Source organism: Conger conger, chromosome 18 (assembly GCF_963514075.1).
Source record: "Conger conger chromosome 18, fConCon1.1, whole genome shotgun sequence".
NCBI lineage: Eukaryota > Metazoa > Chordata > Actinopteri > Anguilliformes > Congridae > Conger > Conger conger.
This window is the reverse complement of record NC_083777.1, coordinates 3,835,722-3,907,810: the sequence shown is the minus strand read 5'-3', so window position 1 is coordinate 3,907,810 and position 72,089 is coordinate 3,835,722. Positions and strand designations below refer to the sequence as shown.

Here is a 72,089-nt window from a genome sequence, read left to right as displayed (position 1 = left end):
GTACAAACAATCCTATGCAAATTGTACCTTATCCAACCTGTACTGCAGTTTGTTCTATGACAGGGGTGCACAACAAGGGCTGATCCATTTCAGGACTTTGTGCCAACTTCCGGTCTGAATTATTGAATTGACTCAATCATATCTTATCTGACGTGTATGAGTACCAGTAAGCACACCGGCCCTCGAAGGACCAGAGTTATGCACCCCTGTTCTACGAAATCTTTGTACGCAGCTTTGGAGAAAAGCGTCTGATAAATAAAATGCAATGTAAAAAATGTAACAATCTCCTACCCCTCTCCCCTCTGTATAAGCGATTAATTATAGCGAGCAGCAATTATCCTTCTCTTTGCTTTTGCAACAGGGTCATTACACAAAGCTGATTATCGCCACCCTCATTGCCCCCTACTGATCCACATGACCTATGATCTTAAAGTTCAGTGCCCTTGCCTGACGTTACCCCCCTGCAATTACCCGGCCCGGCCCATCAGCCACGGGTTGTGGTCTGCATGTCGACTCCCATCCCATCCTCCGACACGGCTTTTCTGTCTCGGAGGTCATCGCCGGCGGCGACCAACATGTGACCCTCTTGTAAGCGCACTCCAGCACATCGCTGAAGGAAATCTAATTCCATGAAGTCATGGTTACCAATGGCAACAGTCCAAAAACAGCGAAGCTCGGTCTGTTGGCTCATCCCAGGGCGAAAAGGGAAAGTCCCCCCCAGTCAGGCACAGACCTGGGTCAGGCACGTGATCGTTTTGGATTTGAATATGCTTCACTGAGCTTTTCTGGTGTACTGGAACCTATGAAATACTCTCAAAAACTGCAAACCCCGCCTTCTGGTCCTCTTGGTTGACTCAGTTGCATCAAGCAAGATCAATCAAGCACAGGAATGTATTTGAATCCAAAATAATGATGTATTTGACCCAGGCCTGGTCAGGTAGCGGCTAGCCCTCTCCATCGCTGGATCACAAAAGCTTGTCTCTGGGCTTTATCCATGGTCTCCGCCAGGCTTTGGATTGGTGGGGTGAAGGGTGTACTGGAGGTGGTGTCAGTTCCGTGGAGGGGGGGGGGGGGGGTTGCACCAGCTGGAGTAAGTTGCCCCAGGGGGGGGATTAAAGGTGGGTCTTTCCCCCTTGTCAATTTGTTCAATTCAAACACTCTACGAAGAGGCAGTTCGACACATGTGGTACACATGTGAGACACACGCTGGTGCTCAAATGGGTGTAAACAATAGCATGCATACATTGGTTATTCTATCATGTGGGTTCTTGGGTGGTTTTATAAGAATAATCACGCACAGGCATGGGCAGTGTGACCTGGTGGCCAAGCTGTTTATAACCACATGGTTGTTTGTTCAGGTCCAAGCTGTTTATAACCACATGGACGTTTGTTCAGGTCCAAGCTGTTTATAACCACATGGACGTTTGTTCAGGTCCAAGCTGTTTATAACCACATGGACGTTTGTTCAGGTCCAAGCTGTTTATAGCCACATGGACGTTTGTTCAGGTCCAAGCTGTTTATAACCACATGGACGTTTGTTCAGGTCCAAGCTGTTTATAACCACATGGACGTTTGTTCAGGTCCAAGCTGTTTATAACCACATGGATGTTTGTTCAGGTCCAAGCTGGGGCAGCTTCCATTGCACCTTTCACCAGGATCCTCAACCTGAGGTGCTGCACAAACACAGAGCTGTAGCAAAAGCTACGTTTTCCATTAGTGTGAATTTATTCAGTGTAGGAAAGTTGTTTCCCAAATGTGTTAATTGAATTTGCAACAAAATATCAAAGTGTTTTTACAGACTAGCAACTTGATTCACACTCTTTCTGTAGTTCCTTTGTCAATCATTTGTTATAAATGAGTGATGAGAAAAATTTCTTGTGAGAATGGAAAAGCAGCTGACATTGTAACAAAACTCACCCCAGGGCCTTGTAAAATCAATCTCATGCATACGAGTGCTGAATTATTCATTGACACAACAAAAAGCTATTTAGAAATACCGCGGTTCTGCGGGAAAAGTGAAAGACACTGGAGTACTCTGACATAAAGCAACATTCTGAAGGAAACGTAGCCAATGAAAGCTCTCAGATAAAAAACTGTCATGGTGAATGACAGCATTTGTCAAGCAGCGCTGAATTTATGCTTTCCTTCCACATATTTCTGCCTGCCTGCCAAAACCAATATGATGGATTCTGTGATGAGCCAATGAGAAGCCACCATAAGGCTGATCTAGGGGATGTAGTATTTCTGTAGTATTGAGGCATGACCCACATTATCTTATCTTGCTCCAACACATGCATTAATCTTTCTGAAGGGTTCCTGGGAGAAATGCTTACGTTTCTTCTTTCTGGTGTTTTGCTTCGCAGTGCAGTGATAGCACTGGTATTTTCACTGCATGCCTGACAGCGACACAGTTTTCTGCTGTTCAGGAATTCCGCTGAGTTTGGCTCTTCCACTAAACGCATGAGATAAAGTGTCCTAATGTTATTAGGACATTGATATTTCCCTAATAACATGACTTAATGACTTAACAAATCAGTTCATAGGGGGTCATTAGTTGAAGAAAAAACACTGAACTAAAATTTTATAAAAAATGTTAAAAAAAGATTGATATTGTACTTTTACCGCATTGTTACAACTCTGAAAGGGTGGAAACACCTATATTTGAGCCAACTGCCCTGGTGCTAGTGAGCACTGTCTCTCAACAAGGTGGGGAAATTATCTTAAAAATCGAAGCCCAGTTTGGGTGGTTACTAGGGAACTAGTTGCCATGATGGAGCAACCTCATCTTTCTTGTCATGTTAAGCTGCTAAGATAAATGGTTATGGTAAGCTGGTCAGCATTTGTACTGTATACAACCAGAGAAACCAAATTGTTTAATAAATGAAACATGCAAGCATGGTTGAATGGGGCCAAGCAGTCTAGCGGGGCAGGTTTGTTACTTTTGTTTATTGCAACGTCCCCCAGTGGTCAAATGACACCATCAACACATCAAAGTATTGCTGAGATATGCTCACTTCCGGTTTAGCAGCCTCACTGCCAATTTTCATTGGCTGTACTGAACAAATGATTTCGAAAATCAAAAAACCATCTGCTAACTTTTATGAGGCTTGGTTCTTTGTGGCCTGTGAAATTTTCAAAAATCCATTTATAAAATCCAATATGGCGGAAATTGACATCAATGGATGCATTGAAAGCTTGATCCAAGGAATCCAACAATACCTCATTTTCAACAGCAAATCGGGCATACGGCTCAAAACTTACATGCATAAACGCACCTCCAACTTTGATCTGTTGGTGGCTAGAGCAGTTGAGCTGGAGAAAAGAATCTTGGGACAGTCCCCAATCAATACGCCACATTTGAAAACTTTTTGCCATACGGTTCTTGGGGCTGCCATAGACACTGTAGCCAGATGAAAAAGATGATGATAATGATGATGATGATGATGATGATGATGAGTAATAAGAAAGGGTAGAGACACACCGTGTGCCTTTGCAGCCTCTCTGCTAGGCCCCCAGTAATAATAATATTGCTGCTGGAAGTGGTGTTAATGGGTCAAGAGGGAGCTGTTTGCTCTCTACAGTAGAATAATGTCTATCAAAAGAGAAGGATGTTATCCTGGGCTAAGTTAATGAATCTTAGTCAATGAAACCTCAATATGAAAAATAAAATTATTATTCTCTTACCAGTTCACTGGCGACACCACCACTTGTTCATTCCCTACCCACCCTGATTCCACTCCCTGACCCAGAGCTGATTGGCCAGCTCCCCGCAGCGTGTGAAATTGAGGATCTAATCTGCGATTGTGCGCCTGGAGGATTCACAAACTGCGGGAGTCCTCCCTCACACGTACCCCAGCCTGCAGCCCTGCAGGCTCCCTGCCGGCCTAATCCCCTCTGCGCGATGACCCGGCTCCAGAGGTGATCCCAAAGACCATCACTGCTCACTTAAATTAATCGCCAGGCACAGAGGTGAGGCCTCTGCAGGTACTGGCTCCTCTCTCTGACAGCTTAGGGGACCTTTGACCAGTCAGCACCAAGGGGCAAGAAGGGGCCTCGCTTTTGAAGTTAATTTCCTGCTCTTGTTGAGAGACGCCGCACCATATGGTTGGCTCCTGTATAAATGCTTCAGCCACCCGTTTCAGTGTAAGTGAATGGTACCAATGCAGTGAAGATACAAAGTACCGTTTTCCCGCACAAACATGCAGTCACAATAGGTTCATTCTGGGATAGTTTCCATCACTGCTGAAACACTGTCTGCCACTTGTCTCTGGCTCCAATTTTCACAACATGGTCGGACCGAAACTGTGTTTTAGTGGCTTCAGAATGCTTTTTGCTAGCCCATGAAATGTCAATGGGTGACGTTACAGTCACTTTGTACATATTTTATTTACGCTCTATGGTCAGTGCAGCATAGGAGAGATAGGTGTTCCCAAAGAAGCAGCTGACTGGGCCTGTTTAAGATCTGTTTAGATCTTTAGTTCAGCATGGGAGACACCGCAGTGCCCAGTGTAGCCAAGTATAGAGGACTAATTGAGGTTATGTCTGAGTCAGGTGGATAACCCTGGTTTTTAAGAGCTCCAGGATCTGCTGGCTGGCACTCAACACTGAGTTCACTCGTAAAAGCAGATGATTACAACTCTAGACCTAGAGTTACTTCAACTCTAGGTCTAGGTTTACACCTAAGTTTAAAGTAACAACCCCAAAACCCCATGGCTCTCTGAGACCAGGGTCCGCAGTCCCTGCCTGTGTCTCAGCATAGGGGACCTGCTTTCATTTTGTCCAACAAAAATATATATATTTTTTTAGGTTGATTTTTCAAAAACAACCACAATATGTTTTAATTTCAGTAAATAAAGCTTAACTGACAATTATATTGCTCAGCAAATAGAAAAAAACAAACATGAACTGGACCATTTAAACTGAATGAAGACCATTCATGTATGTAGGTAATTCTGAGCTTTGAACATGGTCACAAGAAAGGAAGGAAATGGGGAAAAAACATGAAACAACATGAAAAACAAAAACTAAGGAAAAATGGAATGACCTTTCCCCCCTGGGTGTAGGAGACCAGCCTGGGCCTGAGGTGCCCTCAGCCACCTGCCCGATTATCACACCCCAGCCCGGGGGGGGCGGTCACTCTGATGTGCTGCGGCTAAACACTCTGCATACTGGAGTCTAATGGGGGCAAACACACTCTCTGGCTGTACACCTCCGCACACACACACACACACACACACATTCCAGCTGTACACCTCTGCACAAACACACACACACACACACACGCACATTCCAGCTGTACATGACTGCTCTGTCAGCGTGTTTGCTGGAGCTACCGTACTGTCAGAGACCCATCTGTCATGCCACAGAGCCATACACTTAAAATGGCTGCTTTGTGCAGATTCTGAATGATGTCATGACATCTCTTGGAACAGGATGTGAGGATGTGGAGTCATTAAAGGTGCATGGAATTTTCCTATTGCATAAAATTCCCATTTTTTTTATTCTATTGACTTTTTCCATTCAAAGTCGGGGTGGCCTGTAGTGTAGTGGTTAAGGTAAATGACTGGGACACGCAAGGTCAGTGGTTCTAATCCTGGTGTAGCCACAATAAGATCTGCACAGCCCTTGGGCCCTTGAGCAAGGCCCTTAACCCTGCATTGCCCCAGGGGAGGATTGTCTCCTGCTTAGTCCAATCAACTGTATGTCGCTCTGGATAAGAGTGTCTGCTAAATGCCAATAATGCAAAAAAAGTCAAATTCATCCTTATTGGCTGGCAGAATTTGTCTGGGTGAAGGGTAATTTGAGCTAAATTATATTATAATCCCCCACCCCCAAATTTCAACATTGTACTGTGTCCCTTTCAGGATTGTGTAAAAGACCTTATCACTCTCTTATACCCCTCTCACACAGAAGCCACGGCCCGGGACTGTCCCGTGTTTGCTGTTGGTGTGAAAGTGTCAACCTGGGATAGCCGTCCCAGACCACCACCCTGCTCTCCACCTGGGAATGAACTGGGACGGACATGGCTGGCTCGGCTTTGGTCTGGGGAATTAAATCAAGGAACCTCGTTGGTTACGACCAGAGACGTAAAACAGTCAACAGTACTTGCTAATGTTTTGTTTTGAATCATGTTTTAACTTCAAATCAGTTGTGTCAATCGTTATTTCAAGAATATCATTATGCAACATATGTTATCATTACCTTTCTAGCATTAGGCAGCGACATTTTTTAATACAGGCCTAGCTTTCAAGAACAGTCCATTAACTCCTCCAAAACTGCCATCTAAAAAAAAACTAAAAGCTGGCGAGTTCTTTCTGCAGTCTCGCCCATACATTCCACACCACTCGATGATAAAGGTGCTTGAGCGTGATTATATACCTGTACCTGTCATACACTGTGACCCCTGGGAGGACAGGAGAGCGGGATGCAGGGAGAAACAGATTGCACCGGCATTTTATTTGAATTAGTGGAAGAGTGAGAGAGAGAGAGAAAGAGAGAGAGTGCATGACAATAAAAAGTATTTGTCTGTCCCCCTCATGGGTTCTGGGCAAAAAGAATACATGAAAATAAGAAAGGCAAAATAAATCAAACCAAACTGCAGATTTGCAGCTCTGTAGCTTTTCAGCTCCACTTTTATGAACACCGCTCTCTCTCTTACCAGGAAGGTGGTTCCCCAGTCTCAGTCACCTACTATCGAAAGAAGCACACATTTGAAGCCTGGACTGGTTCACAACATTGTCCAGGTGTGTTAAATTCCAATAGACAAAACTGTCCATGATCATCTGCTTATTATTTAATGTATTTATTTATATTGCAAAAAAATGTATAGCCTACAGATCAATTCACAGGAACATAATAAAAAACTTGCAGACCTGGGAAAGTCCAGGGTCTGGTGTGAATGGCAAGGACCCGGGACATTTCGTGTGGTGTGAATGGGTCAAACGCAGGTCAATCCTGGGTTAAATATCCTGTCACTATCCTGGGTTTTCTGTAAGAACAGGGTATTAGTCATTGTTGGATAGTACAGAGGCATGTCAGTGACAATGTCTCATTAAATATTTCAGCTCTCAATGGTGAGGCAAATGCATGAGGCTAGTCTCAGTTTGGTTTTGACGGTTGACATGTCTGCATAACCTAGTGAACTGAGATTCTTCCTATGAAAAAACAAGTATAATTTCCATTAACATTTGCAGAAAAATTCTTAAAAGTGACACAAGTGTCAAGATGTCAATGTCACTGAAAATGAAAGAGTATCACTTGGCAAGTTGGCTCTTTTGCTCAGAACTACTCTGTCCATGGGTAATTCTAAATTTGAGGAGATTAGAAAGAGCATACATACACAATCACACCTTAAAACATTCCTTTGCCTAATGAACCGGAAAGTCATTACTTTAATTTTCTGTCCATGCTGATTACATGGTCTATAGCACCAATTGTTGGGCTCTTCATCAAGTAGCACGCAATGCTCGCATCATAGAGTACCCTCCTAGAGCGTCTTCATACTGGAGTCGGTTATGTTATATAACACATATTTACACCTGCTGTGGAATATTTCAAAGGAAATTTGTGGCCCAGTGAAGTAAGGATAATGTTCAGGTGTTCAAAACACCACCTGTCTCCCCCTCTGGGCCTCGTGAGGGGAACATACTGGGAGACTTTTCGTTTTTGTGCTTCGTCTGAGCTGTTTACCTCTAACCGAGGACTGGAGCCAGCGATTGCTCATAGCCGCCCCTACTGTGGGAGCACAGTGGCACATTTAGCCCCGGCCAGAGCCCAGCGCCCACACCAGCCCGCCCCCTGAGGGGCACACAAGGCCTGTGTCTGTGGGGAGGACCCGGGGCGCACTCCACCGTCCCCACACTCCCCCTCTCCAAGGTGAGCCGTGCTGTTTTTGGAAGAGGATCTAGGTTATTTTTTTTGACCTTTCAGAATTTGAACCCAAAGACTGCCCGGTTGGATGAAGGTGCATTCAGGCCATGGCAGCCAATGCAGTGGTGCTACACTAGGACCTGCCCGCAGGCGAGAGCTCGGTTGTCCTTCACACACATTGAGCTCGACCGTTCGCCTCCACCGTGAAGGCAAACGCGTTCCTTCCCCAAGGTTTTTCATGTTTAATGACAGCTGTGAAAGGCAAGCCAGACTCATCTCTATCTCCCGCGGTCGACATGGTTGTTAGTGAGGTTCGCCCACATCTTGAGGCCATTCCCGCTCTGCCACACCTCCCCACCGAGATCCAAAGACCTCAGATCCACCGTCCCGGCTGTCAGCCGGCCAGCCGGGGCACCTGGGACTGGTGGGCCTCCAGGGGAACATCCTCTCCCCACCTTGGGTTAGTGGCATTTCGGGTTATGGAGCAGCTGGACCCAGGAGCTCCTGCCTGTAGAAGAGGCCTGCTACATCTGCGGAGATCAAACGCGCCAGGGTCTGTCAGAGAAACCCCAGAGTGTATACAGATTCAGCTCCCTTGTAGAACGGCATTCTGGGAAATCACATGCCCATCAATAGCGTCCAGTTGACGCTCCTGCCCATCTTGGGTTCTTACATCACAATGCAATGAATGGACTGTCAGGACAGGCTGAGACAATGAAGCTATCGAGCTAAGCAGGACTCAAAACCAGTAATGCCATTCCGTAAATGTTCCCGGTTCAGTCTTAACTGTGCATGAGTAGTCTGACTTAGAAGTTAAATCATTGCCGTTTGTAAGCATCTCAACTGTATTTTTCCCTCCGATGAGCATTACAGTAGATGTATGTGTCAGTGGTGGTCTTAGCCAGCCATGCTTTTACACCACCGCTGTGGGAAACTGTAGAGCCGTCATGGCTCTCAGATTTATGGGAGCCTCTCCTCCTGCCGAGGGCTTCTCCAGCTAACGCTAACCCTCTTCACCTCAGTGCTGTACCCAGCACCACCGGGCCAGGCAGGTGGGCTGCAGCTGAGAGCCAATCGCCGGGCACAGCTGGAGCGGGCTTCCTATGCTCAGTCGGAGAGGAAGCCGATTGCAACATGGGTGCGGAGTGAAGCTGTCAGTGGCTTCCTGTGTGTGTGTGTGTGTGTGTGTGTGCTGACTAAACTGTTCTGTGTTCATGACTCACAAAGCTCAACTTCAACTTCAATTCTGTGAACGCCGAAAACAGAAAGTAGCTACATGTATCCACAAGTAGGAATAACGTTGACTGAAACGTGCACAATTTTCTGCACAAGTAAATTTATGCATATTTATTGTTTACCTAATTGAGGAGAACTGGCTACACCTGATGGTACTGACTACTTTGTCACTTGGTTAACAATCCTCCTTTCCTATCAAGGAAAATTATTTAAAATGAGGCGAGAGCAATAATCAGTTTAAGGGGAAGTTTGCTTTGGTTTTCAGCTCAGCAGCCATCACTGTCTCCGGAACCTTCTGCTGAAGACGGACACACAGACGTGGGTGAGGGAGGGAGGTCGGTGGATGTAATCCCCAGCCGGACCCCTGCAGACAGGAGGCAGGCAGGCGGAGATCACAGGGGTCCCATCACACATGAACTGTGACCATGACCCGATCTCGGGATGAGGCCTCCTGGAGGGGGCTGTCAGGTTAGCTCACCCCCAGGCTGTGATTGGGGGGGGGTGGGGTATTGATTTTAATATGAACTTCAATGTGCTGTAGTTCTGCATCTGGAGACTCACTGCAGTGTGAGGCCTTGGTTTACACACACGTCTGTCGAGGTTGCTTCTACCCGATCACAGCAACCCCCCTATTTGTCAATGCAAGTTTTACAATGAGCCTGCACAGTGTGTAATACTATATACTGGAGGGGTGATCTGGGAGGAGTACAGCGTTCAGATGGGCAGTAGCAGGGAGAGGTGGTGGTTTTGGATGGGAGGTGGAGGCAGAGAGGTGGAGGTTTTGGATGGGTAGAGGCAGAGAGGTGGTGGTTTTGGATGGGTAGAGGCAGAGAGGTGGTGGTTTTGGATGGGTAGAGGCAGAGAGGCGGTGGTTTCGGATGGGTAGAGGCAGAGAGGTGGTGGTTTTGGATGGGTAGAGGCAGAGAGGTGGTGGTTTTGGATGGGTAGAGGCAGGGGCGTGTCTAGAACATTTTAATGGGGGGGCCAGGCTGGGGCACAGACCCAGAGGAGGGGGGCCCGCCATCAAGGCTTACTATATATATTGTTTGCTGCGTACAGCAGACAGACGTGTATTTATACGACCGAACCTTAGCCCTAGCTTTAACCCTAACCTAACCTTCTTTTTTTTTTTTTTATATACCTGCCCCTGATTCTAGGTAATCATATACAGTGCCTTTCAAATTTTGCTGTTTGACAGCTCAAATTAAGATATATTTAAATGGGCTTTGTTACTCATCTACACAAAGTGCTCTATAATGTCAAATCCAAAGGGTAAATGTTGCATTATACATTTCCAAACTGTATGGTTGAATATCCCCTTAAGATTGTAGCACTTGTTCAGATTTCCATTTTATTCTTCTGCTTCAATAATATTCTGTTCTATCATAACCAATATACTGAAAGATAATGCCTTTTATTTACCCTTTATTGTGTAGTGTCCCCTTACTGTGTACAGTTTTGCAGGTAGTTAAATAGTCATGCAAATCTTCAATACCCATGTAGTATAGATACAGAAAAGTAAGATTATAAATAAATGTGTTTGTACTCAAACAATAAAGTTAAAATAAATCTGTACAATATTATAGCTAACTGCCTGTAGCTAGACTACATAAATGGCCATTAGGCAACAACCAGTACTATTAAGAGCACCCCTAAAACAAAATAAAATAACATGAGAATAAATGGATACAGTCCAGGTCAGAATTAACATTTTAACAGTTAAATTGTTTATTCAGAATATTGAACAAACATAAACATATTAACAGTATGAACATGGATAAAACATGGATAAAAGGCCATAAAAGCAAAGTAAATAGACCACATGTGTAGACCAGGCCCAAGGTCTCCGAGTGCATGCACACACACACACACACACACACACACACACACACAAACAATAGCCAGAATGCTCCGTTTTGCTCTTGCTGACTATAGATATCACAGTCAAAATGTTCCCTGTCTAACCCTTTGTGCAAATGTTACCCTGCCTCTGCTTGGCCAAATATTTTTCCTGTTTTGGCATAACACTAGAAGACACTTGTTTTGTCTGACAAAGAAATATTACACAGACTGAATGTCTCACCCACGTCCTTGGTTTCAGTTACCTACCAACCATTTTGCTATGGGACAGTAGCAGCACTGTCCACCAAACAATAATAGATGAAAAGCAACCAAAAACAAAAACAAACACAGTTTCAAGGTCTTGTCCTGCCTCTTGTTTCAACTCTGGAAAAGGGCCCGGTACCCACACAAAAAGGTCATACACTCTCACCAAATGAGGCAGAACATCTGATTATTCTGTGAAAACCTCAAAGATAGAAACTTTCAGAAACAAAACTATGCTAAATGATTACACCTGACAGGTCAATGCAGAATATTGCATTTTAGTTATACAGTATAGTGGATCTTTCTTTTAAATGCTCCTGTTCTAAAATGTTTGCTCTATGAAGATGTGTTATATGCCCACCTTGAGATCTGGTGAAGACAGATGGCACCAAGAAGCTGATGTATTTGACCACGAATCTTATCTGGAAGTAACTCAAACCATCTGCAACTAAGATCCCTACTTTTTCTCTTGCTTCTTATTGTTACTCCTACACTATATTGTCCATGTGTACCGTATGCCTTACAAATTGTAATTATTTACCAATCCATATATCAAATTTCATTAAAATTTAAGTGTGCTTTTGTTCTTCCAAAATGTGATGGAACTGAAAATATTTTATACAAGGTATAAAATATCTGCATCAGAATTATTGGTTTGTTTACCACAAATGTGATGATACAAAAAAGTTCCACATGTTCCACAAGTTCTATAATACGTCATCATCAGCAGAGCTGAACTGTTTTTGTGATGCACAAGTTCAGAAACCCTGGAACAAACGGTGATTCTAATCATTACGGAGCAGGTTGTAACAAACAATTGTATTGAACAATAGAACAGTTCACTGCATCTATACATTGGGGATCTGCAATAAATATCAACTCAGCATGTTAACAGAGAAGGGGGAGGGATAAATAGTGTTGTGGTTTTAGGGTGTTTGTTGCTACAATTCCTCTCGTGACCGTTAGAAGTCCAAAATGACATATTTTACCTTTAACTGAACTGTGCCACCCAGCAAGTGGGAATTTTTTTAATGCTTTCTTTAATTTTTTTGAAATTGAATGACCCTCATAATTTACATTACCGTGGGAGAACTCTACAAAATATGGCCATTCTGTCAAATACAACCGCAGTAATTCACAAACAGAAGTGCCTACTGCAGGACTTCAAACAGGTCTGTAGAACAGCAGTGGAGGCAGAAAGGTTCCCAAACCACCATCTCACTTTCTACTGCAATTAATGTAGAATTTACACACTTTGGGTTTCCTTGTGGAAATCATTTTAATTTTTGGCAAACATCCCTTCACCGTACATGTTTGACTTTAGCTTCCTCAACATAAACCGTAAATGGGACCTAGCTACTTACATAATCAACCTTTTTATGTCAATAGTGGGTTTGTTGTGGAAAAAAAAGGTTATAAATGCTGTTACTATATAAATGTTTACACATACAGAAAGTTGAGCTGATGGTCTTTATGTAACAGATGGAACTGCAGTTTTCTGGCCCGCAACACTCTCTCTCTCGATGTGGTCGATGTGGGACAAAATAGGCAAAGAATCCTGAATCTAAATGTTCAAAGGTCGTACATATACACCCATGAAGACTCCAGGCTGAGTAATTGCTGTCAAACACCAGTCAACAAAGTATTGAGTCTGAGGAGGTATTTACTTTTGTAAATAAAAAAATATTTTTACATCATAAATGTATGGAATTTATTGTGGAGAGGAAAGGGAAAAATATTACTAAATTAAATTATTGTCCAAACTCCAGGTTTAACAGCATGCATGACTTGAGAACAGTAACTAAATCACAAGCCAAAAAGGCAGCTGACATGCACTGCACTGTGGATGTATATCATAGCCGGCAGAATGCAGCAGAAATGAAAGATAAACTCACCAGGTTCTGGACAGCGCACGGGGAAGCATCTGCTTCCACCAGTAGTTAACGTCTGTTCAACGCCTGAGAAATGTGCTTTATGATTATGGTTGCTTGTTGACTATCCCAGACACTAAAAAAGTTTAATTGATGTTAACTGGACCAATATAGAGAAAACAACAAATAACTGCACAACGCACAAATGAAGTCTGCCTGGTTTGTAGTGCCTCGATAGCAACAGTTTCCCCACCACAATGTCACAGGGGATCACCATTACCATGTCACTGTATGCTCAAATGGATCACGTATGTGACTTGTACCAAGTTTTTATGAAAACAGAAGGGATTATACTTTACACACACACACAAAAGAAAAAACGAAGCTCATCTGGAAGATTTTTTTTGTTTTTCGTCATGAAAGTTGCACTAACTTCGTGTTCAGAACACGGTGAGTTTACGTTACGTAAACTGGATATAACTGGATATGACATCACATTAGTTATTTAGCTGATGCTTTTATCCAAAACAACTTACAGTTGATTAGACTAAGTAGGGGCCCCCTGGAGCAATCTGGGGTTAGGGGCCTTGCTCAAGGGCTCAACAGCTACACTGATCTTACTCTGGCTACACTGGGGCTTGTACCACCAACCTTCCAGGTCCCAGTAAAGCACCTTAACCACTACTGTAGATATAGGCTTCCCCCGACATATGACAAGCATTTTATTTTGCTCAAGCCACAGATACCATATAAGATTATATGACATTGAGTTCAATTAAAGAGTATATCAAAGGATCACAGGTAAAAAGAATCACCTTTAAATTATTCCTGTTCAGGAGTGATCATTTTGTACCACTCAGACTCAAAAGGAGGGCCCAACAGGACTAGGTTTAATATGTCTGTCCCGAAAGGTACAGAAATGGGTCTATTTAACAGGAAAACAATCCTTCATGTTTCCTCATGCTGGCCTGATGAAGCAGAGCATCAGCACAAAGGTGAGACTTTCTGCTCTGCTGCAGCCACACCCGCCCTGAAGGCCCAGAATGCATCACTGCCACTGCACTTTCATTGACAGTCTCAACCTCTTTCCAGCAGTCACAAACATTCATATTTTGTGACTTTGGAAAGGTTCTATCTGCGTTCTGAGTGGTTTTGAGATATTGAGCTTCAGCGACTCCAAAGTGAATGGGCTCTAACTGGATATGTTATATCTTGCATTTTTTCATACTTTCAAACAGTATTTTTGTGGAGAACTTCACACATAAAGTAGCAATTACAGCTTTGAGTCTTCTTGGGTATGTAACAAGCTTTGCACACCTGGAAAAAAGTTTCAGAACAATTCCCTTTTCATGTGAATTTACAGATTTAAACACTAATTCACACAGCATGGGTTATGCCACAGCTGATTCATGTTCAATTCTTTCATCTGGAGTGAACAAGGACACATGCATGTGTTAGGCATAAAAGGTACCACTTTATCACATAAAACAAGTTGCATTCTTTTATCCAAAAATGGATGCTTCCAGAACATTTCAACACATGTCTTGTGCTCGTCACAGAAAATACGTGAGAAGATCATAACAATTGACTGTGAATAAGGGAGAATATCATATCTAGTGAGTGTGAATGAATGAGAATATCATATCTAGTGAGTGTGAATGAATGAGAGTATCATATCTAGTGAGTGTGAATAAGTAACAGTATCTGGTGAGTGTTAGCGTCCCCCATTTTTGTCCTCTTCCATTTTGGGCAAAGACAACAACAACAACAACAACAACAAAAATCTGCCAGGATTAAGTTATTTGTCATTTCCATGTACACATGAGTAAAAGAAGTGGAGTGACAAGCGATCCCGTTTCCAGGCACTGATGTGTGTTTGCAGCAGAGCAGAGAGGCACAGAGAGGGCTTGTGTTCCCCCGCTAAGTGCCCCAGCACATGGGGAAGTGAGCGTGTTTCCCACTTTCTCCATTTTGTTTTCTTTTAGACAGACTGTGTTCATTCTCCTGACCCAGAGTATGTCTCCCATGAAGTGCTGCATTGTTTTCACTGGAGTCAGATCTGACAGCTAAAGTACCGCTCCTAAACACCTCCTTTATTGGGTACGACTACTATTATTATTACTACTGCTACTGCAATTGCTACTACTGCTACTACTACTGCTTCTACTACTACTACTACTACTACTACTGCTGCTACTACTACTACTACTACTGCTGCTACTACTACTACTACTACTACTGCTACTGCTACTGCTGCTACTACTACTACTACTAAGGTTTCTCTAAAGGTGCTCCAAAGGCCATCGACGGCACCATACTGATTGCTTGACCCGATAGGCATGCGGCCTCTGTTGCCAAAGTAAACTGGGCTGAGTGTTAACTGAAGCCATGACATGCCTCTCAGTGCGCACAGCCCCGTATGTCTCCTAGTGCTGTGGATTCACTGCCTGGAGAGAGGGAGGTAATAAATGCTGGCCTGACTCAGGGCAAAGCTGCCATATGCCTGCACAGGGAAGATAATGGGTGTCGAAGAGGCTGCTAAGGAGCATGAACGGAGAAGTAAATCAGCACTAACGGTAGAGGTGCCCACAGCAACAGAGCGAGAGCTCGTGAGAATGAGATGTCTGGAGTTTGCTCTTCAGCGCAAGGGCGTCAATTCAACTCAGATACATTTACCGGCGTTCTAAATCTGTCCAGAAATTATTAAAGGCTATGAGCATGTATTGTTATTAGAAATCTTTGGCGAAGACATTTTTTTCTGTTCGTCAATACCATATGACAGTCAGGTGAAAGACCATTAACCTCTTGCGATCAGTCCTGGGAGTTTTGTGTGACGTCAGAAGTCATGAGAACAGGCAATGGGTAAACAGAGAGGTTAAATTTGGGTCACCAGAAGGAACTGACCAGCCAGTATTGTTCACTGCAACTGCTCACCCGGATAAACAGAATGAGAGTTTGTTTCTTGCAAGATGAGGCAGGGCATTGCATCTGTCCTCCTGTTTCCCAATCCGAAGTAAACATTGTTCTGAGGCTGAATTTTGATTTGCTCTTTTGAAAGAAGGGTTTTGTGAAGACCACGAGTGTTCCTCTATGTACATTGCAATAATTTAAAAGTACATTTCTGAGGACGGCTGTCTCAAAGATCAAAGACCAAGACCTCCAAAGTCCCAAATGTGGGGTGGATGCCAAAACGGATCATTTCAACTCTCGTGGTTTATAACTGGAAGATGAAAGTGAAGAAAATGACAAAACATAGAGGCTTATGGGTAATCATGTCACCTCTGATCCACACCCACACAGTGTTGTATTACACTTGAATGGGATTTATGTGCGTAAATGCCCTGTCAAATACATTAGTAAACAAACATAAATGTGAAATGGCATCTGCATTATGTTCAGAGGAACAGAACTGTGGATTAGCCCCATATGCCCAGCAGCCATTTCCCGACGCGAGGCTCCTGAAAGTGAGATCATAATCTTCATGATTTGAGTCCTGCCGTGCAACTCACCTCTACAGGGAGTGCAGTACCGAAAAAAAACAGTACTCCAGGTCACAATAAATAAGGAATTATTATCAGAAGTTGCACAATGTCAAGGTACTGGCAAGAGTTATTTTCTAAGGCTTATTGCCTTTATTAGGTAATTATCGTACTACTCCTGTAGCCCATCCACTTAGGGTTATGATGTGTGGTGTGTTCAGAGATGCTCTTCTGCATACCACTGTTGTAATGCGTGGTTATTTGCATTACTGTCACCTTCCTGTCAGCTTTGACCAGTCTGGCCCTTCTCCTCTGACCTCTCTCATTAACAAGGTGTTTCTGCCCACAGAACTGCTGCTCACTGGATGTTTTTTGTTTTTTGCACCATTCTCTGCAAACTCTGCAAAGAGACTGTTGTTTGTGAAAAAATCCCAGGAGACCTGCAGTTTCTGAAATACTCAAACCAGCCTGTCTGACACCAACAATCATTCCACAGTCAAAGTCACTTCCGTAGATCTCCTCTTCCCCATTCTGACATTTGACAGTCTGAAAAATAGCTGAACCTCTTGACCACGTATGGATGCTTTTATGCATTTAGTTGCTGCCACATGATTGGCTGATTAAATATTTGCATTAACAAGCTGGTGTACAGGTCTACATAATAAAGTGCTCAGTGAGTATATAAGTATAAGTATAAGTGAGTATTCTTTGACCAAATTTCATGCTGGGTTCTGAAAGCTCCTACTCAAATTTTCAAGTGGTTATCACTCTGCGGGCGCTTAGATTTCTCCTGAAACAGACTCCTTTACTACTGTTTAATTTTCTCTGGTCATGTGACATATCCGACTGGCTTAAACTGGATTATAAGGTTGGGGATTTACTTCTCTGGGCTACTGGGTGGTTCACTTCATGAAAGGGCCACTTGCGATGCACGGTAGAGTCTTGTGTTGTATGCAGTCTGTACCAGGGCAGACTGTGGCCAACGACACAGCAGAAGACCCACACAACTGGCCATGGATGTATGGGAGGGATCCGGTAGCCAGCAGTGTTCATTGTTGGAGTGACCCCTGCTGGCCATCTGGGTGCATGCGGCTTTCTCCCTTAACATGCGTATGCTTGGGTCTCCTCCACCCCTACTCTGCACATAATACCTTGCGGCTGCAGTGTAAGATAAAGACACAATCCATTTTGTTTTGGAGGAGAACCGCAACTTGTCTTCATTCAGCAGCAGAGGACCTACAGTACTGTGCAAAAGTTTTAGGCAGGTCTGAAAAAATTTGGTCAAATAAGAATGGTTTCAAAAATTTTAATGTTAATAGTTTATTTTTTATCAATTAACAAAATGCATGAACAGAAGAAGTGAATCAACAGAAGAAAAATCTAAATCAAATCAATATTTGGTTTGAAGGAATTTTTTAAAGGAACATGTTGGAGAACTAGCCACAGTTCTTCTGTGGATTTAGGCAGCCTCAAATGCTTCTGCCTCTTCATATAATCCCAGACAGACTCGATGATGTTGAGATCAGGGCTCTGTGGGGGCCATACCATCACTTTCAGGACTTCTTTATGCTGAAGATAGTTCTTAATGACATTGGCTGTATGTTTGGGGTCGTTGTCCTGCTGCAGAATAAATTTGGGGCCAATCAGATGCCTCCCTGATGGTATTGCATGATGGATAAGTATCTGCCTGTACTTCTCAGCATTGAGGAGACCATTAATTGTGACCAAATCCCCAACTCCATTTGCAGAAATGCAGCCCCAAACTTGCAAGGAACCTCCACCATGCTTCACTGTTATAGTATAACTACCTTGTGTCTTGTTGCTGTGCTCAGTCTTGCCATGGTGTATAACGTCTGACATTAAACTGTCTTCAGCAACCTCACCTTGGAAGCAGAGTTTCACCCAGTTTTAACCCTCGTACACAGCTGTTTCTGTTTCAGTTAATGATTGTATTTCAACCTACATACTAAATTGATGATCATTAGCTCCTGTTTCGTATAATTAGTTAATCACACGCCTGACTATATGCCTACAAAATCCCTGACTTTGTGCAAGTTGTACCTAGAAGAATTGATGTTGGTTTGAAGGCAAAGGGTGGTCACAACAAATATTGATTTGATTTAGAGTTTTCTTCCGTTCACTCACTTTGCATTTTCTTAATTGATAAAGAATAGAAAGCATTATTCCTTTACAGCATTTTTTCACATCTGCCTAAAACTTTTGCACAGTACTGTTTATGAGCAGGCTTATACATAGTTTGTGAACTGGACATTCTAAATTCTTGGGAGATTGAGGAATAAACCTTTTTAAAAATTACTTCTGATGAGCTATTTCCAATAATTCTGATGATTATTTGTGATCAAATGTTTATGTCTTCTTTTATTCAATTTAATTTTGTTAGCAGTGGACAAAAAAATCAGGTACATTTGTTATGATGAAGATAGCACCTACCTACTGGCAGAATGTGGAGAATGACTTTGTCTAATATTAGACAATCAGACATAAAAGAAGCCTGACTTTTTCTTGAACAAAAAAAAAGGGGTTGTTTGCTTTTGTTAGTGGAAGGGTTACTGTGAATACTGTGGTTATTACAGGAAGTGGATTTCAAAGGAAAGGCCTGTTTGTGCAAGAGCCTCAATTTCCAATATTTCCTCTCAATGCATTTTATCACAGCTGGTTGTTTGAGGGGCAAGAGGGGGGATGTAGAGGGCTAGGTTTTCTTTTTTTTGATGTTACATTTAATTTCACTCCCTCCATGCCGTTATTGGAATGTAAGTAATATCTGTTGGTATTCCAAATATGAAATATGACACATGAGTAGGTAGATTGGCATCTACCTTATGAATGTTTCCCCAAACTCTACTTCCATTGCTACTACCACAGTCACCTACCTCAGGGCTGAAATTACTCTTTGCGATCAGGCTCAGTTCTGCCTGTTCGTTCAGTGGCCCTGCCAATAGACACAGCACGCAGATGTTTTCTTTAGGGAGCTGTTTCTACGAGCATTCTTCCTCTAGTGATCATGGTGGGTCTTGCTGCCTCACATCGTGTGGAACTGTGCAGGGCTTCATTTTAACCCATGTCAGGGCCTGTGGTTCGTGATATCACGTACATTTCGATGGCCTTTGGAAATCCGAAAACCCACACTCACTTTGGCCCTTTCCAGAAAAGCATTGTTTTAGAGCTCCCAGGCCCAATCAAAGGGCCACATCCTCATTGGTCATGTGATATGTACCACTTCCCCTGCCCCTGGTCCAGCTTTCTCACACACTTTCATCCTGAGAAGAGAAAACCTCAGGAAAACCTCAGGAAAACCTCTGCTTACCATGCCCAGGGCAGGGGTTCTGGGGCTCTGGGGCTCTGGGGCTCTGGGGCTCTGGGGCTCTGGGGCTCTGGCTCTGGGGCTCTGGGGTTCTGGGTCTGGGGCTGGGGCAGCGGGTTAGCGGTTGTGGGGGTGGATGTTTGCGCTGGATACGGGGATGAGAGGGCGCAGTGTTTCGGGCCGGGCCGTGGGGCGGCGGGTCAGGAGTTGAGGCCCACAGAGCTGGCTCTCTCTCCGCGGCGGCGGCTCAATGGCATCTCGGAGCGGAGACAGGAAGCCCAGGCGGGGCGGCTGGCCGCCCGCTTCCTGCGAGGCTCCGAGCGGCGTTATGGCAACGGGGCCCCCGAACAAGGTGCGCTCTGTGAGCCCCGTCCCGTCTGAAGGGATTCGGGTTACCCCGCCAGGCGCTGACCGCCACAGAGCGGCTCAGTTCGGGACCTGTGAAACGGGGGGGCTGTGGGGGCCGTCTCGATCGTCCAAACAGAAGCCTGCTCCACATGCATGTGTGCTATTTATGGATTTGATGCTTTTCAGTTGATGAGGAACTTATGCACTTGTAAGTCCCTTTGGATTAAAAGCGTCGGCTAAATGACTGAAATGTAAAAATGCAAATGTAGAAGTGTCATGAGAGCCTGCTCCTGAGTTCTTAAAAACATCATGAGATTTTAATGAACACACACTCTCACACTCTCTCACACACTTTAACGCACTCTCACACTCTCTTAAGCATTCTTACACACTCTCATGCTCTCTCAGGCTCTCTCATGCACTCTCACACTCTCTTACACACTTTCACGCACTCTCACACTCTCTTAAGCATTCTTACACACTCTCACGCTCTCTCAGGCTCTCTCGTGCACTCTTATGCTCTCTCATGCACTCTCACACTCTCTTACGCACTCTCATGCACTCTCAGAAGTGACAAAGGTAGAAAGGCTTGTCACTGAGATGGTACATCAAATTTTACCCCTTACCATTGGATTAATAATTAATTTGTACCTTTTTAATTTGCAAAAAAAGGTTTCAACCTGAAAGAACAGGTTTTGTACAGGTTACATTTGGGAAATGTGTTCCTTAAAGACCAAAAATGTACCTCCACTATACCCTTGTGAAGAAACCTTCGGCTTAGAATTATTTTTTTATTATTATGTTAAACAGTAATACAGTCTGCATTGGTTAGTATTAAAAATAATATATTCACATCATGTTGTGTCTACCCATGACACTGACACCCAAAATCAGGAAAAATAGATTTGGCACTAGTTACATAAGCAAAGGCCTTGGAGGTCTGCCAGTCGTAGTTTGAACTGAAAAGGCTTTAAAAAAAGTCACAGAATTCAAACTGTCAACTTTTAATTGTGATGTCAGATGCCTCATAAGTACATTTGGCAGCAACTAAATGCATAAAAACATGCAGGCCCAGTCAAGAGGTTCAGCTGTTTTTCAGACCAAATGTCAGAATGGGGAAGAAGTGTTACTTTGACTGTAGAATGATTGTTGGTGCCAGACAGGGTGGTTTGAGTATCTCAAAAACTGCTGATCATGCACAAATGGTGTGAAAAAAAAAAAACATACAGTGAGCAGTAGTTCACATGTTGCTCATGAGAGAGGCCAGAGGAGAAGGGCCAGACTGGTCGAAGCTGACAGGAAGGTGAAAGTAAAACAAATAACCACGCATTACAACAGTCATATGCAGAAGAGCATCTTTGAACACACAATACATCAAACCTCTAAGTGGATAGGCTACAGCAGCAGAAGACCAATAAGTCAAATGAATACCTAATAAAGTGATCACTGAGTGTATATAATAACAGGTTATTATATACAATAACTATTATTATTATTAGTATTATTATTGTTATTATTATAGTTGGCCATTATGGCTGGCCATTTTTGCTAAAGCTGGTCATGTTGTTTTTGGTTAGCTTACTAATTGCTTTGTAATGTCCTGTTCCATCATCTCCGTTGAACACTGCACTTTAGCGCATTGCCCTTCTGTGTGCCTTGTATTTCAGCACCTTGGATAGCCGAGCGCGTGGGGCAAATTTCATACCATAAATAATCGCCATGCTTATATGAGCTCCTACTAAACATGTGCTTTCAGCAAGCACACATGAATCTATATAGCCCACATAAAGTTTAAATAGAAGGCTACTTCAGTATGAACTAGACCAATGACTTAGCCAAGACTTGACTAAGGCAACAGGCTCTATTGTCAAAACTATTTTAACAATAAAAATGCAATGTTTTATACAGTCAACTGGTAAGTGATGGTCTACAAACTCCCAGGTTGGAAATCGACTCATTAAAGATCGGTTCTCTTGATTGGGTGCCAGCAACCTCTGTATTGAATTTGTATTTATCTGTTTTATTTTGCAGAAAAAATTGGATTGCAGGCAGACACGTCATTGTTACGGACAGTTGTGCGACATTGAGTTTTTAGACAAGCTTTAGTCCTCAGAACTGGGAGGTAGTTTGTCTTTGCACCTGAATCGCATCGGCGTTTTATGTAAACCTACCTACGAGGGAACAGCAGTGATTCATGCAGTGGCAGCAAATACAACACAGACGTGTTCATGAAGGCGCCTCTACAAGCAGTCAATATTCCGTGGATGAATAATAATTTCAGCCTCATGGATGAAGAGCATCGGAACAAGGAGAGACCATCGCAGGCTACATCAGAGTGATCTCGGATACTTGCAGATATTTTCATCAAACTTTTATTGCTGCACTGAAACTAATTAAAGACACTCATATCTTTGATATTTGATACTTGAGACATTTCCAAAAACAGATGTGGTTCTAGCGTACCCTGATAAATGAAAATGGTATTCATCCATTTACCTTTAACAGGACAGAAGGATTGCTCAGTGGGCTACTATTACAGGTTTTTCGTATACTTGGTATACTCCCATGGTCCCAGAAAGAGCTTTGTCTGTGTGGTCCTTGAAGTGCAGTACAGGCGAATATCAGGACTTTTCTCTGGACTCTGCGCATGATTAAAGAATTAAATAATCTGCGTCAAAGGCAGCACATCATACATGTTTACATTATGTTCTTCAGCTGGATTCAGCTTCCCTCCGTCAAACTAAGACTAGTCAATTTGCTAGATGAAAGCTATTTTTTATGAAACATACTGGTTTCAGTATGGACTGTTTTAGTATGGTTTCACGTCTAGTGCTCCCGTCTCACAGTCTGTTTCTGTGTTCTCACCCTGTTCTTAGTACCTGTATTGTTTAATGTTCCGTTTCATGTTTTTCTTTGACGTTCCGTGCCCATGTTTTAGTTAGTAGAATTTCCCTGTTTCCCCTTTTCTATGTCTTTTCTGTCTATGTTCCGCTTCATGTTTTTCTTTTCTCCTGATTACCTGGCCACACCCCCTGTACCTCATAAGTGTTTCCTATGTTTGTAATTGTCTCACCTGTATCTCATTGTCTCATCATCAGTGTTGTATAAAAGCCTAACTGTTTCCCTGTTTCGTGCCAGATTGTCTTGTGCCCTGCATCTCGAGTTCCTGTCTCTGAGTTCCTGTCGCTGAGTTCTTGTCACTGAGTTCCTGTCACCAAGTTCCTGTTTCCTGAGTTCCTGTCTCCAAGTTCCTGTCTCTGAATTCCTGTCACTGAGTTCTTGTCACTGAGTTCATGTCTCCAAGTTCCTGTCTCCCAAGTTCCTGCCTCCAAATTCCTGTCACTGAGTTCTTATCTCCGAGTTCCTGTCTCCGAGTTCCTGTCTCTGAGTTCCTGTCTCCAAGTTCCTGTCTCCCAAGTTCCTGTCTCCAAGTTCCTGTCTCCTGAGTTCCTGTCACTGAGTTCCTGTCTCCGAGTTCCTGTCACTGAGTTCCTGTCTCCGAGTTCCTGTCACTGAGTTCCTGTCACCAAGTTCCTGTCACTGAGTTCCTGTCTCCAAGTTCCTGTCACCGAGTTCCGGTCACTGAGTTCTTGTGTCATCCAGTCCTGCTCCAGCTCACCTGCTTCCCGTACCCGGCTCCTACCCTTCAGCCCTCCTGTTCTGCAGCCCCACTGATTGATCTCCCGGCTTTGACCTCTGCCTGCTTTTGGGCTTTGCCCTGCCTGGACTTGACCACATCAGTGCTTTTCGGTGTACTTTGATTAAACTACATGTTGGCGTCTGCGAGTGGTTCCGATTGGTTCCCCTAACAGTACGGACTGTAAAACCTGCCATTGAACAATGATTTGTGATCGTTTTGGGACCGTCGGCTGATGAAACACAGGGGAATTTCTCTGTGTGATCTGGGAATGAACAGATCACTACGTCAGTGAAGGGTAGACTGTCAAGCTGCATTTAAATTACGAGTCCACTTTGGTACAGGAGCAGGCAATAACTTAACTGGACTTGAAGTTAGCGGACCTTTCTCCACTCACATGCCTTGCAGCTGACAGATTGTGAGGCAGCTGAAAAACACTCTGGCCACAAACCGCTCTTTCATGCAGAGAAATACGTTTGTCTTGAACAGGCAAAAAAAGTGTCTGCTACAAAAACATTCCCATCTCTAAATATCCTTATAATCGTACAGTCATAATGTGTTATCAGAATGACTGTCCCCAAACAACAGAATATTTACAGTTTGACACTGAATAAATATCTTTTCACTCACATCACTGATTTTTAAAAACACTTCATTACTTCAGAAGGGAACACTTTTCTCTAACGCCTCGCCATAAGGCTGACATAACATTGTCATACACATGACATAACAGCTGTCACAAGATGACATAACAGATGATGTCAGGTTATGTCAAATGTCAAACATTGTAGATTTTATGAGCGTAACATCAGACGATATAATCTGTACAGTGCACAACGCCTTTGAAGGGATCGAAGAGGTTTCTCAAACTCAACCTTGGCCTCTGATGTGCGTGTAACGCGTTGCTCTATGGCGGTGTTAGCGCCGCGGCAGGGCTGTGTGTGTGGAGGGCATGGCTGCTGCTCTCAGAGCACACAGCGCACAGATCACAAGCAGCAGGAAGAGGGGAAATCAGATACAGCAGCTAAACTGCAATTAATTACAGTTGGCTGGGACACTTTCTTAAACAGACAGTATGTGTGTGTGTGTGTGTGTGCACATGTGTACATGATGTGTATGTATATGTGCATGTTAGCACAGGCTGGCTCTCCTGGTTTGCAAACAGCACAGTGATCAACACACCTGCATCTCTGTGTTCGGCTACTCCTGCAGCATCCGGGACAACATCCTGTCAGGTGAGGACTGGTTTGGCACATTTACACACAGCCATTTTGGGCTGTTCCCCTTCCTCTCCCAAGTGGCTAAAGTTTAGTTCCCCAGGCATGGGTAAACATGTCTCTAGGAAAAATTTGAAACATATGTAAAGTGAAGAAAAGCCCCAAAAATAACGCAGTAATTATCTCTCACACACGTAGCACAAAACTCTTAAAAATAGTTTCCTTTGTTCTGGCTTGTTATAGTGGTGAACAGAAAAGCTGAGCCAGACTGGGAAAGGCCAGAGCTTTGACCGGCTGCCAGAGATCCAGCACAAAGCCTGTTTAACGGCATTCACCCGTCTTTAAGGGGGACTTTCTGTCCTCAAACACTTAACCTCCATCGGAGCCAGAACTTGATGAACTGGGAGGCATAAATAAGGACACACAGCGGGGTCAATACAGTCCAGAAAACGAGCCTCTAAAAGACATCAAACTACAGATATCAAGTTCAAATACACAATGATTAGATTATTTTAGTATCACATTCTACAGCAATTATTCTTCTTAATGATGTTCTAAATGATGTTCCAAACGGTAGGCCTATTGTTTGTCTCTGACAGTTTAAAAAATATATATTTCTCAGCCTCAGGCTTCCTTGACTTTTATCGGTAGAACTCTGGTCCTCATGTTGATAAATGCCAATAATAGACTAGATACTGAAAGCTTTCTTATGCATGCATTAAAGACGTGATTGAATACACCTGACTATTCAGGAAAGGCTGAGAAGCCACCTGTCCAATTACTCCTAAAATGGGGGGGGACTACAGATAAAAAGGGATGTAATTCCAACATGGATCCCCTGATATGGATGTAAAAATCCTCAAATGAAGAGATACTGTGTCGGCTTTACCCTCATATCTATTGTGTCATTTCAAATCCAGTGTGCTGGAGGACAGAGCCAAAAGAACAGAAATGTTTGTACCACTGTCCAAATGCTTATAGACTGCACTATTCAAGCACTGTCTGTCAATTAACAACCTTTCCCTCCTGTTGACAGCGCAGCATGGCGTATATGGTGTGTACCAGGATCGAAATCGCTTGTCCTCAGTTAAGGTCGCTGGTTTTTGAAATGTCGCAGCCTTGAAAGAGAGCCTCCACAAGAGAACATCGCACACGCTCTGCTTCGAGCCTTTCAGCACTTCTTTAACCGGCAGCTTCAAAGACCGCACGCTGTCACGGTCAAAGCGCATCTGTACATTATCTCAGAGAAACATGAAGTGGTTTTCACACGCACCACCAATGTGTAGCGCCCACCTGATTGATGCATGGCAGCCATTTTGTGCCGATTGCTCACCACACATTAGCTGATGTGGAGAGGGAAAACTCAAGGTCCTACTAATAGCTTGCTGAAGAGAGCCTGAGTGATGCCATTTGGTCAGTTCCTTAAACAGCGCTAAATTCACACAAAGAATTCCTGATTACATTGGTTTCCATGTGGGCTGAAGGTTAAACCATAATCAGCTTACAAACCCCCAGATCCCCGTTGTATTTCTGTGCAGAACACTGGAGAGAGAGAGAGAGAGAGAGAGAGAGAGAGAGAGAGAGAGAGAGAGAGAGAGAGAGAGAGAGAGAGAGAGAGAGAGAGAGAGAGAGAGAGAGAGAGAGAGAGTCAGTCCTGGTCGCTCTCAGACACAGAACACCAAGAGAATGGACCCGCACGGTCAACGGAACAAGCGCATAATGCAGGCACATGGTGAGCACATGGCACACGTGTGCATGATTTAAGCACATGGTCCAGAGCACGGTCCGGTATGGAGGCTCGAAAGGGTTTGAACAGCAGCCATGTTATTAATGTACAGAGTGAGACGAAGAATAATAGTCTTTCACATGGCTTCAAGTTCAGCTCAGGTGACAAAAATAACTACAGTATTAACACAACCATGGTGGTGTTAAACCATGACCTTTGGGTGATTTTCATAAGCCTCCGGAACTTTCATGTAAACACCAAAGTTTTTTTTTTCTTTTAAACGTGATTTTCCTACCTGAATGGCTTCATGTAAAACCTTCTGACAACTCCTACAACTTTTCCCCCCACAAAATATGGAAATATACAAATGAAACAGGCATGTGTACATTCCTGCAAGGGTATCTTTTCAATCTATCCACATATTGCATAGATTTTATACCACAAGTTTAATGTCCTGTGTAACTGCTGGTATTTGCCTGGATATGATTTTTCGCCATGGTTTTGAATTTCTCAAGTCCTTTGGAACTTCCTTCTCTTACCAAAGGCGATTTTTACCACAATATTTATCTACATTAATCTATACAATTCCTTACCCATGTACAGTATAGTAATTGCTCACTGGAGTCTCCACACATATGACATAAATCGCTTGCAAAGAGAAGGGAGCTGGCAAACTCCATCACATGTCACAGATCTCAGTGGTAGGGAACTGGTCTTGTTAAATTTGATTCCCAGTTGGGAAACTGGTGTTACTAATTTCTAATTAATTTCGAATGTATCTTACTTGAATTGCTTTGGAATATATCCACCTGTATGAACGGATACTTTAAAAAAAATCTTTATTGCTCTGCTAAATGCCAGTAATGGAAGTATTTATACCTCCAAAACAAAGCTTTTACTGTTTGACTAGGTTTCAATTGGGACTGGCGCGTATGTGATGTTGCACTAGAAAAGTTTTAGAATGCAAGTATATTTCATCAGCATAAAGAGTATATGACCTTCACACTTTTCATGCCATAAAGTTCTCCTGTCCACTACCTCATCAGACTCATATACATGTATTATTTTAATTGTAAATGAAAGACATCAGACAAAATGGATCCTCAGGCATGGCAAGATGTCATGTAACATGGTTCTCAAGATAAGAACTCAGGTTCAGTTTAACTGAAAAAAATTCAGTTTTAGACTCAGGAAGTGTGGCTGCTTTGCAGGTGTGGAACATCTGTATTTGAATCTCAAAGATAGGGTTCATCTGGCTGTAATAGTATCCATTTGGCAGGGTGGCAGTCAAAATTTTGATTGATTGAAGTATCTACTCAAAGGGCAAGGGTCCAAACCAATCGATACAACATGAAAAAATGAATCCGTATCATAGCAAATATTTCTTTAAATGTTCATAATCTGACAGCGATTTTGCTCTCTAGAAACACTGCCACTATATAAGTTTCTAACTCAAACTCATCATCAGTAGTACTGAGAGAATTCCAGTCAGAATCTGTACAGCAGGAATTGGTGAGAAAAAGTCATCACTGAGGCTAGATTTGCGGGTGCAGACCTGGGCAACATTCATGAGCATTTAAGCATTTCTATCGGAAACTGAAATTCCATGTTCCAAAGCAGCTTTGTGACTATGCACACCAGCACTGGGTCAGGAATCAGAAGAAAGATGATGAATATGTTGAGAAGGACATCAGGCCCATGGTATGACACGGCGGATAATCTTTGATGATGATGAGATGTCATCCTGACTGGGCTGCATTCCCCGGGCATGTGAGAGGCATTAGCGGGTTATACGGGCGATATCTGTCTGTGTGACAGGGCAGAAACGGGGATCCACAGGGGGCCAGGCCCAGCAATCCAAGCCGCCTCGCAGCAGGGTCCCAACGGCACAGCTCCAGGATGACAGGGTCAGACAGAGGGGCCCGCCACACGCCTCTAACCCTAACCCTAACCCTAACCCCGGGACGGGCGATTGGTGGAGAATGCAGGCAGGCCCCACACACTTCACGAACAGGAACAGAATCCCACTCCAACACTTAGGATGCTGCTCAGCTATCTTCCCTCGTTCGTAGCATTAGCGCACGCATTCAAAAGTCGCATTCGCAAAAGCTAGAGCAGAAATGGCAATAATATGCCTTTTTGTGCCTTCTGTTTTAGGCTTATTAAAAAGAAAGAAAGAAAGAAAACACACCTTGGGAAGACACTTGTAAAACACACCTCTGATCTGCAAGTGCAGTCCACCTGAGCAGTAAAACATTCCTGACCTCTGACCCCAGTCGTTCTTCCGCCAAAGAGAAGGTGGGGCAGATGATTCTGCTGTTTGAAACATGAGTGTGCTCTCTGACACAAAGCCCATCAATCTTTAGGAGATTGTTTTCCTCTTATGTTTGCAACTGATTCTATAGCCATTACATTTTTTGCTGAGTTTTACCTTTGCCTTTTCTGACATTCCATAAATCTTTTACAGGTACGCTCAGTGACCCCTTTATTAGGTATTTATTAGACTTATTGGTCTTCTGCTGCTAGCCTATCCACTTAGAGGTTTGATGCATTGTGTGTTCAGAGATGCTCTTCTGCATACCACTGTGGTAATGTGTGGTTATTTGCGTTACTGTCACCTTCCTGTCAGCTTTGACCAGTCTGGCCATTCTCCTCTGACGTCTCTCATTAACAAGGCATTTCTGCCCGCAGAACTGCTGCTCACTGGATGCTGCTCAGAGACTGTTGTGCGTGAAAATCCCAGGAGATCAGCTGTTCCTCAGATATTCAAACCACTCTGTCTGGCACCAACAATAATTCCACGGTCAAAGTAACTGAGATCACATTTCTTTCCCATTCTGAAATTTGGTCTAAAAAACATTTCAACAGACTGCATGCTTTTATGCATTTAGTTGCTACCACGTGCTTGGCTGATTGAATATTTGCATTAAAAGCTGGTGTACAGGTCTACCTCATAAAGTAATACCTAAGTAATACCGAATATAAATGACTGCATAGTGTAGAGAGTGGGGTTATGAATTAGGATAATCAGGAGGCATTCCTTAAAAGGAAAGAACCTTCTGAGCTCATGAACACAGTGATCGTGAGTAGCCTGTGGGCCTGACCGATTTCTATTGGGGATAAACTCTGGGTTTGGCATAGCAGCCTGGATTGTTAGCAGAGGAGGGATTTGGAATTTGGGATTGGGATAATATAATTTGGGATTTGGGATTGGAATTATATAATTTGGAATTTGGGATTGGGACTTTAGATTATATAACAAGATTAAGACTCAAAACTGATCCAGTCCAACAGGCAGTAGCGGAAAGGCATTGGTGGTCTATGCAGCTGGTCCCCTAGGGAAGAATGCCTGAAATATTAACCTGCTGCAGAAGACTTTGGTCTGGCTTCAATATACAGACTAACTGCAGCCATTTGTTATCATATAGGTGCCTGTCCTGCAGGTTTGGATAGCCGAGCCTCCAGGTCCTCCAGAGCAGGCACATCTGTCCTCTACACACTGGCTCTGGTGGCACCACAGTCAGGGCACAGTCAGTGACAGTGGAGGAACATTTTTGCTCTTCAAGGATCAAATTGTGCAGTAATGTTCTCTTTGGGTGCAAATGAGAACGTTTTTCAAGTAAAAAGGGTACAAATTAATGAAATATTGCTAGGGGTACAGTTGTATGTACCTATAGCGTACCGCCCCAGCGACAAGCATTTGTACCTTTTTAGGCACTTTTTGCACCTTTATTTCTGAGCGTGCAGGAACGAGGGGATCCTGGGAGCTGCCATGTTGTCAGCTGGGTTGTGTATGTTGTCACAGAGAGCAGGCTGCCATGTTGTGTATGATGTCACAGAGAGTGGGAGGTCACTTTTTTTGAGCCAGACAAAAAGCCACCTGACTGTTTAAATCATTATTTTTGTATCTACTGCATATCTGGCAGCAGTACCGTGGTTTGAGGCTTATCTGATACCTTGGACCCTTGATGACTTAAAGCCATTTAGCCAACAAATGTGCTCCATAATGTATCAGCACAATTTACTGCTGAATCTAGTCCCAACCCCCAATTCCCATTACGATCCATTCAAATGCAAAGAGTTTTAGTATTACTTGTAGGACATCCTGAAAATAAGATATCCAGACTCTGATGATGTTGATAGGTCACAGACATCAGGAAGTTATGGCATGCAAAGAAAAACATGACTACTTTCATTTACATAACATTGCTGTGTCCCAAACATTATGGTGTCCTTAAATTTGGGGACTATCTATAAACACTGCTGTAATTCCTACATGGTGAAAGTAAAATGTACCAAAATGCCCTTTATTCAAATCTGACAATGTGCTCTTTAACCACATGCAATTAAAAAAAAAAAAATCTAAAATTGTGGAGTACAGAACAAAATGAATAAATGATGGGACTTTGTCCCAAACATTATGGAGGGGACTGTAATAGTCTCAGCTGGCTGAGCCTCCTCGTTACAGAGAGCCGTTAACCTTTCAGTCTGATCAGTGACAGACACCTGTCTCCCCAGGTGCATCGCTTCTTCACCTTGCTCTCTGGTCTGGTCAGTGTTAACACCTTGCTCTCTGGTCTGGTCAGCATTAACACCTTGCTCTCTGGTCTGGTCAGTGTTAACACCTTGCTCTCTGGTCTGGTCAGCATTAACACCTTGCTCTCTGGTCTGGTCAGCATTAACACCTTGCTCTCTGGTCTGGTCAGCGTTAACACCTTGCTCTCTGGTCTGGTCAGCATTAACACCTTGCTCTCTGGTCTGGTCAGCATTAACACCTTGCTCTCTGGTCTGGTCAGCATTAACACCTTGCTCTCTGGTCTGGTCAGCATTAACACCTTGCTCTCTGGTCTGGTCAGCATTAACACCTTGCTCTCTGGTCTGGTCAGTGTTAACACCTTGCTCTCTGGTCTGGTCAGCGTTAACACCTTGCTCTCTGGTCTGGTCAGCATTAACACCTTGCTCTCTGGTCTGGTCAGCGTTAACACCTTGCTCTCTGGTCTGGTCAGCATTAACACCTTGCTCTCTGGTCTGGTCAGCATTAACACCTTGCTCTCTGGTCTGGTCAGCATTAACACCTTGCTCTCTGGTCTGGTCAGCATTAACACCTTGCTCTCTGGTCTGGTCAGCGTTAACACCTTGCTCTCTGGTCTGGTCAGCGTTAACACCTTGCTCTCTGGTCTGGTCAGCGTTAACACCTTGCTCTCTGGTCTGGTCAGTGTTAACACCTGGACAGTCATCAGTGTCACCAGGTATATCAATGGCCGCCACCCTAACAGAGGTTACAATCGCCAACTTCCTGTTTCCTGTCTGCGCATTGAGGGGAATGTAAACGAGTTGTAGATCTGCTTTAGATTACATTTATCCAAGACTCTTTAGAATAACGTGCTGTGTTCGACTGCTTCTGTGCCAGAATTATACACTTGTATCATCTTGGGCGCAAGTTCACAAAAGGGATTTCTGAGGACTTTCAATCGCAGATGGTAATATCTTGTCATGAATTGCTCCCTTGCGAATCCAAAATAATGTTGCGATGCACGTACAATTATTTCCTTCCAAGTACGCCATTTCCTTTGATTGTGTGGAGATCTTCCGTGATCGTGCCCACCATTTAGACAACTAAGGAGATAATGATTTGCTAAAATATGTACTAGACATGAAATATGATGTTTAATCAGCCCTGCAATTATACAAGTAAACCCCAATTAATGACAATTACTTAATTTACTTTTACTTTTAAATTTAATGTAAGTTTTCTATTTAATGTTAGATTTCACTCAAATATTAAATATTCAAGCATTGTTTCAACTTGACTCTCAGAGGTATGCTCGTAAACAATTTCCATTGTAAAAATTGAACAAGAATCTTTATTAGAAGAGAAGAATGTAGTAATTTCTGTCCTTTTTAACACAGGGCTAAGCATCAATCACTTTTAAGTAAAACATTTCAGTCCTCTAAAACAAAAATGTGAGAGCTAGCTGTAACCACAGGGAACAGCTGCTGTGTAAAATTATTTGCCGAAAAGGAGTTTACCTGAATTCGCCTGACACTACACTTGCGCTCAATTACACCTAATACCTAAGTAAAACATTCCAGGTCAGAAGCTCTTTACAATTGTCCACCACGTCACTAAATTCAAAGAATTTTTGCGAACAAAAAGCTTTTCTCCTAGCTTGAGGTACACAAGGAAAGGCCTTGCTAAAAAAAGAACTGTTTGTTTATAGAATGTCACAATCTGATATTCATGACTATTCAACAATGCCGTGCCTCTGTGCCCGAGCATTTCGGACTTCGTACAGAGTTAAAGCATTTACAAAGACCTTTCTGTTAAAAAGGAGAAAGGTCACATCTTCCATTTCTGCCCCACAACTGTAGGTTACACTTCAACCAATGAAAAAAGTGTTCAATATTATTCCTCAATAGGGCCATTGTGTTGCACAAACAATAATGGTCACACCCTGCAGCACTTGTATGTTGACAGAATTGGTGAGGTCCATCCACCTATCAGCATGTGTGTCAGGGGGTGGGTGGAGTGGGGTGAGGGCTATGGATGCTGGGAAATTGAGTGAATATGCATTGCTTGTCCAGACTAGTTCAGACATGGGTTGAAGGTGAGAAATATAATTCTTGTCAGCTGCCCCAGGTCGTACACATCTGAGCGATGGAATGACCTTTGGTTCCTGGAGTGGAAATGTACACGCTGATGGCGGAGCTTGCGATCTGATTGGCGGATTTCTGCTTTTGATTATTCTCTTTTCCTTCGTGCAGCAGAATGTATCAGCAGAAGCCTGTCCCTGGCCTGTGTTTGGATGGTATGAGTAGGATCCACCCAATCAGTGACATTCTCTGATTGGGGGGATCTTACTCAGTGAATGTCTCTGATTGGGCGGATCTTACTCAGTTAATGTCTCTGATTGGGTGGATCTTACTCAGTGAATGTCTCTGATTGGGTGGATCTTACTCAGTGAATGTCTCTGATTGGGTGGATCTTACTCAGTGACATTCTCTGATTGGGGGGATCTTACTCAGTGAATGTCTCTATTGGGTGGATCTTACTCAGTGAATTTCTCTGATTGGGGGGATCTTACTCAGTGAATGTCTCTATTGGGTGGATCTTACTCAGTGAATTTCTCTGATTGGGGGGATCTTACTCAGTGAATGTCTCTGATTGGGCAGATCTTACTCAGTGAATGTCTCTGATTGGGCGGATCTTACTCAGTGAATGTCTCTGATTGGGTGGATCTTACTCAGTGAATGTCTCTGATTGGGTGGATCTTACTCAGTGAATGTGTTGGATTGTGTCTGATTACTGAGTTAGCTAGATAAGTTCACAGAGTAAAACTTACTTCAGCCCATGTTCCAGTTTTCAAAGAGTTCCAGGTTTTACTCAGTGAACTCTGTAATCCTGCTTCATGATATACCCCCTTGTTTTTTAAGACAAACAGAACCTCAGAGAAGAAAAAATTACTTGATCTGTGTTCTTTTGTTTTGCCGTTTTCTGTTTCTTGTCCTGTGTTTGTGTTTTTTTGTCTACGCTCTTTCCGTGGTCCTTTCATTCATGAATTCAGTTCCGTTTGTCATTTCAGTTAATTTACCCGTGTATAATACCCATATGTCTTTGTCTATTCTTTGCCAGATTGTAATGTGCTTACCTCAGTCTTTCCAGCGTTTTCCAGACTGTCTGTTTCATGCTCCTGTCTTAGGTTTGATCTGTCTTGCCAAACTCTGATTGGGCTTTTGGTTTTTCGATTTCTGGATTAGCCTTTGTACCTTTGCCTTATTGGACTGCCTTACTGTGTTCAGACTTTTGGTTGTGACATCAAACATGCCTCTGATTATCCCGGCTGCTTCTGGCTGCCGGCAATTGACCCCTGCCTGGTCAATCTGCCCTGCGCTGAATAAAAGTATCTGCAAACTTCCTGGTTGCGCTTGTCCTGAGACCTGACAATTGAGAGCAATGCAGACACTTCTACACGCTGGGCGGGGGATCGAACTGGGAACCTTCAGACTGCTCCTGAGCTAATGTCTCCCCCAGTGTCTCCTTCAGGGTGAAAAATATATATACCATGTAACATGGTAACCGCACACGCGTGTCTGTGCATAAGGACCCCTGGTCGCGTGTCTGTGCATAAGGGCCCCTGGTCACGTGTCTGTGTGTAGCATGGTTAGCTCAGCTAGTTCGCTAGTAAGCACGGATGGTGCAGTGAAAGCGAAGGCTGGTAGCAGGTTATCGCGACAACACTCCCCGATGACGTAACCCTCAAATTCAAAAGAACGTTGTTGCCCTTGGCCAGAGGCGAGTTCGTCTTTAGCTGACTGGTAACGCGTTCGTTCAACAAATAATTTGGACAAGTGAGAGGCCGGGGTTCAAATCCCACCTCGGACTCAGGCAATTTCTTCACCTGTTCACATGTGCATAAGGGCCCCTGGTCGTGTGTCTGTGCATAAGGCTCCTTGGTCATGTGTCTGTGCATAAGGCTCCCTGGTCGTGTGTCTGTGCATAAGGCTCCCTGATTGTGTGTCTGTGCATAAGGGTCCCTGGTCGTGTGTCTGTGCATAAGGCTCCTTGGTCATGTGTCTGTGCATAAGGCTCCCTGGTCGTGTGTCTGTGCATAAGGCTCCCTGATTGTGTGTCTGTGCATAAGGGTCCCTGGTCGTGTGTCTGTGCATAAGGGCCCCTGGTCATGTGTCTGTGCATAAGGGCCCCTGGTCATGTGTCTGTGCATAAGGCTCCCTGGTCGCATGTCTGTGCATAAGGCCCCCTGGTCATGTGTCTGTGCATAAGGGCCCCAGGCTTCGCGGTGGGCAGACGTGTCGGGGCCGAGTGCAGTTAGCGACACGCTAACGATCGGCTCGCTGCATCAAAGGGGCGCCGTGCGCCCTGGACAATGGGGGCCCTTATAGCGCGGCCAGCCCTGTCTCAGGAGTGGCTGGGGGAGCGGTGGCAGGGGTTCCCCAGGGGGGCTGGGTTGGGGGTTAGGCGATGCTATCGGCCCGCATTCCCCACCACCGGTTTAAGGGCCACTCCATGACTCAGTGCGCTGCAGAAATGAGCCCCCGCCCCAAAGTGAGAGACGCTCATATTAGACCGTCTGTCCCGGCAGCCCTGGCGTCTGCGCTCCCACAGCGGGGAACATAAAACACGGCGCGGCTTCAGAAGACCGTCGCACGAGGGGCCGCTCCGAGATAATATCCCTTCTGGGAAGAGAGAGCGCATATCACAGCACTTTCCTTTCTGAAGAGGGCAGTGAAAACGCAGAGTGAAGGTGGAAGTCTGCGCTGTCATTACGTCGTCTGTGATTATGCTGTCTGGCTCCAAGAGGCCAGCTGATTGGGCGGTTGCAGGGAAAGGGACCCGCTTTAGCTTTAATGAGAGGGGTGGGGCGGGAGCCCCAGACGGCGAGGTGCGGTGGAAAGGACCCCGGGGCTGGTCCGCTGTCTGTCCCGTCTGTAACGTCACTCACATCAGCACAACAGAGTCTTTACCCCGGGGCTGGTCCGCTGTCTGTCCCGTCTGTAACGTCACTCACATCAGCACAACAGAGTCTTTACCCCGGGGCTGGTCCGCTGTCTGTACCGTCTGTACCGTCTGTAACTCACATCAGCACAACAGAGTCTTTACCCCGGGCCGCTCAGAGTTATTATCAAACTGACGGGCGCCCACCCACCCACACATCAGTCAGGCCCATTAATGCACTTCTCTGGTGCATTCACCTCATTCCTGTGCTGTGATGGTCTGAGAGATGGCTGAGGCGGCCATTTTGAGACGGGGAGGTTTTAGGCAAGGATAGTCGGGTGAGAGTTTTTGTGGGTTTCTCTCCAGATGGTGAGCATGTTCCCTGGTCAGAGGGCTCGTATCCTCCGTGGGAGAGGGGGGGCTTTGACAGTGTGTCCTCATGTGGATGAGCCTGTTTGTCCGTGGTGTTCGCACCCGTGTGGGACGCCCCCCCCCCCAGAGAGCCCCCCCGTGGACACACTGCCCCGCACCTACACGCTGCCCTTTGAACCCGCCACCCACAGCCAGCCCCCTGGATGAGTCACGGTAAACCGCGATCCTGTAGGGATCAGAGCGGGAAAGCTGAAACGCACACAAACACACACCTACACACACACACGTGTACATACATGCGCACACACACATGCCCACTTACTCACACACACAGACATACTGTAGACATACACAGACACAGACACACACACAGACACAAGCTAGAGACTCCGTCCACTCCTCCCTGCCAGTCTACTCTTTAGGGATAAAGAGCTCTTGTGCGGTTCGACTTATTCAATGTCATGGCCAAAAACCTGACATTTCCCCTGCCGTTCACCCAGAGCATAATGCCAGGGTCTACACATGCAGAAAGGGCACAATGCCTGCTGGAAAAATCTGGAAACTGGGATCACACACAGTGGCTACTTGTTTTTGCCCTTTTCATTAAAATGTCACCATTGTATGAGGTGAATAATAAATTATTCATAGAAATAAACAAATATATTGAAAATGATGATTCAACGATTTCCTATATGGCTATCAAAACATTTTTTCGCCCAATCAATGTAGGTCTTCATGAAAGGAAATTGATGACTTGCCTATTAAACTATTTGAAAGGCGATTTAAATGTCACAGCTAAAGGAAAACGTAACTGTGGAAGTAGCATAACTTATCCACTATGTGAAGACGCTCTAGAAAACAAAGTTAATGCTTGCATTTCAGTTCATTAAAAAAATTGTCCGACACAATATTCAATGGCTGTATGCCTAAACTGTTATATATTGGGTGTTTTTCACAATTGGGTGTTTGTGCACCCGACGTACAGCCTGTCAAACGTCAGCGTATTTAGAATGAACATGAATTACATCACTCGAAGAAAAATAGACTCGGAGACGCTCAAGAAGTCTTATCTCAAGAAAATCTGTGGAAAAACTCGCGTCAGCGCTCTGAGTGCAATCCGAACGCGCGAGCATCCCTGGGTTTAGCGGACTGAGCGAATGCACTTGATCGCTTTTACCCTGCTCCGAGTGGGACGGGCAAGAGAACCTGAGTTACTTTCGCCCCATCCCATCCCATATCCCCACTTCACAGTGAGCTCCCCTGCGACTCGCCGCGCACGGACGGAATGCAGAAGGTGTGCTAACATTGCTGGGGATACAGTGAGACCATTCACTTGCACTGCAATTTGGATTTTACAACCATGACCCAGGGACTGTTTGGGAAACTGGGATTTTAATAGTGAAAATCAGAGGACCGAGAGGCAATTTCAATTCATAAAGGTAAATGCACCTTACTTCGCACAACTCTGCCGTGGCCAGGTTCTGTTAATCTAATTATTTGGCAATATTTCTGGCTACATTAAATTCCAAATGCTGCGCACATTTGGTCTGGGATTCGTTAATGGTTGCTGCAAAGATGTATTTCGTAATTCAGAAAAACGCGCAGATATTTTTGCGTGTCATTGCAGATCCTTGTCAAAAGACAGTGAATTATGTTGCCTATAATTTTTAATGTGTAATTGTTGCCTTTAATAGTAGCCCATAACCGTTGAAGCGGAAACTTTCGATTGACATCGAATCAAGTGATTGACAGCACAAATTGACGACAAACTTTTACTTAGGCTAAATTCTGTTGGTTCATATTTGGCCTTTGATTAACAGAAATCAAACCAAACCATTTTACGCACAGGTCGCTTAATATTAAGTATTAGATGGGGTTGTCGAGGAGATTTCCAGTTCATTTTCAGACGTTGTTTTTCAAACGGGTTTATGAGCGTGTGGACCAGATTTATGATACCAGCTTGATTCTGCAGCACGGAGAGCTAGTACAGACTTGAACCAATTGCCCAAAGCAATACATTTTACACTGTCAGCTAACAGCAAATTTCTCTGAGATTTTCCAAACCAGCGCCCCCTCTTCAGATCACCTCTGAAACTACCCTCGGGCAGACAACTCCCCGCACGGCCAATGCCAATTACATTTGGTGCTTTTGTAGAAACTCGTTGTCATAACCTTGGAAAGCGTGAAAAATGATTAGCCTACCACTTAATATTCCTTTCTTAACAAGCATACTTGCCAAATCAATTGTTTTGATTCAAGGGCAATCCTTTTCAGAACATTATCATAAAATCTGACAAATTAATTGGAACTGGAAGTCTGATGGAGTCCACAAGAAAGCTTGAACAGACTCGTATATTATAGCAACATACCTCAAAGGAAAAAAGTCTAAACAAAAAAACCAGCCACCAGGCACTGCCTCTGCAGGATAGAATGCAGAACGAAATGTTGTGGTAACCTTGCGGGGACATATCTGTTTTCAGTTCAAAGCCTTTTAAAGGTACCCAGCTGCCTTTGACACTAGGGACTTACAGTGCCAGGACACCCCAGCCCATGCACAAAATGTGTTCAGAATCAATTCTTCCTCATATTTTGATGTACAAATGGTCCATTACGATATTTTTGTTCCTTTAATTTAGATTTTTTTTAACAAACTTCAGTTTCATAGTTTGTATCTGGGAAAGCCTGCAGTGGTTTTGCTACTGCATAGCACACGGAGAGCTTCATGTCAAAGCTTGTATACTTGTCTGGATCTTCCTCTTTCCTCTGATTACATTGCACATCATGCTTCAGCGTATCTCAATCTAAACACAAAGAGGCCGCTCCTCCAGTGAGACTCCCATGCATGGAGATATTTTAAAAAGGACCTCTCTCTGGCCTTACAGCTTGCATATAGGCTATGGGCATATACACTATCGTATACGTTTATCACACTGATGAATAAGGCTGAAATAGTCCATGGTGCATCACTCTAAGCAATGTGTTTCTGATGGTGATATTGTCCAGAATGCCCATTCGGAAAGCTCACTCCTGTACAAACCTACTGATTACATAGGCATGCAGTTTTCCCAAGGAGCCACAAGAGAAAAGCTCAGAATACTACCTCTTATTTCTCTTTGTGATTTGTCTTCTTTGGCACCTTTTCCTGCTGAAAAAAGGTTCTGAAACAGCTGGTTGCTGGTTGACCAGTTCAGACCAGCTCAAGCTATGTTTTGAAACAGCTGGTAGCTGGTCGGACAGCATACTAGCGCACTAATGTATTACCATTATATTTTTATGTCCCCACTGATACCTCGTCTTACCTCGTGTGCCTGCTCTTTGGGGATTTAGGCCTGGTGTTTGCCCGCACGCTTCTGTAAAGCGTCTTTGTGACAGTCTTCTGTAAAAAGTTCAAACCAAATACAATTGAATCAAATATTTTCCACTAGCATTAGCCTTATTTAGAGATTTTGCTTTGTGGACTTTGCATTGAGTTAATTTCACACTGTAGAGATTTAAAGATGTATACATTTTGCTCTGCAGAGTTTTGGCATTATAAAACATCTGAACAGAGTCTGAGCAGTAGAAACCATGCTGCAGTCTCACACGAGAGTATCTGAGGTATTAACCCACACCATGGTCATGTGAGGACACGCTTTTTTGGCTTTGTTACTGATCTGTCCCCAGAACCAATCATGCGCTGCCATTGGAGACGTATAGCTGTCTTTCAGTGGCTTTCTGCCGCGAGGAAGACAAGGCGAAGTGCGAGAGAATACCTACGCCCGTAGGCCACTGAGAAGGCCTTTCACCAGCTTTACTCACACCACAGACGTTCCATCACTCGAAAACACACTCTGTTACTTCCCTAAAGGCCTGTAATACCATAGACGTTCCATTACTCAAAACACATTTGTATAGGCCTGTCACACAAAGCAAGAGCAAAACAATAAAAGTCATTGTAGGGTCACACACTGTACCTGATCAACCGCAATGAGGGTTGGTCCAGGAAGAGCTTAACATTCCCCTTGTGAAATAATTCCCAAAGGAAGTTTGGTTCAATTTCCACCCTCATGAAACAGACTTGTCAGATCAGTGCTGTCAAGCGTCCCGGGCTTGTACAGTTCATTCGGTGAAAGCTGAGCCCCTCTTTAGTATCAGGAAAGGTGCTTAAAGCTGGAATGTGCACCCACCACAGACACCTGCTCCGTCTACAGAAGGGGAGACATTTTGTCTTGGTTGATACACCAAATCATACAGCAAAACCAAGCTCGGGTAGTGTTGTATTTTACATGACTTGAAACATCCTCACTTATCAGTTTATGGCTGGCAGGAGATGAAGGACTTCCTGGAATGCCAAATATTTTCACCAGAAGTATTTTTATATTTAGCTTATAAATACAGCATAGCTTTTTTTTTTTTACTTTCAGAAGCAGCCACTGAAAGGGAGACTTGGGTCTCGCAGCAGTTTCCAGAGTTGAGTGAAGGTGGAGAGATGCCAGTGAGAAATTAAACCCAGCATGCTGTCATCCTGTTTGAAATCTGAGCATGAACATAAGCGTTTTCTGAACGTTGGGGTTTTGTTTCCCTGGAATGCGCTCACATTGTGCCCCTAAACGGTGGGTGTACGAGCAGTGGGAGGGTGAGGTGTCAGACAGACGCGGTTCTACCAGCTGCCGTCTGATCTTCGCTTCCCTGGTGGCCATTTTAGAATAAGTGAGCCATCTGCTGAACATCCTGTTTCTCCTGTTATCTAATCTAAGATAAAGAAAGAAACCCCACCCAGAACAAAGCACCATCACTAGAACAACCTCATCCAGAACAAAGCACCATCACTAGCTATGGGATACAAGATAAACCCTGCTGAAAAAAACAGATCAAGCTAGGTTGTTACCTGTTCAGACCAGCTCCCAGCTTGACGTTACATTACATGGCATTTAGCAGATGCTCTTATCCAGAGCAACGTACAATGAAGTGCAAATCAAACACAAGTATGAGTGCTAAGAGGACCTGAGAGGACAGTGCAGGTCTGAGTCCTAGTGTAAACATACAGATAATCAGAACCCCTGAAGAGTACAATCAACATGGTTTGACCAGCTCAAGCTAAGCTTTGAAACAGCTGGTTGACCAGCTCATACCTAGCTAGACCAGCTTTATGCCCAGCTTGGCCATGCTGGTTGACCAGCTCATACCCATCTAGACTATCTTATGACCAGCTTAACAAGCTCAATTAAGATGGCATAGCTGGATTTTACAGCGGGGAAAAGCACTGTGCGCTAGCTATGGAAAAATAATCAAGTAACTGACTTCTTACAGAAACACAAGCTGCCCGAAATCATATATTACTCCTTTGCAGTTAAATCTTAGGTACAGAGTTGGAGAGTGGGCACCCTGCAGGGAATTTTGGGATTACCATGAGATTAGTGCATTGGTGCCATTTTAGACACAAAGCAGCACACCCATGCTAATCACAGCTAGCGGTTTCATTCCATTCGACTGGATCATTGGAGATTTTTCAATGATAAGCTGTTTCAAATGAGTAATTACATAAAGCGATTTTCCTCTAGACCATGTAACCATTGAGCAAACACTTTTCATTGCCTTTGGAGTCTGTTATTGGTGTGAGGACCACAGAGACAATAGGTCAAACAATAGGCTAACCAAAAAAGACTAGTGTGAGCATGTACGACTCTAGGGTTGGTAAACCAAAGGTTGCAGGCAGCCCTGACAGATAGCCTCTTCAGACACTGCTTTGAGCCTTAAGTGTGGCTCCAACTCTCAACTGCAGCAATAGATTTTTAGTTGAAAATCAGTGTTTAGTTGAAACACTATACTCAAAATTGTTTGCCCAGGGAACTGTCCTGGATACAGTAGCCCAAAAATGATACACCTGTGTATAGCGTTAGAGTATTCATGCTGATGACACAGCAGCGAGGAGTAGATAAGAAATGGGTGGGTGGGTGGGCCACTGTTTATGAGATATGACTGGCCCTCACCAGGCTGGAGAGGGCACACAAATTTAAAAAGATTGGATTACCGCCAGTTATTTTTCAAAACACTTAACATAAATACCTAAATAACGGCAAACCTGGCAACCAGAATAATCCAAAGAAAATGAATCACAAACAGACCACCGTTTCCACAAAAAACCCTCCCCAGGCCTGAGAAGCCTACGTAGGTAAGTGGCCACAGCTACAGTGATTACAATGCATCACAGCTGTGTCCATACCTCTGTGAAGGCCAGTGCTGCCACCTGGTGGACAACACCCTACTTGCCCTTCCTGGCACCACAACATTACATTACATTACATTACATGGCATTTAGCAGACGCTCTTATCCAGAGCGACGTACAATGAACATGAGGTACCCTGGACTCGCTGGAATGGAATGTCCTTCCTCAGTTCAATTGTCAGTTATAAGTTGTCAGTCACAGACGTGGCATATGCGTGGCAGTTGGGGAGAGGTGGATCCACAGGTCAATCATGTATACGTCACGCGTTCTGAAAAAGTGTGTGGGTTTTTTGCCCAAATGAAAGATGGGGAGTTCCTAACATCTACTTATAGCTCCAAGAAGGAACATTTAACGGGTTGGAATGTCCTTAAAGATGATGACCTCGATCAATTTCCGTGTCAGGAGCAAGTAAAAGAAAAAAGAGGTAAAAGAAGTGGTTGGAATGAGCCCCCTGTGTTGAAACTCACAGATCAGCAAGGCTGAAAGAAATGGCTACCCAGATATGAATCACATCACAAGAAGAGAAAACAAGATGAACAGGAAGCAACAGGACCACCACTCATAAACAAGGCGGTAAATGATCTTTTGGAATCCTTCGTTTAACACCTCAATTCATTCAGATTTCAGGCCAATGTTCCCTCCCTTACAGGCCCGGTCACAATACCCCCTGTGGCCATATTTAATCTCGTTCGGCTCCAGTGTACCAGTGTGAAAGATTAGCTGCCTCCGGCACCACTGCCAGCAGATAGCAAACGTGGTTCACAGCGAGGCCTCTGACTGAGCCTTCAAACTGACAGAAGAGCAGGTTTGAGCCGATGCCTATGAAATCAAACACAGGATCAGGCCTGTCACTGAAGTGTGTGATGGGATAGTCCACATACACTGAAGTTTCCACACAGATAGTGTTGTTACTGTCTAATACCAGCTCCTAACCACAATTTAGCTCTATTGTAATAATACTCATGAATATAAAAACAAGTCCCATGTTGCATAGCAACAGCATTCAATGTATTTTTGGCATGTATGGCTCTCGCTGTTACAATTGTTCATTGTAATTCTAATTATAAACTGAGACAATTTACATTTTTGACCAAATACAAAAGAGATACCAATGAGGTTTTGTCTGGATGTTAGGAGGGGATGCCAAGAAATTGGTGAAGGGGGTTTGTTAGGAGTTGGTTGTAGCTGCACATTTAAGCAGACCATGACACTGGTCCTCAGATCCTCAATGATTGTTCTTTGAAGTCAAAACATGGTGATTGTGCTTTGAAGTCAGTGTAAAATAATCTGAAGCCTGCTGGCTGGTCAAGGTACAGCAGTCAGCTGCCTTAGCTGCCTGGCAGGCTGTGCTAGCCAACTACTGTCAAATAACAGCCGGACCGTGGTGTGAGCAAGAGTATCCACCAGCTGAAATGAGGAGTTAAGCTTAATGCAAAAATTTTTGGTGGGCATATTTTATTCCGGCGGCACGGATGGTGCAGTGGGTAGCACTGCTGCCTCACAGCAAGGAGGTCCTGGGTTCGAATCCCCGTCGGCCGGGGCCTCTCTGTGCGGAGTTTGCATGTTCTCCCCGTGTCTGCGTGGGTTTCCTCCGTGTACTCCGGTTTCCTCCCACAGTCCAAAGACATGCACGTTAGGCTGATTGGAGAGTCTAAATTGCCCGTAGGTATGAGTGTGTGAGTGAATGGTGTGTGTGCCCTGCGATAGACTGGCGACCTGTCCAGGGTGTATTCCTGCCTTTCGCCCAATGTATGCTGGGATAGGCTCCAGCCCCCCTGCGACCCTGATCAGGATAAGCGGGTTCAGATAATGGATGGATGGATGGATATTTTATTCCTGGCTTCACGTTTAGAGAGAAAATTTGGTTTAAATATCAGCAGACGTAAATCTGACGTGAAAATCATTCCTTGTGATTGTTGCTGTTAAAGCAGCTGTAAAAGAAACATTGCTTTTCTTTGGATGGACATGTTGACAGCTCCAATCTATTACACTAACAAATTCATTTAATTATATTTTATAGGCTTAGTTAATGAACGCCTAGCTTTGCATATACACTCAGTGACCACCTTATTAGGTAGGCCTGTACACCGGCTTGATAATGTGAATATCTAATCAGCTCAATGCATGCAGACATGGTCAGTTGTTGTTCAGAACAAACATCAGAATGGGGAAGAAATGTGATCTAAGTGACTTTCACTGTGGAATGACAGATGGGGTGGTGTTGATGAGAAATGTCGGAGGAGAATGACCAGACTGGTTCAAGCTGACAGGAAAGTGACCATAACTCAAATAAACACGCGTTATAACAGTGCTATGCAGAAGAGCATCTCTGAACACACAGCGCATCAAACCTTGAAGTGAATGGGCTGCTGCAGCAGAAGACTTAATACCTAATAAAGGATGGAGTGTATATGTGTAATTATATAGGAAGCTTGTTTTGATGACTGAAAGAGTAATGCGACATTAAGAAACGAGTAACAGACTTGGTTTTCTTCAGCAGCATGTTGAGGTTGCAGTTGTGACTTTTCTCTGCCAGAAGGGACTTGATCCACAGCCTCAGATTTTGAGGACATTTTTTCTTTCTGCCTGCTTTTGGCATAGATTTACTTATGTATTTTTCACAGGATTTACTAATTTGGGAGAAAGACTGCATAGCCCTGCTGAAAAAACAGTTCAAGCTATGATTTGAAATAGCTGGTAGCTGGTTGACCAGTTAATTTACCTGAAACCTGTTGGAAAGATGGATCTTCTGTACAGGTGATTCTTTCGTAAAAACAGAGACAGGAATCTTTCCACTATGATAGGCGATAGAGTCATACACTGATAGAAAAGATTAACAACAAAACTTACATTGGACCAGTGCCAGCTGTAATTTGATTTCTGCTAAAATTGAGTATGTTATTTCATTGTACGGAGACAGGTATTTAGATGACTCTAATTGCCACGTTACTTGAACGAAAGAAAATTCATTTGAAATGGTCTAGTGCTATTCATTGAGAAACAAAATATTCAGGAAATCCATTTGATGGTCTTTCAACTGATGTTATGGTGCAATGGGTTTTTTTTTTGCCATTGTTCCTGCACCATTATGCGTGTGCCAAATTAAAATTTAATCCGTTTAATCCAGAATTTCCAATGAATGTCACTGAATGAGAGCTTTCTTTAAAAGATTCAGCATTTATTTTATTTATGCATCTGCTGACTTCACAAAAAGACATAATAATTGCGCTTAGACAAGCTGAGACAAGGCACAGCCTCCGATATAAACTAATGCAACAGAAAATATTCAACCTGACACAACCCTAGCCTGTGTACATGCTCAAAAGATAATTTATGAAGATGAAATACCTTATTAGATGGCTAAAGCATCCTGTTCATGAGCTAAAAAGGTTAAATATTACTGGGCGCATTAAGAAGGTTCACTAGTTATGTGGGCCTGCTCATCCAGTTACTTGACTTGATCAATACTACAGTGAATGAAGTAGTATAGCCTTCAGGTTTGCATTTCCCAGAAAACCTAAAGGCTAGATCACAACCTTTGAAGTCTTGCTCAAACATGAACCCTTTGCTACATGTAGAAGATTACAGAGGCTCGTGGGCATCACTGGCAATGCCATTCATCCCTGTTGTGATATTTACAGTCAGTTATCACGCACAATTACAGAATAAAGTTTACTTCAATAGCAGGCCCTGCTGTAAAATCCAGCTTGAAATTGCCGGCTACCAGCTGTTTCAAAACATAGCGTGAGCTGGTCAAACTATATCCAACACACCCTGAATTCAATGGAGCCTGAATTATAAGACAGTACGGTGTCTTCCACGATGAAAGGTTTGACTGTGTCCGTGTTGACACAGACCTGGCCATTGTTCCTATGATTAGCATGATGATTAAAAGTGCATCGCAGAGAGACGCTCGCAGCGTATGTACGACACACATTCCTGCGTACTGCTCTGCCTGAGTGGCCTGCACATGCCTGTTGTGTGGGAGGATGCCAACAGCCTGACAGTCGCACATTAAAGGAGAGTTTAATTTTTTCATTCTGAGCCTGGTGGGTTATAAACAGGCAGAGAATGTGTGGACAGGAAACAGCTGGATAGATTAGCAACTAGGGGGGAGGGGGAGGTAACATTCACATGCTCTCTACGTAGATCAGGGGTATCCAACTCAGTTCCCTGCTGAATAAAACAGCTCAAGCTATTTTTTGAAACAGCTGGTAGCTGGTTGACCAGATACCTGCTCAGAGAAGGCAGCAGCACTAGCTGGTTGACCAGATACCTGCTCAGAGAAGCTAGCAGCACTAGCAGGTTGACCAGCTCATAGCCAGCTAGACCAGCTTTAGGACCACCATGACCAGCTCAATTTTAGAGCTGGTCAAGCTGGCAGAGCTGGATTGCATGCTAGGTTTTCCAACTGATTAGTGAGCCACAATGGCCCCAGTCAATTGATTATACATTTGATAAATCAGACATAACCTGTGCAATGCATCAGGCAGCTGGATAGATTTGGTAGAAGCACCACTTGCTGCACATGAGCGAGCACCACCGTCTCAGATTCAATCTGGCAGACCATAGGAACAGTGCATAATTGGCACTTATTTTCGCACTTCTCAGGGAGGAGGGCAGTAGGAATAGTTCGTTTTTTGTTCAAGCACCTTGGGTTGGCAACCCTGGTCCTGGAGAGCCGCAGGGTGTGTTTTTGTTTTCACCTTAAAGTAACCAGCTGTTTTAAATCCAAGAAACATGGTGAGGTGAGTTAACTGTGTAATCAACTTTTATTGATCAATTAACTGTTGAGGAACAACGAAAGCCCTGACCAGTGCTACCTCTCTGGGCTCCTGTGAGCTGTTCTGTGAGTGTACACGAGTGGGTTTCCTCTGCCCTCGTTCTGTGGCTGCGGGGAGAAAAGTCGGTGGCAGGCACGTATCTCAGAGCAGGATGACGGACTGGACTTGGACATTCCAAATTCAGGTGGTATTGGAGATGCTAAATTTAAAAACAAAACAAGAAGGCAAACAATTAAAATTAAGTAACTTCTTGCAGGAACAGAAGCTGAAAAAACCAATAACACTCGCTAGTCCTCCAGGACTGTCTTTCCAGAAGGTCCAGTTCTCTGGGTTTTGAGTTTTAAACCCATGCTGCCTTTAGATGAGGACCAGTTTTATGACTGTTAAGTTTTAAACACACTCTGTCTCAGCATGTTGAGTTGTAAATGCCCACGGTCTTTGGAGAAGGTCCACTTCTATGGTTGTTGATTTTTCAACACATGCTGTCTTTGGAGAAGGACCAGTTCTATGGGTGTTGCATTTTTAAACACATGTTGTCTTTGAAGAAGGTCCAGTTCTCTTGTGTTCCTAGAGAGTCCTGTGATAACAGCTCCAATGGCAACCACTCCAATTCTCTCCGAACAGGTGCAACTGAGGAGATCTGGGAAGACATCAGAATAAAATCCTGGACCAGTGAGAGCCCCTGCCCCTACAGCATGTACAGAGCGTCTCTCACCTGTGTTGGTAGGATTTCCTCTTTTTCTTCTTTTTCGAACATCCAATGGCCTCTTAGCTTGGAAAGGCAGAGAAGCCCAACTTACTTGTGTTTAGATTAGTTACTCTTAGCACTTGCGAGGTGAGCCACATAGGTGCTCCTTGTGTATGCATTTTCGTGATTCACACTTTATGATATGATGATCTGGCGTATGCTGCCTCAGTGTAAACATCACTATAAGAAAGAATCAGATCCTAGGATGTTACAGATCCTAGGATTCAAAGGAGACATTCTGTTAATACATTGGATTTCAACAGACAGCAAATAAAAGTAAAGAACTCACAGACTAATGGCTTGTTTGCCATTAGTGGTTGTAACTTCAACACAGAGAAATGAAACCAAAATCTTCAGCTCAAACACATTTTCCATTTATGTCACATCATTGAATCCACATAAAGATAAATAATAATAATTTGTTATTTAGCTGATGCTTTTATCCAAAGTGTTTTTTTATACGGAGAAATAAAACCTCAATCTTCAGCTCAAACACATTTTCCATTTATGTGTCACATCATTGAATCCACTTAAAAATAAATAATAATAATAAATTGTTATTCAGCTTACGCTTTTATCCAAAGCTATTTACAGTTGATTAGACTGAGCAGTGGACAATCCCCCCAGGAGAAATGTGGGGTTAAGGGCCTCGCCCAAGGGCTGAACAGCTGCACTGATCTTATTGTGGCTGCATTGGGGCTTGAGCCACCAACCTTCTGGGTCAGCTGAAATGCATGCCGGTTTAATGGCTTTTATTGGTCTAAAAGAGAGGCAGGCAGATCCAAGCACCATTGGGTGGCTGGTCGGAGGCATGAAATGTGATACGTTGGCCTAATGTGACGTGAAAGTTAGCACAGGAGCTTGCAGATTCACCTCCAAAGCACATTGCACAGGGAAGCCTGGATAAATAAAAGAATACAAAGAAGCTTTTCATCAGTATGTGACACTGAAACACAGCGCTAGCTACATGCTAACCGCAGCCTGGGGGGTTCTTCTGTTTTCAAAGCACTCGGGACGGTAATATATCATCAAGCCAGTTGCTTTTTGTGCCTGCTTACAGAGTTTACCCACAGCTAACATTACAGGTTCATGAGAACACCCACAACACTCCCTGTATACAGTAACGTCCAAAGTGATATTATATCTCGTACTGTAAATACTCTGTAGAAAATCCAGAGTTCAAAGGGGGTAGCCTGTGATCCGGGTCCTGCTCATGATAACATCCTTAATCCGTTTTTCTCCATGCCCCCAGCTCTGCTGCTCCTCTGTGGCTATGAGGCTAGGCCAGGGAGGAACAAGAAGCAAAGACAAGGTAAGAACATTATTCTTATTCTTATTCTTATGATTGGCATTAGCATTATTATTAGGTTTGAACCCTGGCCTAGACCTGGAGTTTGCATGCTCATTGGAGAGTCTAAATTGCCCCTGGGTAAGAGTGTGTGAGTGACCAGGAATAAGCGGGTTAGATAATGGATGGATGGATTGATTACTATGATGATAATAATAATAATGATTATTATTGTAATTATTATTATTAACAATAATAATGTTAATATTAATATTGTTGCTATGTTAGTTCTAACCCAAGGAAATTGTGCTGTTCCAGTTGTTCCAGCTATAGAGTGTGATGTGAGGGCAGGGAAGATCAATCTCCCAGAATTCATTGCGAAATGCCCTGCCAACTGTCGGGAGGCTAAGCAGCCGGTGTACGGGACCGGCGTCTTCGCCTCCATCTCCAGCATCTGCACCGCTGCCATCCACAGGTACGTCCAGGCCCACAGGGCCAGCCACATCAGAGCTCTCCTCTAACCTCAAACACAAGAGCCCAGCAGAGCTCTCCTCTAACCTCTAACACAAGAGCCCAGCAGAGCTCTCCTCTAACCTCTAACACAAGAGCCCATTTGGGCTCATGAAAAGGGACAAAATGTTGCTCCTAGAATAGAATAGAATAGAATTGAACTTCTATTTGCATGAAGGTATCACATGACAGGACATACAGTAAACAAGGATTAGATGACATACTAGTGCAGCTTACAGAGAGTTTAAATGGTCCACAAGTGGTAAATACATAAGTAAAATGTTACTGCTTGATTAGATAGTTTTAATGTTGTCTGGTGTAATGGAGTAGCATGGCAACACGTGTTCTGGGCCACATTCTCAGTAAAACCTGGAACCCTCCCAAATCTGGAACATGGACTGAAGTAAAAAGAGGTGTTCTTGGGTTTTACTCAGTGCAGTTCTCCAGCTAAATCAGTCACCCTGCTCTGTGGGTTTTACTCAGTGCAGTTATCCAGCTAACTCAGTAATCCTGCTTTGTGGGTTTTACTCAGTGCAGTTATCCAGCTAACTCAGTAATTTGCTTTGTGGGTTTTACTCAGTGCAGTTATCCAGCTACCTCAGCTACCCTGCTCTGTGAAAAGCTCCCCTGAAGGGCACAGAACATCCTTGTGTTTTTCTCAGCGGGATCATCACGAACACTGGAGGCAAGGTGATCGTGAAGAAGATGGCGGGGCAGTCGGTGTACAGGGGCAGCTTTGCCAGCGGAATACGTTCCCTGTCGCTGCCCAAGTGGAGGGAGTCCTTCGTGGTTTCAGGTCAGCCTGAGGACCCTCGTCGTGACAGCCTTCCTGGAAAACCAGGAACACCTTCAGTCTGTCCTAAGGACTGACTTTCCATATTTGAATCCTAGCAACAGAGCTACCGGGCTGCGTCATTTAAAGCTCTGTGTTTATCTTTCTCAGTGGGTAAACCGAAGAAGGGCGTAATCTACCCATCCACCCTGGACTACGCCCCGGCACGCTCCACATCCATCAATACAGGTAGGGAACACGCTGGGCTACTCTGGAGACTTATTCTGTGCTGGACAGACCATTTCTGCTCTTGCAAAACCATCGTATCGCGTTGTTGGTGGACTCGGATGGAGTAGCCATAATGTCCAGCAAGATTGTTCACTGGGGTCCCATAAATACATTGCTTTCCGTATTTTAAAGAAACACTGTATTTCACTCATTTTATATTTGAAAAGCTTTGAAATTCAAGCTCTTCATGTTCGTCGATAGCCCAAAAGTGATTTAACACATTAAGTATCACTCCCTTTTTGTAACAAAAGCTTGAAAATGACATACCCAACAAAACACGGTTACCATTGTAGAACCCTTTTGACTACAGGCATACTCCTGGTCTCTTCTGAAAGGCAACCCTTGAGGTTTGCTTTCCAAGAGTCATAATTACTATAAATTATTACTATATATTATTATAAATATTTTTTGTTTTTGAGAGGATGCGGATGCTTGTATCTTGGTGGGCTTGGTGGCTTAGAAATACAACAGAGCCACAGCCACAATGGTGGACAAATCCCCTCTCAAATTTTTGGACTATTATTTTATTAGAAGTATCACCAAAAAGTCAGCATTCTGCAGGTGATTGACTGGGAACCGGAAGGTCGGTAGTTCAAGCCCCAGTACAGCTACAACTGTTGGGCCCTTGAGCAAGCCCTTGACCCTTCATTGTTCCATGGGGATTGACCCCTGCTTAGTCTAATCAACTGTAAGTCACTTTTGATAAAGGTATCAGCTAAATAACTCCAATGTAATGTGAGTTACAGCAGTGTGTGTGTCTAACATGTCTGATGGCCTCGCTTGCTCTCCACAAACCACCCCTCCCTTCAGCAGCTGGAGCAGAAAAGACTGGAGCCTCTGTTCATGCTGTTTTCACTCCTCCGCCTCCTCATCCCTTCCTCCCGCAGGTCAGAGGACCACCACCGTCCTGCCAACCACAACCACGGAGGAGCCAACCACAACCGTCCCTGAGCCCACCACCACCACACCCAAACCCACCACCACCGCCGCCCCCCAGCCCCCTAACACCGGCACCAAGCCCCGCACTGCCCTGCACAAAGCCAGGGACGCCGGTAAGCCACCCCCAGACCAGCGCAGGGATGGACCCTTCCAGTGATGATTCAACCAGGACCAGTGCAGTGTGCTTCGTTACCAGACCTGGATCAAATACTGTGCAGTCCGTAAGTAAACACATTTTTTGTTGTTTTTTCTCTCAACTCCAAGCAAACAAGCAGTTGAAATAAAAACAGCAGTTAAAATGCAGACTTTCAGCTTTAATTTGAGGGTTTTTACATCCCTTTTTATATATAGGCCCTGCAACTTTGTGTTTTATTTCAACTGTTTGTTTGCTGGAGTACAGAGTGAAAACAACTGAAAATGTTTCACTGTCCAAATACTTATGGACTGCACTGTACTTAATTGTTTTGATTCAAATACTTTTCTACGCTTTATTGAGCTTGTCTGGTGTATTGGAACCTATGAAATACTCTCAAAAAGTGTAAACCCCGCCTTCTGGTCCTCTTGTTTGGCTCAATTACAACAGGCAAGATCAATCAAGCACAGAAAAGTATTTCATTCGAAAACAATTATGTACTATATTTGACCCAGGTCTGTTCGGTACTGCCCAGAGGCTACACTTAGAGGACTTCCAAGGTCAGGAAGGTAGGGATGGGTCTTGGAGGATTGTGCTATTACTGGAACTGAAAGGATGGATGGGGCCATGACGCCCCATCCACTCAGAGGGATCTCAGCTCCAAACCTCGCTATGTAATGGCAATCCCAGAAAGCACCCTGCTGGACACAGTGTGGATGGTGGAACCGTGGGACGTGTCAATAGGGGGCTCTGCGGTGGCACGGCCTGCCCACCCGCCATGCCTGATGGGATAGCAGAACCCCCTGGAGCCTCCCTGTTAATACCATGATTCTGTGTCTCTGATCTAGGCAGCATTCACCCATACTTGGCAGCCGGCAGTTCCAGTAAGTTCCACCGTCTGTGTGTGTGAATATATGTGTGTGCCTACGTGTGTGTGTGTGTGTGTGTGTGTGCATGTGTTAAGCAGCATGCATAGTTTTTGGGAAGCTGTTCTGTGTTATCTCTCTACAGTTCATTATACTGAGTAGCCAGCCTTGTTGCTGTATCTCCATTTTCAACATAATAAAAAAAAGGAAAAAAAAAGATTAAAACACTTTTACATTGAAGCACTATGGCCACAAAGACTAAGTCCATATTAAATGTACAAATGTGTACAATTCGAACACTGATTTGATACTTAAACTGCAAGCAGTGACTGCCATTTTAGTCTTGTAAAAAAGTCTTATTTTTTTCTCTCACGTAAGTTCATCTTTGCTTGTTAAGTGATGTCTTCTTATTTCATTGGCAAATCCTGAAATGATTAAAATTGTCTCACCAATATTTTGATCATATTTAGCAAAAAAGTAAAAGAAATAGGATTTTAAGTCTCAATATTAGACTAAAACACCAACCGCAGTCAGAAAAATCTCAATAAATCTGTGTCTTTGCTCAGTGCTGTCAAAACAGTTTGCAGCTCGGTCCACAAATCATGTCAACTGTTTTCTTGTGCTCGACGTTGGCTTTAGGGCAGACACAGGCTTCCCAGGGAAAAACGCTGAGTCAAGGTACAGTACTCTCTCAGTTCACCCAAACCTCCCTCCTGTTTGGGCCTGAGAAAGGCCACCTCTGTGCCTCCCGACCAGATGCACTAACCGACCGTAAATTGTTTCCAAAGCATTCAGAGGTGGCTCCTACCCCAGTAGATTTTCACAGCGCACAAACCAAGGTAAATCCTGCTTAAATCATCCCGCTGTGTGTCCGTCCCTCATCGACTCATTTGCTTTTCGCCCCAGAGCGTTGCTGTGAATGCCTGACACACAAAGGCTTGGAATTTCTGCTGCTAATTTGGCCTTCTTTACCTCTGTGCCTTTCTCTTTACACACACACACACACACACACACACACACCTCCCCCTGCATTGCGTGGTGTCTCCGATGTTGTATGTACACAGCTGTTTGCAAGACGTTTCTCCCACTGTCAGCGATCACAGAGGCGGGAGCAGGCCAGCTTGCCTGCATCAGAACACAGGCCGCTTCTGCTGCAAGCCTTTTACCCGTACAAGCTTACAGATGTTCTCCTGTGTCCAGATGATCTGCGGGAGCAAATGTATGATCGTAGTAGTGCTACTAGCCTTGTCAACACATGGAAAAGAAATGAGAATTCTGTAGATTTTTATTATTATTGTTTGTAGTAGTAGTACTAGTTTATGCATAATTGTACAATCAGGGTCGTGAGAATTATTATTATTATTATTATTATTATTATTAGTAGTAGTAGTAGTCGTAGTAGTAGTAGTAGTAGTAGTAGTAGTACTAGTTTATGCATAATTATACATCCAGTTTTTGGAAAATGATATTTTCAGGAGAGATTTTACAAGGCTAATGTGATGTGATACATTGAAAGTATATTGAAGTAGTATCAACAGTAAAACTAGCGTAGCTATAGATGAGAGCATAGTAAATGATGCAATAACAGTCTTGTACACTGCACAGTGAAAGTGTTCCTCCAGCTCATGACAACAGGAAGCAGGTGGGATGTCGTAGTACTTATGATTCTAATGTTAGACCACTGCAATGCGTCACACAGCTTCAGAAATGTCTGTGAAACCATCAAGCAGTGATCAAGCAGTCTGGTTTATCTTACCCTCAGCTAACATCAAGGGCTGACCTTACACCAAGGGCTTATGAGGCAAGATGAAAGCAGCCAAAAAATGTACAGTGTTTGAGTTACACAGCATATTATATCCAGTTTGGTTGGAAATCAGGTCCAGGCAGAGGGACACAAGTGAATGATGAGATGTTTTCACTCAAAAGTCAAAAAGTCTGAGACCACAAGTGAAAATGCTCCTATTTTGCGTTCTTTTCTAATTTAATAAAACCCAAAACATAATCAATTTCTTAGTATTAATGAATGCTTGGCTTTTGTCAGTCTTCAAGTACCCCCATAAATGTCCAATGGGGTTGAGGTCTGGTGACTGTGGATTGTCCAGCAGTCCTTGCTCTTCTTTGGTCTCCAAGTAGTAACTTTGATTTATTTATTTTTATCAAAATCCTAAAACTTTCTGTTTATTTCCAGGATTACATGAGAAAACCCCAGATTTTCAATGTGGTCTCAGACTCAGACTGGACCCCACTGTATGTCTGTGTGTTAATCTCCACTGCCCTGAACAGGTATACGCAGGCCGGATGCGGTGTCCACCATCAGGAGACAACCCGGCTCTCCCTCCGTGCCAGGTCAGCCTCCAGGCAAGCCAGAGGTGGGAAGTCCAGGGGTCAGAAATAAAAGTCCTGTCTTGAGTTTCTTCCACAAAGTGACTTAACACGCATTTTCATCTTGTGATGAGACTTAAGATCTTATTTGCTGAAGTTGAAAATATTCGCTTGTTTTAAGTTAATGCTTGCTTGACTACTGCTATCTTCTCATTCCATTGGCAATATTGTTATCTTATTTCGCAAAAACAAAGTCAAATAAATAAGAATTTAATTCTTAATATAAGTTCTAAAATACTTGTTATTTTTTTTGGTTTTTGCAGTGCACCAGTAGCCAGCTGGTTTCAGTAATTAGTTCTACCTCCAGGCTGTAGAATTGCACTAATTAGCAATTCAAGATGAATAGACCTGGGAGGGACTTTCTGACCCAGGATTTTCCACCTCTGACTCTGTCCATTTTGTGAACAATGTTTCCTTTGAACTGTAACAGAATGAGGGGATAAGGGGCGGGCTGAACTTGGGTCCGGATTGGGCAGCCTCTCTGTGGGCAGATGGGGATTGGCAGAAGCCTAAAGGCTTATTCATGCTTGGCCATCAAGACTACACTACACTCAGCGACAGGTGACCTGCACCTGAGGAGGTCGCAGACGCCCGTCAGAATTGTCGCACTGCCGTGATTGGTTGACTGAAACAAACAGGAAAGGTTCCCAGGGCGAGGACACTAACTATTAGGCTACTTGTATTTATGAATGAGGACGTTTTGTTTACATAGCTCGCTAGCAAAACAGAGGGGTTTCAGGAGAACCGGTTGCTATAGTAACAAGGGCAATGTCTCTGAACTCTACATACAAAACGTCATGTCAGCAGACTCTTTGTCGCTGACGCATAAATCGGCCTTTAGGATCATGGGTGGGGATGGGGTGGGGCAGGGCAGGGTGAAATGGGTGCTTTGTGGGTTACTCCAGGTCATGGTGAGCGTGTTCCCCACCTTAAACTGCCATGACCTTCACCCCAGTGACCTCTAAGCACACCGTCTGCCAAACAGAAAGTGTTAAGCAGTGCACTATGGGCACACAAGCCTAAAGTTACTCCAGGGCGAGATGAAAGTGCAGTGTGGCAGAATATTTCCACTTATCGGAAAATGAGTTCTGGGCGGCCTGAGGCCCCAGTCCTTACAGCTGGGCCGCGGTCGAGACACAAGCCCCCCTCCTCTTCCTCCCCCGAAAATAATAATAAACTGAACTCTGCTCTCTTTTCCTCTCCACCTGTTCCTCATTGTGAACCAGCTTTCAACAGAGTGCAGCCCTCCGTACCAGAGAGAAGCCAGCAGCCAGCCCAGTCCAACCCCAGTAAGTGCGCAGTGTACAGAGCAGAGTGCAACACATCAACAGCACATCACTACACATCAACATCACCTCACAATACATCAACAGCACATCTACACAACACAACATAAACCTAATATTACAACACATTTAAAGCTCATGTACGCAACCTATCAGAACACATCTAAACCTCATATTCCGTAAGCGACTTAATATCACAATACATCAAAAGCACATCAAAAGCACACCACAACACATCACACAACAATCCAATCAAATCCACCAAATCAAGTGACCTAACATCATAACACATCCAGCACAGCACAACATCTAAACCTAATGCAAGAGACCCAGTATCTCAACATAACTTACCCACATGTACTGTATGCATCCTAATATCGTAACATATCTAAACCTCATGTAAACGACCTATCACAACACATCTAAACATGTAAGGGACCCAATCTCCTACCAGAATAGAGAGGGTAGCCCATCACCGGCCCTCTTATAATGCTGACATAACTGAAACAACGATTAAAAAAGTCACTTTAAAATATCACAATTCAAGTCCACATGCAAAAATCAGTGATAAGAATGGCAGGACCTATTGTAACCCTGATTCCTCTGTGTGTAGATGGCAGTCTTTTTCCACAGAGAATCAAACATTAACACTCAAGTCAATTAGCTGTCTGTCACTTAAAAATAATTGAGGATTAACCCCTGGCTAAAATCTTCTTCTTTCTTTCTTCAAAATTTCTCATTCTAATCCCAGCCCAAGAATGTTTCATGGATTCTTTGCTGAAACAGTATGCCTTACCATGATGTTATGACAACAGAAATTATTGTTTGACCTTTATCTTGAGTCCCCTGCTCAAAACGTAATTGTATTTCCAATAACAATTGTTCAAGACTGCAAAATGGCCCAGAATTTATGAAGCGGATGCAGTGTAGTCATCAATGACGGTCTAGTGCATACAAGAGACTGAAGAAGAGTCACCTGTACTCAAATTTACACCCTACTTCACCAGTTCAGACCAGCTCCCCACTGAACATGGTTTGACCAGCTCAAGCTACAGTATGTTTTGTGAAACAGCTGGTAGCTGGTCATTTCAAGCTGGTCATAGCTGGGTTTTATAGCAGGGCATAGTATCCCTTGTGACTGAAACAATGCAGGTTAAGTACAATGCTCAAGGGTACAACAGCAGTGTCCTACCTGAGAATCCAACCTGCAACCTTTCAGCTATAGGCCAGCCCCTTACTACACTGCCACAGTTTAAAACAGGTTGCATATTATTCTGTAATGTCATGGTAATGTGCTGCTTTCTCATTTCCTAAACCCAAATGAAGTAAGTGGGACTGTTTGAGGCAAGTCAGTGCATAGAGCTAAGTGCTGAGCACAGTTTGTGTCAGAAATCTATCGTTGACTGACAAGCATGGTTCGGTTTAACGGTCTGGGAAGATCAAGGCCAACGCAATGACTGGATACAATGAGAAATGTGTTTTAGGCCTCTAGTCAAACAAAGACCAGAGATCTCCTCAAGCCCAAGCACACAGGTTCACCCAGAAGCAACCAAGCAACGCAGACTGGAAGCAGAAAGCCCCAGAGAGAGGTGCCAATTCATGGATTAAGTTGCCAGGGTTTGTTGTGGAGGCCTGGGGATCCTTTGAGTCCAAACCTGACGGAGAGCACAGAGAAATGACAGGCCCAGATTAATGGTGTGTTTTTGTCAACATACTTCTGGTAATAGCTGGCGCCGCCATGTGTCAGCTCTTGACAGCGAAACTGCAGGCAGTTCTGAGCGCGCTCAGTGAGTGAGCAGGAGAATCAGGTCAGTGTGAGCCTGCTATCCTTGAGCAGGCAGCTCTCCTCGTGGTCCAGGGTAAATTCCAATGGAAAATTACCTGGCCATGTCTACAGACGTCCCAGACAGTCTCTACCATTGCAAAACAGGTCTGTCCCTACCAGAACACAACAAAGTCATAGAATAGTTGAAAAGGCCTCTCTCTACTTTAACACAACGGATCTGTCCCTACTGTAACACAACCGATATGTTCCTATTGTAACACAACAGATATGTTCCTAGTGTAACACAACATATATTTCCCTACTGTAACTGTATCTGTCCCAACTCTTACACAAGAGATCTGTCCCTCCCATAAGACAAGAGATCTGCCCCAACTGTTACACAAGAGATCTGTCCCAAAGGTTACACAAGAGATCTGTCCCTACAGTAACACAACAGGTCCGTCTCCACCATAGCAGAAGAGGTATTTACATTATCACAAGTTTGGATCTTCATCCCCGCTCCTGAACTCTTACCATGACGGCATTCCTTCCATGCCCGAATGACTGCTTCTCCTAAGCAGGCTGGCTGCTGTCTCTGGCAGTCAGCACAAGCTTAGCTGAGTAGCCGTCGGCGTAGAGGAGACAGGCGTTCTGCTGTCATGAGGTCAAGATGAACCCCGTGAGAAGAGATAGCATCTGCATCAAGGGACCTGCCAAGCATCTGCTTTGTTTTGACAGGCTATTTTGGCTCCCTGAAGGTGACCTCAGATTTTGGACTTGGGTCGGCAAAGGGGTCGTTTCCTGCAATGAGGAGACCGCAGCCTCCAGCATACTTCCTTTGAGTTGCATGCGAGGAGAGCGACACATCGGCAGCTTTTCATGACATCTCCATGTTCGGTATTCAGAGGTGGGCAGGGAGTTATGAAGGTAAAACAAAATGGCTGGATCACTGTAGTCAGTTAATTCACAGTTAATCAGAGGAACCCGGAAACACATTTCTCATTCGCACGAATGTCTCTCTGTCTAACGTCTGGCTTTCAAGCACAATAATTCATTGTGTCCCTCTGGGGGGAAAGGAAAACATCGGTTAAGAACAATTGCAGTGAGTTGGTTGACATTTTGCTGCGAATCTCTTGACCTTTCCCCAATTTTCTGCATGCTTAGCATTGCGTTCTGCACGCAGAGAGCAGAGAGCACTCCGTGGTTAGCCTTGGTCTTCCCCCTGCAGGCTACGAGCGCCTCAGCGAGAGTGGGCAGGTGGCTCTGCCCCTGTCCTCTGACACAACCTGTGGCCGATGCTTCTCGCTCTTGCGTATTTCTCTTCCAAAAGCTGCTCTCGATCTCTCACGCAGCTTTTGCTAGAAGGCCGGCCGCCTCGTACCCTCGTCCCGACTGGTTTGCTGGACCCCGCCGGCCCCCAGGTATCCCAGACAGCGGGAAAGTGACTCGTCAGTAAAATAAAACTTGTACATAAATAGGTTTAAAACTTGGCAAGGCTTATACAATTCTATATAAATAATGATGAATAAAGTGTTGTGATAAATAATGTTTCTGTCAATTTAAAAAAACTTTTAAATAAGATTCTACATCCAAATAATCTAAACACTTTTACTGCACCTAACCTTTACATGAACTGTTCAAAGTTGTAAACAGCATGAAGCCCTTTCGTTTAAAGTGTATGCAGTAGATGAGGCATCCAATGCTATTTAATAATATCCGTTAAAATTAATAAAACATAAATAAATGAAATGTAATTGTCAGTTGGTTTTTAAACGTACACATCTCATTAATTAGGCAGTCAGACCTATCTCCGCCCTGAAAGCCTGCTGCTGACCCCTCTTTCTGTTGTCCAGATGTTGGCCAGGCCACTCCAGACTCGGGCTACACCTGGAGTGAGGGAGAATCCCCGGAGACGGCAGGTAAGCCAGCGTCCAGCCAGCGCCCCAGCAACGGCTGTGGAGCTCTCCCCCTGCTGGATAGACACTGAGTAACGGTCACATCAGGGCTCTCAAACTGGGTCCTTAAGGGACATGACTGGGACAGTTTGTCCTGGGCCCAGGCCTGTGGACCTAGACTATGTGGTGTAACTATTTTTAATTTGTTACAAAATAAATTTTGTAACAAATTTGTCTTGTCTCTCATGTTGTCCTGGCCCCAAGAATGCATAGCTGTAGCCGTGCTTGGGACTAGTTTTCTGGTTTTCTTGAGGCAAAATGTTTTTATGCTGAACATAAAACATAAAAGCCTTCATCTGGTTTTTTATTACCAATCATAATTACAGTCCATGAATATGACGGAGAAATCCTTTGGACATATTATTTCAGAAATAGGGCGGCCTGTGGTGTAGTGGTTAAGGTGCATGACTGGGACATGCAAGGTTGGTGGTTCAAATCCTGGTGTAGCCACAGCCGTTGGGCCCTTGAGCAATGCTCCAGGGGAGGATCGTGTCCTGCTTAGTCTAATCAACTATACGTCACTCTGGATAAGAGCGTCTGCCAAATGCCAATAATGTAATGTAATATGAAATGAATAATACATAATCTATATTTACAACTGAGGACGTTTCATTCATGAAATACTTTCATTTTTTGTTATGTACAATATATGATCAATGATTCCTTGAGCACTCCTTTTCCATTAGTCAAAAATCAAGGCCCATGACACCAAACCAAACTTTCATCATGGTAAAACAGCTTTAAAGACACAGAAAAAACACAAAACATAAATCTGTTTCAACAGCTGTGATTGCTCAAGAGATTGGCTTTTACAAAAACTAGCATAAACAGAGGGCCTATGGTTAATGTCAGCAGCATATATGGCTAACTGAATTATATTCGCAGCTGGGAGGAAAAGGGAATTGGTGAGTGACTTTGATATGCAGAGCTCTTGATGTTCAGTTTACATTGTGAGTGCATTCGTGTGGGTTTGTCTTTAATAGGCCATTCTTTATGTCCAGAATGTGTGGCATTGTAAGTGAAACACACAGCCCTGCAGTTTCTCTGGATGTAAAAGGACAGGACCAGAGAGATTTGGCCCATGGAGTGTATTACAGCCGCTCCCTTGTGCCTGTGCGAGGCAATGTACACTCTCAGAAATAAAATGGCGGCAAAAGGAAGTCTGCGATTCCTTAGAAGCTCAAGGGTTCTTTGTCGGACAAAATGGTTCTTTGTCTTGGAGCTTTCACATTTCGCACCTGTGATAGAGGGTTTCATAGGAACTAAAAAGGGTTCCTCAATGGACACAAGGCAAAGAACCCTTTTTCTGAGAGTACATAAAGGTTATGAATGGCCAATCGCATCCGTGGCAATGTATAGCTGCTGTGATTGGCAGAGGATGTGTAGAGGTGATGAGTGGCCAATCACAGCAGTGGAGATGGCCCCTGCGGCGACTGCCTTCCCACAATGCCTCATGGTGCGAGTGCTAACGTCTGCCATTTCTCCTCAGCGCGGGAAGCCCGACCCGACATGTCAGAGTATGAGCGCTGGTATTATAACTTTGGACAGTACAGTAAGTGCATGTTTGTTTCATTTGAGGGGAACCGTTATGCTATACTGGTGGGCAGTATAACATAACAGAAGGGTGGATGTGCGGGAATGCTTACAGAATACACTTCACCCAACTTATTACTATGCCTTTGTGGACTGGTTGGAAAAGTACATTTAATCAACAGGAATCCTTATCAAATGCATGTCCTTGCTCCTTATTAACTTAGGTTAAAGGCACAATAGGTAATTTCGTAAACACTGTTTATCCCTCCCCCTTCTCTGTAAACGCGCTGACATTGAAACTCCCTCCCATCCCATTGGCTGTGGCAATTAGAACCAATTTTCAACCAATGAGCTTGTTTATTATTATTGTTATTGTTAATTATTGTTCAGCTGTATAATGTTTTGGTACACACTGTATATTTTGAAACTCAAATTTACGGACTATAACACAGGCAGAGGGTGAGTCAGCATGTCAGGGCACCTTTTTCAATGATAGGATGGGATTTACAATGGTCTTGAAACACGAAACACGAAAAATCTATTGTACCTTTAAGTAGCTTCTATCAAGGTACAGTACAAGTGCATTCTGTTGCATGAGATTGGGGCCACTTTACTGGCCACTGAGCCACCCTGTAATCATATTCCCCAATGGTGAAATGAAACAAAGATAACAGTCTAAGGCCTTGGTGGCGTTTGGGTAAAATCCCCAAATCAGCAAGCTGTGTTGCTTTAGGACCTGTTCTAACCACTAGTCCAGAACTAAAGACGTATAATTTAGCCACTGAGAGTAAGTACAGACAAGAAACAGAGTAATGGCCATTTACGTCAAGTGAAGGAAACCATATTTCCTGAAGTCCTGAAGATTCGCTGCTTCAGGGCTTCCTCCTGCGGATAACATGTTACATTATTTCATTTTATTTTGATTTTCTTATTTCTGTTTAATGTGTTGGTAACACTTTACTTGAGCCCCTCGCCATAAGGCCGACGTAACACTGTCATACACATGACATAACAGATGTTACAAGTTGGCATAACAGACACTTTTATCTGTAAAAGTTATGACAGTAACATCTGTCATAACATTTACAAATAAAAGTATGACAGTTTTATATCATTTGATATCAGCTGACATCTATTATAGCATGTGTATGACAGTTTTATGTCAGCCATATGGTGAGGGGATCAAGTAAAATGTTATGTAATGTGTTTTACACCATGTTACTACAATGCAGTGTATAATACAATAATGCAGTGTCATACTGCATTTTAATCAGTGCAGGTATTCAGTCAGGGTGGGAGTCCCTAGAACAGGGATCAGCATCTCACAGTCCTCGAGGGCCGAGAACTGCTGTTTTTCCACCCTCCCTTTACCTGGGAGTCTGGTGTGATGACAGACTGTGGCACTAATTACCCAGGACATAAGAAAACCAGGGCTGGATTTGGATTTGAGGGCCAGAGTTGATGCTCCCTGCCCTAGAAGAATAAACAACTCCGATCTCGCTCTGACCGTGCTTGATTCCATCAGACCACAGATGTGGGCCAACTGCAGAGCAGACCCTTTTAGCCTCACATTTATGATACCAATGAAAAAGCACACATCAGCCAATCACAGGGGGGGGGAAGTATGAGGACCAGTGAGAAGACACAAAATGGCATCTGCTGTCCATTCATTTTTCCTTTTAGAGAAGATTATAGGGCATACAGCGCAGTCTGTTTGTGACATGACTGAATCATCCGAATTAAAGCAGGCTTGTTTGGGGAAATGACTAAAGTGCAAGCCTTGTGTAAGAATATGCCTTCACAAATATAGACCTGCTAACAATGTCATTTTGGCGTGACAGATACAGAGCGTGTGAGCAGGAATTTGGCAGAGTTGTGATGATTTTTGCCCACTTCATGTGGCAGAGTACTGGGCCCTGTGTTCCTCCCTCACTGCTGTGTGTTCTGGTTTCACAGTGCCCAGGCCGGGAGAAACAGACAACAGCCGGAAACCCGTCCCCGACTCCACACACACCCGAGGTAGCTACCTACCGGCCGGACCACCCACCTCATACACACAACCCTCTTAGTGGCTCAGCGGCTGTCCTTAAACAAGCCCCCGGTCCCACTCGGTTCATTTCATCTCCCTCTTTAACAAAGCATTTGGCCCGACACCAACAGGTTCCAAGGCTCGCAGAGTACGTGTTTGCGTGCTTCTACAGGCATTCAATCATTTAGCAACCACTCATCCAGAACATGCATCTATCCATCAGTGCAGCTGCAGCCTAGACCTGGGATTACAGGCCCGAACAGAAACACATAGCGCTATACGCTAGCGCACTTTTAGCGCACACGATGACGAGGGATACTCCTTCAGCTTGGAGCATTTGGGGTTTTTTCCACGCTAACGCATCACTAAATGTAATATCTTCAACACAGTCGAGCCTGTGGATTCCTGGAAGCCGGAGGCTAGCCCAGTCGATGCAGGTAAGGTAGCTTAGCGCTGTAGCATGCTTTCCCTAACAACCGACAGCATTATCCCCACAAGCACGAACACACTCACATGAATATGTCTGCATTGCTTTTGGGTGAAAATCATATTGGGAGTTTCTTGCAGTTAAGTCAATAATCCATTTTATCCCAGCGCATGCGAAGGAATAGAGGGTTTGCCTGTTTCTTTGCATGCTACTGCTTTAAGCCTTTTAAACCAAGGGGTAGAGAAGGTTTATGTTCTTTGGCTATGTTAATGTGTGTATTAGAGTATTATTTCATATGGCTATGTCAACATATTTCTGTTTTTGGAACGCCTGGGGTCTTTAGGCCTTCTCAAAGTCATATGAGTTCCATATGAGTCATATGAGTTCCAGGTTGCATTCCTTTGGATAACTGAGACGAAAACACAGCCATCCTGTTAGGTGACAAGAGGAAATCGTGTCCATGGGTAACCGCTGTTTCAGTGCGCTGTCCGTCCGTTCAGTGCCTAACGCTGTGTCTCTCCCTCAGTGCCCGCTGTTCGGGAGCAAGACTCACCTCCCAGGGTCCAAGAGACCGTCTCCCAGGGAGATCCAAGTACGACCTGAAACACTGCACTGCAAATATACCCATTAATGATGTTTCACTTTAGTGTTATATACTCTAACTTACAATCATGAAAAGATCTGCAGTATATGCAGAACTATATTCAATAGTCGTTGTTGTATAATGTTCTTCATCTCTCTCGTTGAATGGTTTCACTCCTTGGTCTCCCCTTTACTGGAAGCCATTTTGTAATCACGCTGGTTTGGAAGCCATTTTGTAATGACACTGGTTCGGTCCTGCAGACTGCAAGGTGGACATCGCCTTCCTGATGGACGGCAGCTGGAGCATTGGGAAACGCCGCTTTAAGATCCAGAAGGACTTCCTTGTGGAAGTGGCCCAGGTCATCAACGTGGGCCTGGCTGGCCCTATGATGGGCATCATCCAATATGGGTAAATACACAGACAGGCTAGCAATGCTAACTATTAGTACTGGGGCCTGTTCCACAAAGCAGGATTACGGAGTTGGCTGGATAACTGCATTGAGTAAAACCTGGGCACCTCCAAATCTGAAAGATGGATTAAAGTAAAAAGAATGGTTCTGCAGATCAACAGAACTTCAGTCCATGTTCCAGATTTGGAGGCATCCAGGTTTTACTCAGTGCAGTTATCCAGCCAACGCAGTAGTCCTGCTTTGTGGAAAGTTAGAGGACATGTCAGGGGACATTGAAAGCTTCACAGCTGTTCTCTGTATACTAAGGTGGCTTCTGACATCCCAGCTAAGCTTAAACTGCATCTTGGCTGATTAATTACTACAGTAAATGGCCAGTCAGGGTGTCTAGAACAGCAGTGAACATCTGCCGTGACTTTCCTTTTCTCGTTTGGAACCAGCTGCTTCTCATGGACCCAGCATGCAATTATAAAGCAAGATGTGTGCTTCCAGTTCTTTTATCATTAGAGAGTGAGAATCATCTCCATTTAAAGCTCAATGCTTCATGTGACTCACAAAATCTTTTCTGGAATAACATGGGATTCGCATGATCAAGTCTTCTGAATGTCATTGTTCAACATCAGGAAGAAAAACATCAATACATTATCGGTGCCTTTCTGTGCCTAGGGAATTCAGCTATACATACACCCCTATAGCACACAACTCCCATTATGCAGGCTCCCCTGTGTTCATGCACCACCTGGCCCTGGGCATTGACTCAATAGCCCTATGAATCAGTTTGTGAGTAAAAGTGAGCCGTTTAATCATGCTGTAGGAGGCTGTGTTCAGCATTCACAGGGTGAGGGCTGGTGTTAGCATCTGCGTGGCATGCTGTTGGGGCTTGTTTGCCTGCATTGTGAAAGGAGAACAGGAACGAATAGCGCATCTGGGCCAGTGCGACCTGTCCAGACCTGTCCTCCTAGGTCCCACAGTGCACTGCTCTGTTTCAGACACATGGGTACAGACCCAACAGGTCAGGGTGGGGGAGGGCTACAGTGACAGGTGCAAAGGATGCACACTAAAAAAAGTAACTGTCTTAACAAGCATTTTTGATTTGAAATAACACTTAAGGTCTTATTCAAGTAGAACATGTTAGCTTGTTTTATGTTACTGATTGCTTGACAAGTGAAATTGTCTTATTCCACTGGCAAATCTTGAAATTAGTCAAACTGGCAATATTTTAGTCTTATTTCAGCAACAAAACAAAAAATAGTCAATATAGGACTCAAATATGTTTATTGGACTTGGCTTCTTGACCACTTTACTCTATATCAGTCTCCATGGCAACCTCAGAGCTCACTCAGAGGAGATTAACACTGATTATAATCCTCGGTTGTAGGGTTATCCACCCACTGCTGATTTATACCCAACTACAGCACAGCCATGATTAATGCTTGCCAAGGGCTGTGTGCTGATCCAGCTTCTTCAAACAAAGAATTTACTGATTAAGAAGAATTTATTAGCTTTTTGATGAATTAATCAAAAACGCTGTGCCAGGCCTGACTTCAACTATGACAACTATGTTTTGTAGTAGAAATTAGTGGACTGTTAAATCAGAAAAAAACAGTCATTCTCCAATGTATGACTGACGTGTTGTTTCTACATGAACAATATTGACTTAGGGTTTAAAATTCTCTGAAAAGGCTTCATCACAGGAGATTGGGTCCTTATGAAGGTAATGCAAGAGTCAAATCTGCTTGTGTGCTTAAGAAGTCAATGTAGAGTTGCTCTTGTGTGTCCTCTGGCAATTTTACAATTCTACAGACTCATCTTTAACACTGTACAACTACAATTGAGCACTGACAACCAAAGAAATCTGCTGCTTGTGCGTCGTTATTTTAAATCTTAAATTATATGCCTATCAGAAAGAAGGTAAGGATCATAAAATTGAACTAAATGATCTGCTTTTGCTGTCTGTAGCTCAACAACAACTGTTGGAAAGTATGTCAATAAAATAAATCATGGATTGGTATTGACTGGGTGAGGGTGTGGCTGTGGCTAGTGAGCAGAAAGGGGGTGAAGTCATTCAGCCTTGTGTCCTCTAGGGGCAGTGTGGTCGATTCAAAGTGCCAAGAGTGCCCTAAAAATACATGTCCATGTGTGTTCAGATGTCGTACCCCTCTGTCGTACCAAACGGGACAATACTACACTGTGTTGCTTTTTTACTTGGTGACAGGGATGACGCGGTGACCGAGATCAGTCTGAAGGGCCACTCCAGCTCAAAAGACCTGAAACCTGCAATAGACAAGATCATCCAGAAGGGGGGGCTGTCCAATGTAGGTGAGTGGCAGCCGCCGTCAGTGATGGCGTCAGTGATGATGTCAGCATAGCAGTATTAGCTCAGGAGTTAAGAGCGGTCATTTGGCATTTGGACGTTTGCCGGTTCGATTCGCCGCCCTGGGTGTGTCCCTGAGCAAGACCCGGCCCTCCCAAATGACTCCTGACGAGCTGGTTGGTGACATGCATGGTGTGTTTGAATGAGAGGCATCAATTGTAAAGCTCTTGGGATAAAAGCGCTACATAGCTACATAAACGCAATCCATTTACCATGTCACATGTGCCGCTCAACATTCCACCAGCACCAGAATCAGTTTTTTCCCTAAATTAATTTTTGCATGTTCACATTTTGAAATCACTTTTTTATTTTTCCTGGATCACGTGACCAAGTTAACCCAACTCTGGCTCCACTAAGGTTAAAGGTCCAATATTGTACACTTTTTTAGTGTTAGTTGTATTGTATGTCCTGATATCCAGAAGAAGTATCCATAAATGGGTTGAAGTACCAAAAACAATCTCTATCCAGTTTGACGTGTCCATTCTCCTGCATCTTTCAGCATGTGTCACTTTCTCTTTCTGCTGCCATTTTGCCCTGCAGGGAAAGCGCTCCACTACATCAACAAGCACTACTTCAGCGACGCCAACGGCAACCGGGGCGGGGCTCCCAATGTGGCCGTGGTGCTGGTGGACGGCTGGCCCACGGACCGGGTCGAGGAGGCCTCTCGCCTGGCCCGGGAGTCCGGCATCAACATCTTCTTCGTCACCATCGAGGGCCCCGATGAGAATGAGAAACAGAACGTGGTGGAGGCCAACTTTGTGGATAAGGTACGGCCTCAGGAGTGTGGCCACGTTTGGTTGTTGTCTTGACACTCAAATACAGTAAGGAAGATGATTAGAAATGTACAATACCCAAAGCCACTGTTAATCTCACAGTTTATATTCATTAGAAGAGTGCTTGCTTAGTAGTAGGACATTGTGTTGAACCCTTAAATCTTCTCTCTCAACCTCCTTCATCTCAAACTTTTGTCTGAGGTATTTTACGGTGTTTTAATATGAAAACACCGTCTCTCCCCGTCGTAGGCGGTCTGTCGGACGAACGGATTCTACTCACTGCCGGTGTCGAGCTGGTTCGCCCTGCGGAAGGCGGTGCAGCCCCTGGTGAAGCGCGTGTGCGACACGGACCGGCTCATGTGCAGCAAGACCTGCCTGAACGCCCACGACATCGCCTTCGTCATCGACGGCTCCAGCTCGGTCGGCACCGGAAACTTCCGCACCGTGCTGCAGTTCGTGGCCAACATCACGCGCGAGTTCGAGATCTCGGACACGGACACGCGCGTGGGGGCGGTGCAGTACACCTACGAGCAGCGGCTGGAGTTCGCCTTCGGCCAGTACAACGGCAAGGCCGAGCTGCTCAACGCCATCAAGCGCATCAACTACTGGAGCGGTGGAACCAGCACCGGCGCCGCCATCACCTACGCCTCCGAGCAGCTCTTCAGCAAGTCCAAGCCCAACAAGCGCAAGATCATGATCGTCATCACCGACGGCCGCTCCTATGACGACGTTCGGGCCCCGGCGCTAGCTGTCCACCGCACAGGTGAGCGAGGGTTGACCAGCTCATACCCAGCGAGGCCAGCTTACGACCAGCTCATACCCAGCGATACTGGCTTTGTGACCAGTTCATACCCAGCTAGACCAGCTTTATGACCAGCTCATACGCAGCGAGGCCAGCTTACGACCAGCTTGGCCATGCTGATTGACCAGCTCATACCCAGCGAGACCAGCTTACAACCAGCTCATACCCAGCGATACCGACCAGCTCATACCCAGCGATACCGGCTTACAACCAGCTTGGCCGTGCTGGTTGACCTGCTTATACCCCGCTAGACTAGCTTTGTGACCAGTTCATACCCAGCTAGACCAGCTTTATGACCAGCCCATACCCAGCTAGACCAGCTTTATGACCAGCTTCGCATAGCTGGATTTTACACCAGCAGAGCATGATGAATACTGGATCTTTTAGCAATTTTAGCTTATTTGATTGTCTAAATGTTGTAACATTATTTGAATGAGATAATTATTAATTATATATTATAAATATTTATGTCTTTATTTATAAATGTATCGTGAAGCTGAAAAAGAAGTATGGACCGTAAAGTCTGAAGTCTAAAGTCTAAAGTCGTAGTGGTGAAGTGGTCCTCTGAGCAGATCTTCTTCCCTCTCTTCCTCCCCAGGGGTGATTGCCTACTCCGTGGGCATCGCCTGGGCGGCCCAGGATGAGCTGGAGTACATCGCCACCGACCCGGACAAAGAGCACTCCTTCTTCGTGGATGAGTTTGACAGCCTCTACAAGTTTGTGCCCAAGATCATCCACAACATCTGCCAAGAGTTCAACTCCCAGCCCCGGAACTGAGCAAGGCTCAGGGACTCAATCTGTGGGGGAGGGGGGGTCGCGGTTAGGGAAGGGCAGGGGGGAAGGGTAAGTGGTTACCGTGGTGCTGTACCTTCAAGATTTAAAATGAGAGGTGGTGCTATTCTGTTATTGAAGTGCAGTGTGCCAAGACCACTGCAAAAACTGTCTTAAGTGTTTTAGTCTTGTAATAAGAGTTAAGATCTTACTTTTTTCTCAAGTAGAAAATATCAGCTTGTTTTTCTTGACAAGTGAAATTTGTATTCCATTGGCAAATCTAGAAATGAGTAAAAAACTGTCTTACCTCTTTGGCAATATATATATATTTTTTACAAAACAATTTGAAGAAATAAGACCTTAAGTCTCAATATAATACTGAAATACTTGCGGTTTTTGCAGCGAGGCTATTGCTTCCTAATGAATATCATTGGTCTCACTTCTGAAAACACTTAGAAAAGTTGGCTCGAAATAATTGAGCAAGATTCACTTTAAAAAAAAGTCTAAAGTCGTGGATCTAAAACAGAAAGGAAATGCCTTGAAAATAAGCCTGTAATAATCTGTAAATTATTCTCCGAATGGGCTTCGAGACCATTGCTGATAGAGAACATTGGGAAAAGGTAATGGGGTATTGTCGCCAGGGCAAGGCACAGTGCTATTTTTTGGCAGGGCCGTTTTCATGTAAAAAGTCCCTACAGATATTTCCTTCCGATATATCAAAATAATTATTATAAATCTTGTATATCAATAATATTTTTAACAGTCGCAGGGGGCATTGTTGTTTAATTGAATCTCAGTAACAGGCAGTTTTAGTCTAGCTTTGATAAAAATAAATGAAGCAGGCAAAATACTGGAACTTAATTCAAAATTAATGTTGAAAGAGCAGGATCCATTGACCGCAAAGTATCCATCATCGTGGATTTGTTCATTAAAGAAAATCTTCCTACTTGGGAAGTGAACATTTCTGCTGATGCACTGCTCAGAAAACCCCCATAGACACACAAATAGCACTTCTGCTGATAGGCTCAAGCTGAAATCCATTCCACAGAGAGAATCTGTTCCAAAGCCCGATTTGTCAGTTTTGTGACGAACAAGGCAAAGTGATCGTACCATCAGCTCTTTTGCTTCTACTGCTACATAGGAGACACACAGAAGCCCTGAAATAATCTGCTATAAATAACGTTTTAATAACACGGGCAATGTAACGTTACTTCACATACATTCGTTGTTCTATAGTAATCACTGCGATTAAAATTAACTTCGCATGTAAACGGATCAGTACACGGTGTATAAACATGTATGGCCTAATGGGAACAAATCACAGAGGGTGACTTCGATAGGGGGTTTCTTTCTCATAGAATAATCATAAACACAAACTCCTTATTTAAACAAAAAGAGCTCACCGTTTCCTCACAAGTCACATTCTCTTTCTGTCCTGCCTTGTACCTGCATCTGTCCATGAGACGGATGCGCCTTTTTTATGTAGTCAATGTATTTACGTAACATTCCTGTTTTTGTTTGTACATATACATCTTCAAAACCTTTTGCTTGTGTTTTTTTAAAAGATGCTAAACATATTTGATCAATATTTTATTGCAATTTTTAATAAAAGTTTCAGAAAATGTTTGTGTGCCTTGAAAAGGCAGGTTCCGCGGTGTCATTATTAAAGACAAACACACTCCCACACCCTGACATGGACACACACATGCACGCACACAGTGTGTAAATAATGTAAGCATATTTGAAATACACCTTTTATAAAAAATGTTGTGTGATTTCGAAGCCAGTCACACTACAGTTATCCAAAATTCAAATTTATTATTCCACTGAAT

The 72,089-nt window shown here is 44.0% G+C and overlaps 1 protein-coding gene across 4 annotated transcripts; it reads left to right on the top strand.

The window, feature by feature from the left end:
- The first annotated feature begins 37,786 nt into the window (after positions 1-37,786).
- On the top strand, positions 37,787-70,279 carry vit (vitrin). Of its 4 annotated transcripts, none has more exons than XM_061228206.1 (23): positions 37,787-38,076; positions 48,252-48,350; positions 49,628-49,687; positions 49,982-50,138; positions 50,836-50,969; positions 51,117-51,194; positions 52,121-52,285; positions 53,154-53,189; positions 53,811-53,849; positions 53,960-54,010; positions 55,455-55,517; positions 56,780-56,842; positions 59,957-60,025; positions 60,458-60,523; positions 62,049-62,111; positions 64,049-64,111; positions 64,511-64,558; positions 65,075-65,140; positions 65,392-65,539; positions 67,753-67,856; positions 68,452-68,678; positions 68,934-69,447; positions 70,085-70,279. In XM_061228206.1, the coding sequence occupies exons 2-23, from the start codon at positions 48,323-48,325 to the stop codon at positions 70,261-70,263; spliced, it is 2,421 nt and encodes an 806-aa protein (XP_061084190.1). In that variant the 5' UTR covers positions 37,787-38,076; positions 48,252-48,322; the 3' UTR covers positions 70,264-70,279. The 4 variants fall into 4 exon arrangements, with proteins under 4 accessions (XP_061084190.1, XP_061084189.1, XP_061084194.1 ...); XM_061228205.1 differs by having other exon boundaries at positions 59,957-60,052; XM_061228210.1 differs by lacking the exon at positions 59,957-60,025.
- The last annotated feature ends 1,810 nt before the right edge of the window (positions 70,280-72,089 follow it).

Coding starts and splice junctions, on each gene's coding strand:
- vit (XM_061228205.1), top strand. CDS start 48,323: ATGTACAGAGCGTCTCTCACCTGTGTTG. Junction 60,053..60,457: donor AGACAGCGGGAAAGTGACTC/GTCAGTAAAATA, acceptor TCTGTTGTCCAG/ATGTTGGCCAGGCCACTCCA. Junction 64,112..64,510: donor CGACTCCACACACACCCGAG/GTAGCTACCTAC, acceptor TCTTCAACACAG/TCGAGCCTGTGGATTCCTGG.